The sequence below is a fragment of the Schistocerca cancellata genome, chromosome 10 (genome assembly GCF_023864275.1).
Source record: "Schistocerca cancellata isolate TAMUIC-IGC-003103 chromosome 10, iqSchCanc2.1, whole genome shotgun sequence".
In the NCBI taxonomy this organism is placed as follows: Eukaryota; Metazoa; Arthropoda; class Insecta; order Orthoptera; family Acrididae; genus Schistocerca; species Schistocerca cancellata.
In genome coordinates this window covers 183,338,404-183,410,492 of record NC_064635.1, presented here as the reverse complement: position 1 = coordinate 183,410,492, position 72,089 = coordinate 183,338,404, and positions in this window count along the sequence as shown.

The window sequence follows — 72,089 nt, the reverse complement described above, 5'->3', positions numbered from 1 at the left end:
CGAGTTTTGTATTGAATCCGGATGCAATTTTTGTGTTTCATCGTCGATATGATGGTCGAAGGGATACAGTAAACCTGCTGTGGTGCATCGGAGGCTAACACTGAGCCCCCAGGGAAGAGCCAAAAAACAGACTCCCCGAAACGTTACTCTCGTCAATATGAATCGGCATTGCGAATTTTGTCTTGAATCCGGATGCAATTTCTGTGTTTCATCGTCAATGTGATGGTTGAAGGGATACAGTAAACCTGCTGTGGTGCATCGGAGTCTAACACTGAGCGCCCTGGGAAGAGCCAAAAACAGACTCCCCGAAACGTTACTCTCGTCAATATAGATCGGTATTGTTAATTTTGTATTGATTCCCGATGCAATTTCTGTGTTTCATGGTCAATGTGATGGTCGATGGGATACAGTACACCTGCTGTGGTGCATCGGAGCCTAACACTGAGCCCCCAGGGAAGAGCCAAAAAACAGACTCTCCAAAACGTTATTCTCGTCAATATAAATCGGTATTGTGAATTTTGTATTGATTCCCGATGCAATTTCATTGTTTCATCGTCAATATGATGGTCGAAGAGATACAGAAACCTGCTGTGGTGCATCGGAGTCTAAAGCTGAGCCCCCAGGGAAGAGCCAAACAACAGACTCCCCGAAACGTTACTCTCGTTAATATAAATCGGTATAGTGAATTTTGTATTGATACCCTATGCAATTTCTGTGATTCATCGTCAACATGACGGTCGAGGGGATTCATTAAACCTGCTGTGGTACATCGGAGTCTAACACTGATCCCCCAGGGAAGAGCCAAAAAACAGACCCCCGAAACGTTACTCCCGTCAATATAAATCGGTATTGTGAATTTTGTATTGATTCCCGATGCAATTTCTGTGTTTCATCGTCAATATGTTGGTCGAAGGGATGCAGTAAATCTGCTGTTGTGCATTGGAGTCTAACACCGAGCCCCCAGGTGGAGCCAAAAGACAGACTCCCCGAAACGTTACTCCCGTCAATATAAATCGGCATTTCGAATTTTGTATTGAATCCGGATGCAATTTTTGTGTTCCATCGTCAATGTGATGGTCGAAGGGATACAGTAAACCTGCTGTGGTGCATCAGAGTCTAACACTGAGCCCCCAGGGAAGAGCCAAAAAACAGGCTCCCCGAAACATTACTCTCGCCAATATAAATCGGCATTGTGAATTTTGTATTTATTCCCGATGCAATTCCTGTGTTTCATCGTCAATATGATGGTCGACGGGATACAATAAACCTGCTGTGGTGCTTCGGAGTCTGAGCCCCCAGGAAAGAACCAAAAAACAGACTCCCCAAAACGTTACTCTCGTCAATATAAATCGGTATTGTGAATTTTGTATTGATTCCCGATGCAATTTCTGTGTTTAATCGTCAACATGATAGTCGAAGGGATTCAGTAAACCTGCTGTGGTACACCGGAGTCTAACACTGAGCCCATAGGGAAGAGCCAAAAAACAGACTCCCCGAAACGTTACACTCGTCAATATAAATCGGCATTGCGAATTTTGTATTGAATCCGGATTCAATTTCTGTGTTTCATCGTCAGTGTGATGTTTGAAGAGTACAGTAGACCTGCTGTGGTGCATCATAGTCTATCACTGAGCCCCAGGGAAGAGCCAAAAAACAGACTCCCCGAAACGCTACTCCCCTCCATATAAATCGGTATTGTGAAATTTGTATTGATTCCCGATGCAATTTCTGTGTTTCATCGTCAATATGATTGTCGAAGGGATACAGTAGACCTGCTGTGGTGCATCGGAGTCTGAGCCCCCAGTGAAGAACCAAAAAACAGACTCACCGAAACGTTACTCTCGTCAATATAAATCGGCATTGCGAATTTTGTATTGAGTCCCGATGCAATTTCTGTGTTTCATCGTCAATGTGATGGTCGAAGGGATAAAGTAAACCTGCTGTGGTGCATCGGAGTCTGAGCCCCCAGGGAAGAACCAAAAAACAGACTCACCGAAACGTTACTCTCGTCAAGATAAACCGGTATTGTGAATTTTGTATTGATTCCCGATGCAATTTCTGTGTTTCATCGTCAATATGATGGTCGAAGGGATACAATAAACCTGCTGTGGTGCTTCGGAGTCTAAGCCCCCAGTGAAGAACCAAAAAAAAGGCTCCCCAAAACGTTACTCTCGTCAATATAAATCGGTATTGTGAATTTTGTATTGATTCCCGATGCAATTTCTGTGTTTCATCGTCAATATGATGGTCGAAGGGATACAGTAAACCTCCTGTGGTGCATCGGAGTATAACACTGAGCCCCAGGGAAGAGCCAAAACACAGAATCCCCGAAACGTTACTCTCGTCAATATAAATCGGTATTGTTAATTTTGTATTGATTCCCGATGCAATTTCTGTGTTTAATCGTCAACATGATTGTCGAAGGGATTCAGTAAACCTGCTGTGACACACCGGAGTCTAACACTGAGCCCATAGGGAAGAGCCAAAAAACAGACTCCCCGAAACGTTACTCTCATCAATATAAATCGGCATTGCGAATTTTGTATTGAATCCGGATTCAATTTCTGTGTTTCATCGTCAGTGTGATGTTTGAAGAGTACAGTAAACCTGCTGTGGTGCATCAGAGTCTATCACTGAGCCCCAGGGAAGAGCCAAAAAACAGACTCCCCGAAACGCTACTCCCCTCCATATAAATCGGTATTGTGAAATTTGTATTGTTTCCCGATGCAATTTCTGTGTTTCATCGTCAATATGATGGTCGAAGGGATACAATAAACCTGCTGTGGTGCATCGGAGTCTGAGCCCCCAAGGGAAGAACCAAAAAACAGACTCACCGAAACGTTACTCTCGTCAAGATAAACCGGTATTGTGAATTTTGTATTGATTCCCGATGCAATTTCTGTGTTTCATCGTCAATATGATGGTCGAAGGGATACAATAAACCTGCTGTGGTGCCTCGGAGTCTGAGCCCCCAGGGAAGAACCAAAAAACAGACTCTCCAAAACGTTATTCTCGTCAATATAAATCGGTATTGTGAATTTTCTATTGATTCCCGATGCAATTTCTGTGTTTCATCGTCAATATGATGGTCGAAGGGATACAATAAACCTGCTGTGGTGCTTCGGAGTCTAAGCCCCCAGGGAAGAACCAAAAAACAGACTCCCCAAAACGTTACTCTCGTCAATATAAATCGGTATTGTGAATTTTGTATTGATTCCCGATGCAATTTCTGTGTTTCATCGTCAATATGATGGTCGAAGGGATACAGTAAACCTCCTGTGGTGCATCGGAGTCTAACACTGAGCCCCAGGGAAGAGCCAAAACACAGAATCCCCGAAACGTTACTCTCGTCAATATAAATCGGTATTGTTAATTTTGTATTGATTCCCGATGCAATTTCTGTGTTTAATCGTCAACATGATAGTCGAAGGGATTCAGTAAACATGCTGTGGTACACCGGAGTCTAACACTGAGCCCCCAGGGAAGAGCCAAAAAACAGACTCCCCGAAACGTTACTCTCGTCAATATAAATCTGCATTGCGAATTTTGTATTGAATCCGGATGCAATTTCTGTGTTTCATCGTCAATGTGATGGTCGAGGGGATACAGTAAACCTGCTGTGGGGCATCGGAGTCTAACACTGAGCCCCAGGGAAGAGCCAAAAAACAGACTCCCCGAAACGTTACTCTCGTCAATATATATCGGTATTGTGAATTTTGTATTGATTCCCGATGCAATTTCTGTGTTTCATCGTCAATATGATGGTCGAAGGGATACAATAAACCTGCTGTGGTACTTCGGAGTCTGAGCCCCCAGGGAAGAACCAAAAAACAGACTCCCCAATACGTTACTCTTGTCAATATAAATCATTATTGTGAATTTTGTATTGATCCCCGATCAATTTCTGTGCTTCATCGTCAATATGTTGGTCGAAGTGATACAGTAAACCTGTTGTAGTGCATCGGAGTCTGAACCCCCAAGGGAAGAACCAAAAACAATTTCCCCGAAACGTTACTCTCGTCAATATAAATCGGCATTGAGAATTTTGTATTGATTCCCGATCAATTTCTGTGTTTCATCGTCAATACGATGGTCAAAGGGATGCAGTAAACCTGCTGTGTTGCATTCGAATCTAACACTGAGCCCCCAGGGAAGAGCCAAAAAACCGACTCAATAGAACGTTACTCTCGTCAATATAAATCGGCATTGCGAACTTTGTATTAAATCCGGAAGCAATTTCGGTGTTTCATCGTCAATGTGATGGTCAAAGGGATGCAGTAAACCTGCTGTGTTGCATCGGAGTCTAACACTGAGCCCCCAGGGAAGAGCCAAAAGACAGATTCCCCAAAACGTTACTCTCGTCAATTTAAATCGGTATTGTGAATTTTGTATTGATTCCCGATGCAATTCCTGCGTTTCATCGTCAATATGATGGTCGACGGGATACAATAAACCTGCTGTGGTGCTTCGGAGTCTGAGCCCCCAGGAAAGAACCAAAAAACAGACTCCCCAAAACGTTACTCTCGTCAATATAAATCGGTATTGTGAATTTTGTATTGATTCCTGATGCAATTTCTGTGTTTCATCGTCAACATGATTGTCGAGGGGATACAGTAGACCTGCTGTGGTGCATCGGAGTCTGAGCCCCCAGGGAAGAACCAAAAAACAGATTCACCGAAACGTTACTCTCGTCAATATAAATCGGCATTGCGAATTTTGTATTGAGTCCCGATGCAATTTCTGTGTTTCATCGTCAATGTGATAGTCGAAGGGATAAAGTAAACCTGCTGTGGTGCATCGGAGTCTGAGCCCCCAGGGAAGAACCAAAAAACAGACTCACCGACACGTTACTCTCGTCAAGATAAACCGGTATTGTGAATTTTGTATTGATTCCCGATGCAATTTCTGTGTTTCATCGTCAATATGATGGTCGAAGGGATACAATAAACCTGCTGTGGTGCTTCGGAGTCTAAGCCCCCAGGGAAGAACCAAAAAACAAACTCCCCAAAACGTTACTCTCGTCAATATAAATCGGTATTGTGAATTTTGTATTGATTCCCGATGCAATTTCTGTATTTCATCGTCAATATGATGGTCGAAGGGATACAGTAAACCTCCTGTGGTGCATCGGAGTCTAACACTGAGCCCCAGGGAAGAGCCAAAACACAGAATCCCCGAAACGTTACTCTCGTCAATATAAATCGGTATTGTTAATTTTGTATTGATTCCCGATGCAATTTCTGTGTTTAATCGTCAACATGATAGTCGAAGGGATTCAGTAAACCTGCTGTGGTACACCGGAGTCTAACACTGAGCCCCTCAGGGAAGAGCCAAAAAACAGACTCCCTGAAACGTTACTCTCGTCAATATAAATCGGCATTGCGAATTTTGTATTGAATCCGGATTCAATTTCTGTGTTTCATCGTCAGTGTGATGTTTGAAGAGTACAGTAAACCTGCTGTGGTGCATCAGAGTCTATCATTGAGCCCCAGGGAAGAGCCAAAAAACAGACTTCCCGAAACGCTACTCCCCTCCATATAAATCGGTATTGTGAAATTTGTATTGATTCCCGATGCAATTTCTGTGTTTCATCGTCAATATGATTGTCGAAGGGATACAGTAGACCTGCTGTGGTGCATCGGAGTCTGAGCCCCCAGGAAAGAACCAAAAAACAGACTCCCCAAAACGTTATTCTCGTCAATATAAATCGGTATTGTGAATTTTGTATTGATTCCCAATGCAATTTCTGTGTTTCATCGTCAATATGATGGTCGAAGGGATACAGTAAACCTCCTGTGGTGCATCGGAGTCTAACACTGAGCCCCAGGGAAGAGCCAAAACACAGAATACCCGAAACGTTACTCTCGTCAATATATATCGGTATTGTTAATTTTGTATTGATTCCCGATGCAATTTCTGTGTTGAATCGTCAACATGATAGTCGAAGGGATTCAGTAAACATGCTGTGGTACACCGGAGTCTAACACTGAGCCCCCAGGGAAGAGCCAAAAAACAGACTCCCCGAAACGTTACTCTCGTCAATATAAATCTGCATTGCGAATTTTGTATTGAATCCGGAAGCAATTTCTGTGTTTCATCGTCAATATGATGGTCGAAGGGATACAGTAAACCTGTTGTAGTGCATCGGAGTCTGAACCCCCAAGGGAAGAACCAAAAACAATTTCCCCGAAACGTTACTCTCGTCAATATAAGTCGGCATTGAGAATTTTGTATTGATTCCCGATGCAATTTCTGTGTTTCATCGTCAATGTGATGGTCAAAGGGATGCCGTAAACCTGCTGTGTTGCATCGGAGTCTAACACTGAGCCCCCAGGGAAGAGCCAAAAGACAGATTCCCCAAAACGTTACTCTCGTCAATATAAATCGGTATTGTGAATTTTGTATTGATTCCCGATGCAATTTCTTTGTTTCATCGTCAATATGATGGTCGAAGAGATACAGAAACCTGCTGTGGTGCATCGGAGTCTAAAACTGAGCCCCCAGAGAAGAGCCAAATAACAGACTCCCCGAAACGTTACTCTCGTTAATATAAATCGGTATTGTGAATTTTGTATTGATATCCGATGCAAGTTCTGTGTTTCATCGTCAATATGATGGTCGAAGGGTACAGTAAACTTGCTGTGGTGCATCGGAGTCAAACACTGAGCCTCCAGGGAAGAGCAAAACAATTTGACGTTACTCTCGTCAATATAAATCGGCATTGTGAATTTTGTATTCAATCCGGATGCAATTCCTGTGTTTCATCGTTAATCTGATGGTCGAAGGGATACAGTAAACCTGCTGTGGTGCATCGGAGTCTAAAACTGAGCCCCCAGGGAAGAGCCAAAGAGCAGACTACCCGAAACGTTACTCTCGTTAATATAAATCGGTATTGTGAATTTTGTATTGATTCCCGATGCAATTTCTGTGTTTCATCGTCAATATGATGGTCGAAGGGATTCAGTAAACGTGCTGTCGTACATTGGCGTCTAACACTGAGTCCCCAGGGATGAGCCAAATAACAGACTCCCCGAAACGCTACTCTCGTCAATATAAATCGGTATTGTGAATTTTGTATTGATTCCCGATGAAATTTCTGTGTTTCATCGTCAATATGATGGTCGAAGGGATACAGTAAACCTGCTGTGGTGCATCGGAGGCTAACACTGAGTCCCCAGGGAAGAGCCAAAAAACAGACTCCCCGAAACGTTACTCTCGTCAATATGAATCGGCATTGCGAATTTTGTCTTGAATCCGGATGCTATTTCTGTATTTCATCGTCAATATGATACTCGAAGGGATACAGTAAACCTGCTGTGGTGCATCGGAGTCTAACACTGAGTCCCCAGGGAAGAGCCATATAACAGACTCCCCGAAACGTTACTCTCGTCAATATAAATCGGTATTGTGAATTTTGTATTGATATCCGATGCAAGTTCTGTGTTTCATCGTCAATATGATGGTCGAAGGGTACAGTAAACTTGCTGTGGTGCATCGGAGTCAAACACTGAGCCTCCAGGGAAGAGCAAAACAATTTGACGTTACTCTCGTCGATATAAATCGGCATTGTGAATTTTGTATTGATATCCGATGCAAGTTCTGTGTTTCATCGTCAATATGATGGTCGAAGGGATACAGTAAACCTGCTGTGGTGCATCGGAGGCTAACACTGAGCCCCCAGGGAAGAGCCAAAAAACAGACTCCCCGAAACGTTACTCTCGTCAATATGAATCGGCATTGCGAATTTTGTCTTGAATCCGGATGCTATTTCTGTATTTCATCGTCAATATGATACTCGAAGGGATACAGTAAACCTGCTGTGGTGCATCGCAGTCTAGCACTGAGCCCCCAGGGAAGAGCCAAAATAGAGACTCTCCGAAACGTTACTCTCGTCAATATAAATCGGCATTGTGAATTTTATATTGATTCCCGATGCAATTTCTGTGTTTCATCGTCAATGTGATGGTCTACGGGATGTAGTAAACCTGCTGTGGTGCATCGAGGTCTAACAGAGACCCCCAGGGAATAGCCAAAAGACAGACTCCAAAAACGTTACTCTCGTCAATATAAATCAGCATTATGAATTTTGTATTCAATCCGCATGCAATATCTGTGTTTCATCGTTAATCTGATGGTCGAAGGGATACAGTAAACCTGCTGTAGGGCATCGGAGTCCAACACTGTGCCCCCAGGGATGAGCCAATGAACAGGCTCTCCGAAACGTTATTCTCGTCAATATAAATCGGTATTGTGAATTTTGTATTGATTCCCGATGCAATTTCTGTGTTTAATCGTCAACATAATAGTCGAAGGGATTCAGTAAACCTGCTGTGGTACACCGGAGTCTAACACTGAGCCCCTCAGGGAAGAGCCAAAAAACAGACTCCCTGAAACGTTACTCTCGTCAATATAAATCGGCATTGCGAATTTTGTATTGAATCCGGATTCCATTTCTGTGTTTCATCGTCAGTGTGATGTTTGAAGAGTACAGTAAACCTGCTGTGGTGCTTCAGAGTCTATCACTGAGCCCCAGGGAAGAGCCAAAAAACAGACTCCCCGAAACGCTACTCCCCTCCATATAAATCGGTATTGTGAAATTTGTATTGATTCCCGATGCAATTTCTGTGTTTCATCGTCAATATGATTGTCGAAGGGATACAGTAGACCTGCTGTGGTGCATCGGAGTCTGAGCCCCCAGGAAAGAACCAAAAAACAGACTCCCCAAAACGTTATTCTCGTCAATATAAATCGGTATTGTGAATTTTGTATTGACTCCCAATGCAATTTCTGTGTTTCATCGGCAATATGATGGTCGAAGGGATACAGTAAACCTGCTGTGGTGCATCGGAGTCTAACACTGAGCCCCAGGGAAGAGCCAAAACACAGAATACCCGAAACGTTACTCTCGTCAATATAAATCGGTATTGTTAATTTTGTATTGATTCCCGATGCAATTTCTGTGTTGAATCGTCAACATGATAGTCGAAGGGATTCAGTAAACATGCTGTGGTACACCGGAGTCTAACACTGAGCCCCCAGGGAAGAGCCAAAAAACAGACTCCCCGAAACGTTACTCTCGTCAATATAAATCTGCATTGCGAATTTTGTATTGAATCCGGATGCAATTTCTGTGTTTCATCGTCAATGTGATGGTCGAGGGGATACAGTAAACCTGCTGTGGGGCATCGGAGTCTAACACTGAGCCCCAGGGAAGAGCCAAAAAACAGACTCCCCGAAACGTTACTCTCGTCAATATATATCGGTATTGTGAATTTTGTATTGTTTCCCGATGCAATTTCTGTGTTTCATCGTCAATATGATGGTCGAAGGGATACAATAAACCTGCTGTGGTACTTCGGAGTCTGAGCCCCCAGGGAAGAACCAAAAAACAGACTCCCCAAAACGTTACTCTCGTCAATATAAATCATTATTGTGAATTTTGTATTGATCCCCGATCAATTTCTGTGCTTCATCGTCAATATGATGGTCGAAGGGATACAGTAAACCTGTTGTAGTGCATCGGAGTCTGAACCCCCAAGGGAAGAACCAAAAACAATTTCCCCGAAACGTTACTCTCATCAATATAAATCGGCATTGAGAATTTTGTATTGATTCCCGATGCAATTTCTGTGTTTCATCGTCAATACGATGGTCAAAGGGATGCAGTAAACCTGCTGTGTTGCATCCGAATCTAACACTGAGCCCCCAGGGAAGAGCCAAAAAACCGACTCAATAGAACGTTACTCTCGTCAATATAAATCGGCATTGCGAACTTTGTATTAAATCCGGAAGCAATTTCTGTGTTTCATCGTCAATGTGATGGTCAAAGGGATGCCGTAAACCTGCTGTGTTGCATCGGAGTCTAACACTGAGCCCCCAGGGAAGAGCCAAAAGACAGATTCCCCAAAACGTTACTCTCGTCAATATAAATCGGTATTGTGAATTTTGTATTGATTCCCGATGCAATTTCTTTGTTTCATCGTCAATATGATGGTCGAAGAGATACAGAAACCTGCTGTGGTGCATCGGAGTCTAAAACTGAGCCCCAGGGAAGAGCCAAATAACAGACTCCCCGAAACGTTACTCTCGTTAATATAAATCGGTATTGTGAATTTTGTATTGATTCCCTATGCAATTTCTGTGATTCATCGTCAACATGACGGTCGAAGGGATTCAGAAAACCTGCTGTGGTACATCGGAGTCTAACACTGAGCACCCAGGGAAGAGCCAAAAAACAGGCTCCCCGAAACATTACTCTCGTCAGTATAAATCGGTATTGTGAATTTTGTATTGATTCCCGATGCAATTTCTGTGTTTCATCGTCAATGAGATGGTCGGAGGTATACAGTACACCTGCTGTGGTGCATCGGAGTCCAACACTGAGCCTCCAGGGAAGAGCAAAAAAATTGACTCTCCGAAACGTTACTCTCGTCAATATAAATCGGCATTGTGAATTTTGAATTCTATCCGGATGCAATTCCTGTGTTTCATCGTTAATCTGATGGTCGAAGGGATACAGTAAACCTGCTGTGGTGCATCGGAGGCTAACACTGAGCCCCCAGGGAAGAGCCAAAAAACAGACTCCCCGAAACGTTACTCTCGTCAATATGAATCGGCATTGCGAATTTTGTCTTGAATCCGGATGCTATTTCTGTATTTCATCGTCAATATGATACTCGAAGGGATACAGTAAACCTGCTGTGGTGCATCGGAGTCTAACACTGAGTCCCCAGGGAAGAGCCATATAACAGACTCCCCGAAACGTTACTCTCGTCAATATAAATCGGTATTGTGAATTTTGTATTGATATCCGATGCAAGTTCTGTGTTTCATCGTCAATATGATGGTCGAAGGGTACAGTAAACTTGCTGTGGTGCATCGGAGTCAAACACTGAGCCTCCAGGGAAGAGCAAAACAATTTGACGTTACTCTCGTCAATATAAATCGGCATTGTGAATTTTGTATTCAATCCGGATGCAATTCCTGTGTTTCATCGTTAATCTGATGGTCGAAGGGATACAGTAAACCTGCTGTGGTGCATCGGAGTCTAAAACTGAGCCCCCAGGGAAGAGCCAAAGAGCAGACTACCCGAAACGTTACTCTCGTTAATATAAATCGGTATTGTGAAATTTGTATTGATTCCCGATGCAATTTCTGTGTTTCATCGTCAATATGATGGTCGAAGGGATTCAGTAAACGTGCTGTCGTACATTGGCGTCTAACACTGAGTCCCCAGGGATGAGCCAAATAACAGACTCCCCGAAACGCTACTCTCGTCAATATAAATCGGTATTGTGAATTTTGTATTGATTCCCGATGAAATTTCTGTGTTTCATCGTCAATATGATGGTCGAAGGGATACAGTAAACCTGATGTGGTGCATCGCAGTCTAGCACTGAGCCCCCAGGGAAGAGCCAAAATAGAGACTCTCCGAAACGTTACTCTCGTCAATATAAATCGGCATTGTGAATTTTATATTGATTCCCGATGCAATTTCTGTGTTTCATCGTCAATGTGATGGTCTACGGGATGTAGTAAACCTGCTGTGGTGCATCGAGGTCTAACAGAGACCCCCAGGGAATAGCCAAAAGACAGACTCCAAAAACGTTACTCTCGTCAATATAAATCGGCATTATGAATTTTGTATTCAATCCGCATGCAATATCTGTGTTTCATCGTTAATCTGATGGTCGAAGGGATACAGTAAACCTGCTGTAGGGCATCGGAGTCCAACACTGTGCCCCCAGGGATGAGCCAATGAACAGGCTCTCCGAAACGTTATTCTCGTCAATATAAATCGGTATTGTGAATTTTGTATTGACTCCCGATGCAATTTCTGTGTTTAATCGTCAACATGATAGTCGAAGGGATTCAGTAAACCTGCTGTGGTACACCGGAGTCTAACACTGAGCCCCTCAGGGAAGAGCCAAAAAACAGACTCCCTGAAACGTTACTCTCGTCAATATAAATCGGCATTGCGAATTTTGTATTGAATCCGGATTCCATTTCTGTGTTTCATCGTCAGTGTGATGTTTGAAGAGTACAGTAAACCTGCTGTGGTGCATCAGAGTCTATCACTGAGCCCCAGGGAAGAGCCAAAAAACAGACTCCCCGAAACGCTACTCCCCTCCATATAAATCGGTATTGTGAAATTTGTATTGATTCCCGATGCAATTTCTGTGTTTCATCGTCAATATGATTGTCGAAGGGATACAGTAGACCTGCTGTGGTGCATCGGAGTCTGAGCCCCCAGGAAAGAACCAAAAAACAGACTCCCCAAAACGTTATTCTCGTCAATATAAATCGGTATTGTGAATTTTGTATTGACTCCCAATGCAATTTCTGTGTTTCATCGGCAATATGATGGTCGAAGGGATACAGTAAACCTGCTGTGGTGCATCGGAGTCTAACACTGAGCCCCAGGGAAGAGCCAAAACACAGAATACCCGAAACGTTACTCTCGTCAATATAAATCGGTATTGTTAATTTTGTATTGATTCCCGATGCAATTTCTGTGTTGAATCGTCAACATGATAGTCGAAGGGTTTCAGTAAACATGCTGTGGTACACCGGAGTCTAACACTGAGCCCCCAGGGAAGAGCCAAAAAACAGACTCCCCGAAACGTTACTCTCGTCAATATAAATCTGCATTGCGAATTTTGTATTGAATCCGGATGCAATTTCTGTGTTTCATCGTCAATGTGATGGTCGAGGGGATACAGTAAACCTACTGTGGGGCATCGGAGTCTAACACTGAGCCCCAGGGAAGAGCCAAAAAACAGACTCCCCGAAACGTTACTCTCGTCATTATATATCGGTATTGTGAATTTTGTATTGATTCCAGATGCAATTTCTGTGTTTCATCGTCAATATGATGGTCGAATGGATACAATAAACCTGCTGTGGTACTTCGGAGTCTGAGCCCCCAGGGAAGAACCAAAAAACAGACTCCCAAAACGTTACTCTCGTCAATATAAATCATTATTGTGAATTTTGTATTGATCCCCGATCAATTTCTGTGCTTCATCGTCAATATGATGGTCGAAGGGATACAGTAAACCTGTTGTAGTGCATCGGAGTCTGAACCCACAAGGGAAGAACCAAAAACAATTTCCCCGAAACGTTACTCTCGTCAATATAAATCGGCATTGAGAATTTTGTATTGATTCCCGATGCAATTTCTGTGTTTCATCGTCAATACGATGGTCAAAGCGATGCAGTAAACCTGCTGTGTTGCATCCGAATCTAACACTGAGCCCCCAGGGAAGAGCCAAAAAACCGACTCAATAGAAAGTGACTCTCGTCAATATAAATCGGCATTGCGAACTTTGTATTAAATCCGGAAGCAATTTCTGTGTTTCATCGTCAATGTGATGGTCAAAGGGATGCCGTAAACCTGCTGTGTTGCATCGGAGTCTAACACTGAGCCCCCAGGGATGAGCCAAAAGACAGATTCCCCAAAACGTTACTCTCGTCAATATAAATCGGTATTGTGAATTTTGTATTGATTCCCGATGCAATTTCTTTGTTTCATCGTCAATATGATGGTCGAAGAGATACAGAAACCTGCTGTGGTGCATCGGAGTCTAAAACTGAGCCCCCAGAGAAGAGCAAAATAACAGACTCCCCGAAACGTTACTCTCGTTAATATAAATCGGTATTGTGAATTTTGTATTGATTCCCTATGCAATTTCTGTGATTCATCGTCAACATGACGGTCGAAGGGATTCAGAAAACCTGCTGTGGTACATCGGAGTCTAACACTGAGCACCCAGGGAAGAGCCAAAAAACAGGCTCCCCGAAACGTTACTCTCGTCAGTATAAATCGGTATTGTGAATTTTGTATTGATTCCCGATGCAATTTCTGTGTTTCATCGTCAATGAGATGGTCGGAGGTATACAGTACACCTGCTGTGGTGCATCGGAGTCCAACACTGAGCCTCCAGGGAAGAGCAAAAAAATTGACTCTCCGAAACGTTACTCTCGTCAATATAAATCGGCATTGTGAATTTTGTATTCTATCCGGATGCAATTCCTGTGTTTCATCGTTAATCTGATGGTCGAAGGGATACAGTAAACCTGCTGTGGTGCATCGGAGGCTAACACTGAGCCCCCAGGGAAGAGCCAAAAAACAGACTCCCCGAAACGTTACTCTCGTCAATATGAATCGGCATTGCGAATTTTGTCTTGAATCCGGATGCTATTTCTGTATTTCATCGTCAATATGATACTCGAAGGGATACAGTAAACCTGCTGTGGTGCATCGGAGTCTAACACTGAGTCCCCAGGGAAGAGCCATATAACAGACTCCCCGAAACGTTACTCTCGTCAATATAAATCGGTATTGTGAATTTTGTATTGATATCCGATGCAAGTTCTGTGTTTCATTATCAATATGATGGTCGAAGGGTACAGTAAACTTGCTGTGGTGCATCGGAGTCAAACACTGAGCCTCCAGGGAAGAGCAAAACAATTTGACGTTACTCTCGTCAATATAAATCGGCATTGTGAATTTTGTATTCAATCCGGATGCAATTCCTGTGTTTCATCGTTAATCTGATGGTCGAAGGGATACAGTAAACCTGCTGTGGTGCATCGCAGTCTAGCACTGAGCCCCCAGGGAAGAGCCAAAATAGAGACTCTCCGAAACGTTACTCTCGTCAATATAAATCGGCATTGTGAATTTTATATTGATTCCCGATGCAATTTCTATGTTTCATCGTCAATGTGATGGTCTACGGGATGTAGTAAACCTGCTGTGGTGCATCGAGGTCTAACAGAGACCCCCAGGGAATAGCCAAAAGACAGACTCCAAAAACGTTACTCTCGTCAATATAAATCGGCATTATGAATTTTGTATTCAATCCGCATGCAATATCTGTGTTTCATCGTTAATCTGATGGTCGAAGGGATACAGTAAACCTGCTGTAGGGCATCGGAGTCCAACACTGTGCCCCCAGGGATGAGCCAATGAACAGGCTCTCCGAAACGTTATTCTCGTCAATATAAATCGGTATTGTGAATTTTGTATTGATTCCCGATGCAATTCCTGTGTTTCATCGTCAATATGATGGTCGACGGGATACAATAAACCTGCTGTGGAGCTTCGGAGTCTGAGCCCCCAGGAAAGAAACAAAAAACAGACTCCCCAAAACGTTACTCTCGTCAATATAAATCGGTATTGTGAATTATGTATTGATTCCCGATGCAATTTCTGTGCTTCATCGCCAATATGTTGGTCGAAGGGATACAGTAAACCTGTTGTAGTGCATCGGAACCTGAACCCCCCAGGGAAGAACCAAAAACAATTTCCCCGAAACATTACTCTCGTCAATATAAATCGGCATTGAGAATTTTGTATTGAATCCCGATGCAATTTCTGTGTTTCATCGTCAAGGTGATGGTCGAAGGGATACATTAAACCTGCTGTGATGCATCGGAGCCTAACACTGAGCCCCCAGGGAAGAACCAAAAAAAAGGCTCCCCGAAACGTTACTCTCGTCAATATAATTCGGTATTGTGAATTTTGTATTGATTCCCGATGCAATTTCTGTGTTTCATCGTCAATATGATGGTCGAGGGGATACAGTAAACCTGCTGTGGTGCATCGGAGTCTAACACTGAGCCCCCAGGGAAGAGCAAAAAACAGGCTCTCCGAAACGTTACTCTCGTCAATATAAATCTGCATTGCGAATTTTGCATTGAATCCGGATGCAATTTCTGTGTTTCATCGTCAATGTGATGGTCGAAGGGATACAGTAAACCTGCTGTGGTGCATCGGAGTCTGACACTGAGCACCGGGGAAGAGCCAAAAAACAAACTCCCCGAAACGTTACTCTCGTCATTATAAATCGGTATTGTGAATTTTGTATTGATTCCCTATGCAATTTCTGTGTTTCATCGTCGATATGATGGTCGAAGGGATACAGTAAACCTGCTGTGGTGCATCGGAGGCTAACACTGAGCCCCCGGGGAAGAGCCAAAAGACAGACTCCCCAAAACGTTACTCTCGTCAATATAAATCGGTATTGTGAATTGTGTATTGATTCCCGATGCAATTTCATTGTTTCATCGTCAATATGATGGTCGAAGAGATACAGAAACCTGCTGTGGTGCATCGGAGTCTAAAACTGAGCCCCCAGGGAAGAGCCAAACATCAGACTCCCCGAAACGTTACTCTCGTTAAAATAAATCGGTATAGTGAATTTTGTATTGATTCCCTATGCAATTTCTGTGATTCATCGTCAACATGACGGTCGAGGGGATTCAGTAAACCTGCTGTGGTACATCGGAGTCTAACACTGAGCCCCTAGGGAAGAGCCAAAAAACAGACTCCCCGAAACGTTACTCCCGTCAATATAAATTGGTATTGTGAATTTTGTATTGATTCCCGATGCAATTTCTGTGTTTCATCGTCAATATGTTGGTCGAAGGGATGCAGTAAATCTGCTGTTGTGCATTGGAGTCTAACACCGAGCCCCCAGGTTGAGCCAAAAGACAGACTCCCCGAAACGTTACTCCCGTCAATATAAATTGGCATTTCGAATTTTGTATTGAATCCGGATGCAATTTTTGTGTCCCAACGTCAATGTGATGTCGAAGGAATACAGTAAACCTGCTGTGGTGCATCGGAGTCTAACACTGAGCCTTCAGGGAAGAACCAAAAAACAGATTCCCCGAAACGTTACTCTGGTCAATATAAATCGGCATTGTGAATTTTGTATTGAATCCAGATGCTATTTCTGTGTTTCATCATCAATATGATGCTCTAAGGGATACAGTAAACCTGCTGTGGTGCATCGGAGTCTAACACTGAGCCTTCAGGGAAAAACCAAGAAACAGATTACCCGAAACGTTACTCTGGTCAATATAAATCGGCATTATGAATTTTGTATTGAATCCAGATGCTATTTCTGTGTTTCATCGTCAATATGATGCTCTAAGGGATACAGTAAACCTGCTGTGGTGCATCGGAGTCTAACACTGAGCCCCCAGGGATGAGCCAAATAACAGACTCCCCGAAACGTTACTCTCGTCACTATAAATCGGTATTGTGAATTTTGTATTGGTTTCCGATGCAATTTCTGTTTTTCATCGTCAATATGATGGTCGAAGGGATACAGTCAACCTGCTGTGGTGCATTGGAGTCCAACACTGAGCCCCCAAGGAAGAGCCAAATAATTGACTCCCCTAAACTTTAATCTGGTCAATATACATCGGTATTGGGAATTTTGTATTGATTTCCGATGCAATTTCTGTTTTTCATCGTCAATATGATGGTCGAAGGGATACAGTCAACCTGCTGTGGTGCATTGGAGTCTAACACTGAGCCCCCAAGGAAGAGCCAAATATTGACTCCCCGAAAAGTTACTCTCGTCTATATAAATCGGCATTGTGAATTTTGTATTGAATCCGGATGCAATTTCTGTGTTTCATTGTTAATATGATGGTCGAAGATATACAGTAAACCTGCTGTAGTGCATCGGAGTCCAACACTGAGCCCCCAGGGAAGAGCCAAAATAGAGACTCTCCGAAACGTTACTCTCGTCAATATAAATCGTCATTCTGTATTTTGTATTGATTCCCGATGCAATTTCTGTGTTTCATCGTCAATGTGATGGTCTACGGGATGTAGTAAACCTGCTGTGGTGCATCGAGGTCTAACAGAGACCTCCAGGGAAGAGCCAAAAGACAGACTCCAAAAACGTTACTCTCGTCAATATAAATCGGCATTATGAATTTTGTATTCAATCCGCATGCAATACCTGTGTTTCATCGTTAATCTGATGGTCGAATTGATACAGTAAACCTGCTGTAGGGCATCGGAGTACAACACAGTGCCCCCAGGGATGAGCCAAAGAACAGGCTCTCCGAAACGTTATTCTCGTCAATTTATATCGGAATTGTGAATTTTGTATTGATTCCCGATGCAATTCCTGTGTTTCATCGTCAATATGATTGTCGACGGGATACAATAAACCTGCTGTGGTGCTTCGGAGTCTGAGCCCCCAGGAAAGAACCGAAAAACAGACTCCCCAAAACGTTACTCTCGTCAATACAAATCGGTATTGTGAATTTTGTATTGATTCCCGATGCAATTTCTGTGCTTCATCGCCAATATGATGGTCGAAGGGATACAGTAAACCTGTTGTAGTGCATCGGAACCTGAACACCCCAGGGAAGAACCAAAAACAATTTCCCCGAAACATAACTCTCGTCAATATAAATCGGCATTGAGAATTTTGTATTGAATCCCGATGCAATTTCTCTGTTTCATCGTCAAGGTGATGGTCGAAGGGATACAGTAAACCTGCTGTGATGCATCGGAGTCTAACACTGAGCCCCCAGGGAAGAGCCAAAGAAAAGGCTCCCCGAAACGTTACTCTCGTCAATATAATTCGGTATTGTGAATTTTGTATTGATTCCCGATGCAATTTCTGTTTTTCATCGTCAATATGATGGTCGAGGGGATACAGTAAACCTGCTGTGGTGCATCGGAGTCTAACACTGAGCCCCCAGGGAAGAGCCAAAAAACAGGCTCTCCGAAACGTTACTCTTGTCAATATAATTCTGCATTGCGAATTTTGCATTGAATCCGGATGCAATTTCTGTGTGTCATCGTCAATGTGATGGTCGAAGGGATACAGTAAACATGCTGTGGTGCATCGGAGTCTAACACTGAGCACCAGGGAAGAGCCAAAAAACAGACTCCCCGAAACGTTACTCTCGTCATTATAAATCGGTATTGTGAATTTTGTATTGATTCCCTATGCAATTTCATTGTTTCATCGTCAATATGATGGTCGAAGAGATACAGAAACCTGCTGTGGTGCATCGGGGTCTAAAACTGAGCCCCCTGGGAAGAGCCAAACAACAGACTCCCCGAAACGTTACTCTCGTTAATATAAATCGGTATAGTGAGTTTTGTATTGATTCCCTATGCAATTTCTGTGATTCATCGTCAACATGACGGTCGAGGGGATTCAGTAAACCTGCTGTGGTACATCGGAGTCTAACACTGAGCCCCCAGGGAAGAGCCAAAAAACAGACTCCCCAAAACGTTACTCCCGTCAATATAAATCGGTATTGTGAATTTTGTATTGATTCCCGATGCAATTTCTGTGTTTCATCGTCAATATGTTGGTCGAAGGGTTGCAGTAAACCTGCTGTTGTGCATTGGAGTCCAACACCGAGCCCCCAGGTTGAGCCAAAAGACAGACTCCCCGAAACGTTACTCTCGTCAATATAAATCGGCATTTCGAGTTTTGTATTGAATCCGGATGCAATTTTTGTGTTTCATCGTCGATATGATGGTCGAAGGGATACAGTAAACCTGCTGTGGTGCATCGGAGGCTAACACTAAGCCCCCAGGGAAGAGCCAAAAAACAGACTCCCCGAAACGTTACTCTTGTCAATATGAATCGGCATTGCGAATTCTGTCTTGAATCCGGATGCAATTTCTGTGTTTCATCGTCAATGTGATGGTTGAAGGAATACAGTAAACCTGCTGTGGTGCATCGGAGTCTAACACTGAGCGCCCTGGGAAGAGCCAAAAACAGACTCCCCGAAACGTTACTCTCGTCAATATAGATCGGTATTGTTAATTTTGTATTGATTCCCGATGCAATTTCTGTGTTTCATCGTCAATGTGATGGTCGACGGGATACAGTACACCTGCTGTGGTGCATCGGAGCCTAACAATGAGCCCCCAGGGAAGAGCCAAAAAACAGACTCTCCAAAACGTTATTCTCGTCAATATAAATCGGTATTGTGAATTTTGTATTGATTCCCGATGCAATTTCTGTGTTTCATCGTCAATATGATGGTCGAAGGGATACAGTACACCTGCTGTGGTACATCGGAGTCTAACATTTTGCCCCCAGGGAAGAGCCAAAAAACAGATTCCCCGAAACGTTACCCTCGTTAATATAAAGCGGTATTGTGAATTTTGTATTGATTCCCGATGCAATTTCTGTGTTTCATCGTCAATATGATGGTCGAAGGGATTCAGTAAACCTGCTGTGGTGCATCGGAGTCTAACACTGAGCCCCCAGGGAAGAGCCAAAAGACAGACTCCCCAAAACGTTATTCTCGTCAATATAAATCGGTATTGGGAATTGTGTATTGATTCCCGATGCAATTTCATTGTTTCATCGTCAATATGATGGTCGAAGAGATACAGAAACCTGCTGTGGTGCATCGGAGTCTAAAACTGAGCCCCCAGGGAAGAGCCAAACAACAGACTCCCCGAAACGTTACTCACGTTAATATAAATCGGTATAGTGAATTTTGTATTGATTCCCTATGCAATTTCTGTGATTCATCGTCAACATGACGGTCGAGGGGATTCAGTACACCTGCTGTGGTGCATCGGAGCCTAACAATGAGCCCCCAGGGAAGAGCCAAAAAACAGACTCTCCGAAACGTTACTCTCGTCAATATAAATCGGCATTGTGAATTTTGTATTGATTCCCGATGCAATTTCTGTGTTTCATCGTCAATGTGATGGTCTACGGGATGTAGTAAACCTGCTGTGGTGCATCTAGGTCTAACAGAGACCCCCATGGAAGAGCCAAAAGACAGACTTCAAAAACGTTACTCTCGTCAATATAAATCGGCATTATGAATTTTGCATTCAATCCGCATGCAATCCCTGTGTTTCATCGTTAATCTGATAGTCCAAGGGATACAGTAAACCTGCTGTAGGGCATCGGAGTCCAACACTGTGCCCCCAGGGATGAGCCAAAGAACAGGCTCTCCGAAACGTTACTCTCGTCAATTTAAATCGGTATTGTGAATTTTGTATTGATTCCCGATGCAATTCCTGTGTTTCATCGTCAATATGATGGTCGACGGGATACAATAAACCCGCTGTGGTGCTTCGGAGTCTGAGCCCCCAGGAAAGAACCAAAAAACAGACTCCCCAAAACGTTACTCTCGTCAATATAAATCGGTATTGTGAATTTTGTATTGATACCCGATGCAATTTCTGTGCTTCATCGCCAATATGATGGTCGAAGGGATACAGTAAACCTGTTGTAGTGCATCGGTACCTGAACCCCCCAGGGAAGAATCAAAAACAATTTCCCCGAAACATTACTCTCGTCAATATAAATCGGCATTGGGAATTTTGTATTGAATCCCGATGCAATTTCTCTGTTTCATCGTCAAGGTGATGGTCGAAGGGATACAGTAAACCTGCTGTGATGCATCGGAGACTAACACTGAGCCCCCATGCAAGAACCAAAAAAAGGCTCCCCGAAACGTTACTCTCGTCAATATAATTCGGTATTGTGAATTTTGTATTGACTCCCGATCCAATTTCTGTGTTCCATCGTCAATATGATGGTCGAGGGGATACAGTAAACCTGCTGTGGTGTATCGGAGTCTAACACTGAGCCCCCAGGGAAGAGCCAAAAAACAGGCTCTCCGAAACGTTACTCTCGTCAATATCAATCTGCATTGCGAATTTTGCATTGAATCCGGCTGCAATTTCTGTGTTTCATCGTCAATGTGATGGTCGAAGGGATACAGTAAACCTGCTGTGGTGCATCCGAGTCTAACACTGAGCACCAGGGAAGAGGCAAAAAACAGACTCCCGAAACGTTACTCTCGTCATTATAAATCGGTATTGTGAATTTTGTATTGATTCCCTATGCAATTTCATTGTTTCATCGTCAATATGATGGTCGAAGATATACAGTAAACCTGCTGTAGTGCATCGGAGTCCAACACTGAGCCCCCAGGGAAGGGCCAAAATAGAGACTCTCCGAAAAGTTACTCTCGTCAATATAAATCGGCATTGTGAATTTTATATTGAATCCGCATGCAATACCTGTGTTTCAATGTTAATCTGATGGTCCAAGGGATACAGTAAACCTGCTGTAGGGCATCGGAGTCCAACACTTTGCCCCCAGGGATGAGCCAAAGAACAGGCTCTCCGAAACGTTATTCTCGCCAATTTAAATCGGTATTGTGAATTTTATATTGATTTCCGATGCTATTTCTGTTTTTCATCGTCAATATGATGGTCGAAGGTATACAGTCAACCTGCTGTGGTGCATTGGAGTCCAACACTGAGCCCCCAAGGAAGAGCCAAATAATTGACTCCCCTAAACTTTACTCTCGTCAATATAAATCGGTATTGTGAATTTTGTATTGATTTCCGATGCAATTTCTGTTTTTCATCGTCAATATGATGGTCGAAGGGATACAGTCAACCTGCTGTGGTGCATTGGAGTCTAACACTGAGCCCCCAAGGAAGAGCCAAATATTGACTCCCCGAAAAGTTACTCTCGTCAATATAAATCGGCATTGTGAATTTTGTATTGAATCCGGATGCAATTTCTGTGTTTCATTGTTAATATGATGGTCGAAGATATACAGTAAACCTGCTGTAGTGCATCGGAGTCCAACACTGAGCCCCCAGGGAAGAGCCAAAATAGAGATTCTCCGAAACGTTACTGTCGTCAATATAAATCGGCATTGTGAATTTTATATTGATTCCCGATGCAATTTCTGTGCTTCATCGCCAATTTGATGGTCGAAGGGATACAGTAAACCTGTGGTAGTGCATCGGAGTCCAACACTCTGCCCCCAGGGATGAGCCAAAGAACAGGCTCTCCGAAACGTAATTCTCGTCAATTTAAATCGGTATTGTGAATTTTGTATTCAATCCGCATGCAATACCTGTGTTTCATCGTTAATCTGATGGTCCAAGGGATACAGTAAACCTGCTGTAGGGCATCGGAGTCCAACACTGTGCCCCCAGGGATGAGCCAAAGAACAGGCTCTCCGAAACGTAATTCTCGTCAATTTAAATCGGTATTGTGAATTTTGTATTGATTCCCGATGCAATTCCTGTGTTTCATCGTCAATATGATGGTCGACGGGATACAATAAACTTGCTGTGGTGCTTCGGAGTCTGAGCCCCCAGGAAAGAACCAAAAAGCAGACTCCCCAAAACGTTACTCTCGTCAATATAAATCGGTATTGTGAATTTTGTATTGATTCCCGATGCAATTTCTGTGCTTCATCGCCAATATGATGGTCGAAGGGATACAGTAAACCTGTGGTAGTGCATCGGAACCTAAACCCCCCAGGGAAGAACCAAAAACAATTTCCCCGAAACATTACTCTCGTCAATATAAATCGGCATTGAGAATTTTGTATTGAATCCCGATGCAATTTCTCTGTTTCATCGTCAAGGTGATGGTCGAAGGGATACAGTAAACCTGCTGTGATGCATCGGAGTCTAACACTGAGCCCCCAGGGAAGAGCCAAAAAAAAGGCTCCCCGAAACGTTACTCTCGTCAATATAATTCGGTATTGTGAATTTTGTATTGATTCCCGATCCAATTTCTGTGTTTCATCGTCAAAATGATGGTCGAGGGGATACAGTAAACCTGCTGTGGTGCTTCGGAGTCTGAGCCCCCAGGAAAGAACCAAAAAACAGACTCCCCGAAACGTTACTCTCGTCAATATAAATCGGCATTTCGAGTTTTGTATTGAATCCGGATGCAATTTCTGTGTTTCATCGTCAATATGTTGGTCGAAGGGATGCAGTAAACCTTCTGTGGTGCATCGGAGGCTAACACTGAGCCCCCAGGGAAGAGCCAAAAAACAGACTCTCCGAAACGTTACTCTCGTCAATATGAATCGGCATTGCGAATTTTGTCTTGAATCCGGATGCAATTTCTGTGATTCATCGTCAATGTGATGGTCGAAGGGATACAGTAAACCTGCTGTGGTGCATCGGAGTCCAACACTGAGCGCCCAAAGAAGAGCCAAAGCAGACTCCCCGAAACGTTACTCTCGTCAATATAGATCGGTATTGTTAATTTTGTATTGATTCCCGATGCAATTTCTGTGTTTCATCGTCAATGTGATGGTCGACGGGATACAGTACACCTGCTGTGGTGCATCGGAGCCTAACACTGAGCCCCCAGGGAAGAGCCAAAAAACAGACTCTCCAAAACGTTATTCTCGTCAATATAAATCGGTATTGTGAATTTTGTATTGATTCCCGATGCAACTTCTGTGTTTCATAGTCAATATGATGGTCGAAGGGATACAGTAAACCTGCTGTGGTGCATCGGAGTCTAACACTGAGCCCCCAGGGAAGAGCCAAAAAACAGATTTCCCGAAACGTTACCCTCGTTAATATAAAGCGGTATTGTGAATTTAGAATTGATACCCAATGCAATTTCTGTGTTTCATCGTCAATATGATGGTCGAAGGGGTTCAGTAAACCTGCTGTGGTGCATCGGAGTCTAACACTGAGCCCCCAGGGAAGAGCCAAAAGACAGACTCCCCAAAACGTTTCTCTCGTTAATATAAATCGGTATTGTGAATTGTGTATTGATTCCCGATGCAATTACATTGTTTCATCGTCAATATGATGGTCGAAGAGATACAGTAACCTGCTGTGGTGCATCGGAGTCTATAACTGAGCCCCCAGGGAAGAGCCAAACAAAAGACTCCCCGAAACGTTACTCTCGTTAATATAAATCGGTATAGTGAATTTCGTATTGATTCCCTATGCAATTTCTGTGATTCATCGTCAACATGACGGTCGAGGGGATTCAGTAAACCTGCTGTGGTACATCGGAGTCTAACACTGAGCCCCCAGGGAAGAGCCAAAAAACAGACTCCCCGAAACGTTACTCCCGTCAATATAAATCGATATTGTGAATTTTGTATTGATTCCCGATGCAAATTCTGTGTTTCATCGTCAATATGTTGGTCGAAGGGATGCAGTAAACCTGCTGTTGTGCATTGGAGTCTAACACCGAGCACCCAGGTTGAGCCAAAAGACAGACTCCCCGAAACGTTACTCTCGTCAATATAAATCGGCATTTCGAGTTATTGTATTGAATCCGGATGCAATTTTTGTGTTCCATCGTCAATGTGATGGTCGAAGGGATACAGTAAACCTGCTGTGGTGCATCAGAGTCTAACACTGAACCCCCAGGGAAGAGCCAAAAAACAGGCTCCCCGAAACATTACTCTCGCCAATATAAATCGGCATTGTGAATTTTGTATTGATTCCCGATGCAATTTCTGTGTTTCATCGTCAATGTAATGGTCTGAGGGATGCAGTAAACCTGCTGTGGTGCATCGGAGTCTAACACTGAGCCCCCAGGGAAGAGCCAAAAAACAGACTCCCCAGAACGTTGCTCTCGTCAATATAAATCGGCTTTATGAATTTTGTATTCAATCCGGATGCAATTCCTGTGTTTTATCGTTAATCTGATGGTCGAAGGGATACAGTAAACCTGCTGTGGTGCATCGGAGTCTAACACTGAGCCTTCAGGGAAGAGCTAAAAACAGATTCCCCGAAACGTTACTCTGGTCAATATAAATCGGCATTGTGAATTTTGTATTGAATCCAGATGCTATTTCTGTGTTTCATCGTCAATATGATGGTCGAAGGGATACAGTAAACCTGCTGTGGTGCATCGGAGGCTAACACTGAGCCCCCAGGGAAGAGCCAAAAAACAGACTCCCCGAAACGTTACTCTTGTCAATATGAATCGGCATTGCGAATTCTGTCTTGAATCCGGATGCAATTTCTGTGTTTCATCGTCAATGTGATGGTTGAAGGAATACAGTAAACCTGCTGTGGTGCATCGGAGTCTAACACTGAGCGCCCTGGGAAGAGCCAAAAACAGACTCCCCGAAACGTTACTCTCGTCAATATAGATCGGTATTGTTAATTTTGTGTTGATTCCCGATGCAATTTCTGTGTTTCATCGTCAATGTGATGGTCGACGGGATACAGTACACCTGCTGTTGTGCATCGGAGCCTAACAATGAGCCCCCAGGGAAGAGCCAAAAAACAGACTCTCCAAAACGTTATTCTCGTCAATATAAATCGGTATTGTGAATTTTGTATTGATTCCCGATGCAATTTCTGTGTTTCATCGTCAATATGATGGTCGAAGGGATACAGTACTCCTGCTGTGGTACATCGGAGTCTAACATTTTGCCCCCAGGGAAGAGCCAAAAAACAGATTCCCCGAAACGTTACCCTCGTTAATATAAAGCGGTATTGTGAATTTTGTATTGATTCCCGATGCAATTTCTGTGTTTCATCGTCAATATGATGGTCGAAGGGATTCAGTAAACCTGCTGTGGTGCATCGGAGTCTAACACTGAGCCCCCAGGGAAGAGCCAAAAGACAGACTCCCCAAAACGTTATTCTCGTCAATATAAATCGGTATTGGGAATTGTGTATTGATTCCCGATGCAATTTCATTGTTTCATCGTCAATATGATGGTCGAAGAGATACAGAAACCTGCTGTGGTGCATCGGAGTCTAAAACTGAGCCCCCAGGGAAGAGCCAAACAACAGACTCCCCGAAACGTTACTCACGTTAATATAAATCGGTATAGTGAATTTTGTATTGATTCCCTATGCAATTTCTGTGATTCATCGTCAACATGACGGTCGAGGGGATTCAGTACACCTGCTGTGGTGCATCGGAGCCTAACAATGAGCCCCCAGGGAAGAGCCAAAAAACAGACTCTCCGAAACGTTACTCTCGTCAATATAAATCGGCATTGTGAATTTTGTATTGATTCCCGATGCAATTTCTGTGTTTCATCGTCAATGTGATGGTCTACGGGATGTAGTAAACCTGCTGTGGTGCATCTAGGTCTAACAGAGACCCCCATGGAAGAGCCAAAAGACAGACTTCAAAAACGTTACTCTCGTCAATATAAATCGGCATTATGAATTTTGCATTCAATCCGCATGCAATCCCTGTGTTTCATCGTTAATCTGATGGTCCAAGGGATACAGTAAACCAGCTGTAGGGCATCGGAGTCCAACACTGTGCCCCCAGGGATGAGCCAAAGAACAGGCTCTCCGAAACGTTACTCTCGTCAATTTAAATCGGTATTGTGAATTTTGTATTGATTCCCGATGCAATTCCTGTGTTTCATCGTCAATATGATGGTCGACGGGATACAATAAACCCGCTGTGGTGCTTCGGAGTCTGAGCCCCCAGGAAAGAACGAAAAAACAGACTCCCCAAAACGTTACTCTCGTCAATATAAATCGGTATTGTGAATTTTGTATTGATACCCGATGCAATTTCTGTGCTTCATCGCCAATATGATGGTCGAAGGGATACAGTAAACCTGTTGTAGTGCATCGGTACCTGAACCCCCCAGGGAAGAATCAAAAACAATTTCCCCGAAACATTACTCTCGTCAATATAAATCGGCATTGGGAATTTTGTATTGAATCCCGATGCAATTTCTCTGTTTCATCGTCAAGGTGATGGTCGAAGGGATACAGTAAACCTGCTGTGATGCATCGGAGACTAACACTGAGCCCCCATGCAAGAACCAAAAAAAAGGCTCCCCGAAACGTTACTCTCGTCAATATAATTCGGTATTGTGAATTTTGTATTGACTCCCGATCCACTTTCTGTGTTCCATCGTCAATATGATGGTCGAGGGGATACAGTAAACCTGCTGTGGTGTATCGGAGTCTAACACTGAGCCCCCAGGGAAGAGCCAAAAAACAGACTCCCGAAACGTTACTCTCGTCATTATAAATCGGTATTGTGAATTTTGTATTGATTCCCTATGCAATTTCATTGTTTCATCGTCAATATGATGGTCGAAGATATACAGTAAACCTGCTGTAGTGCATCGGAGTCCAACACTGAGCCCCCAGGGAAGGGCCAAAATAGAGACTCTCCGAAAAGTTACTCTCGTCAATATAAATCGGCATTGTGAATTTTATATTGATTCCCGATGCAATTTCTGTGTTTCATCGTCAATGTGATGGTCTGCGGGATGTAGTAAACCTGCTGTGGTGCATCGAGGTCTAACAGAGACCCCCAGGGAAGAGCCAAAAGACAGACTCCAAAAACGTTACTCTCGTCAATATAAATCGGCATTATGAATTTTGTATTGAATCCGCATGCAATACCTGTGTTTCAATGTTAATCTGATGGTCCAAGGGATACAGTAAACCTGCTGTAGGGCATCGGAGTCCAACACTTTGCCCCCAGGGATGAGCCAAAGAACAGGCTCTCCGAAACGTTATTCTCGCCAATTTAAATCGGTATTGTGAATTTTATATTGATTTCCGATGCAATTTCTGTTTTTCATCGTCAATATGATGGTCGAAGGTATACAGTCAACCTGCTGTGGTGCATTGGAGTCCAACACTGGGCCCCCAAGGAAGAGCCAAATAATTGACTCCCCTAAACTTTACTCTCGTCAATATAAATCGGTATTGTGAATTTTGTATTGATTTCCGATGCAATTTCTGTTTTTCATCGTCAATATGATGGTCGAAGGGATACAGTCAACCTGCTGTGGTGCATTGGAGTCTAACACTGAGCCCCCAAGGAAGAGCCAAATATTGACTCCCCGAAAAGTTACTCTCGTCAATATAAATCGGCATTGTGAATTTTGTATTGAATCCGGATGCAATTTCTGTGTTTCATTGTTAATATGATGGTCGAAGATATACAGTAAACCTGCTGTAGTGCATCGGAGTCCAACACTGAGCCCCCAGGGAAGAGCCAAAATAGAGATTCTCCGAAACGTTACTGTCGTCAATATAAATCGGCATTGTGAATTTTATATTGATTCCCGATGCAATTTCTGTGCTTCATCGCCAATTTGATGGTCGAAGGGATACAGTAAACCTGTGGTAGTGCATCGGAGTCCAACACTCTGCCCCCAGGGATGAGCCAAAGAACAGGCTCTCCGAAACGTAATTCTCGTCAATTTAAATCGGTATTGTGAATTTTGTATTCAATCCGCATGCAATACCTGTGTTTCATCGTTAATCTGATGGTCCAAGGGATACAGTAAACCTGCTGTAGGGCATCGGAGTCCAACACTGTGCCCCCAGGGATGAGCCAAAGAACAGGCTCTCCGAAACGTAATTCTCGTCAATTTAAATCGGTATTGTGAATTTTGTATTGATTCCCGATGCAATTCCTGTGTTTCATCGTCAATATGATGGTCGACGGGATACAATAAACTTGCTGTGGTGCTTCGGAGTCTGAGCCCCCAGGAAAGAACCAAAAAGCAGACTCCCCAAAACGTTACTCTCGTCAATATAAATCGGTATTGTGAATTTTGTATTGATTCCCGATGCAATTTCTGTGCTTCATCGCCAATATGATGGTCGAAGGGATACAGTAAACCTGTGGTAGTGCATCGGAACCTAAACCCCCCAGGGAAGAACCAAAAACAATTTCCCCGAAACATTACTCTCGTCAATATAAATCGGCATTGAGAATTTTGTATTGAATCCCGATGCAATTTCTCTGTTTCATCGTCAAGGTGATGGTCGAAGGGATACAGTAAACCTGCTGTGATGCATCGGAGTCTAACACTAAGCCCCCAGGGAAGAGCCAAAAAAAAGGCTCCCCGAAACGTTACTCTCGTCAATATAATTCGGTATTGTGAATTTTGTATTGATTCCCGATCCAATTTCTGTGTTTCATCGTCAAAATGATGGTCGAGGGGATACAGTAAACCTGCTGTGGTGCTTCGGAGTCTGAGCCCCCAGGAAAGAACCAAAAAACAGACTCCCCGAAACGTTACTCTCGTCAATATAAATCGGCATTTCGAGTTTTGTATTGAATCCGGATGCAATTTCTGTGTTTCATCGTCAATATGTTGGTCGAAGGGATGCAGTAAACCTTCTGTGGTGCATCGGAGGCTAACACTGAGCCCCCAGGGAAGAGCCAAAAAACAGACTCTCCGAAACGTTACTCTCGTCAATATGAATCGGCATTGCGAATTTTGTCTTGAATCCGGATGCAATTTCTGTGATTCATCGTCAATGTGATGGTCGAAGGGATACAGTAAACCTGCTGTGGTGCATCGGAGTCCAACACTGAGCGCCCAAAGAAGAGCCAAAGCAGACTCCCCGAAACGTTACTCTCGTCAATATAGATCGGTATTGTTAATTTTGTATTGATTCCCGATGCAATTTCTGTGTTTCATCGTCAATGTGATGGTCGACGGGATACAGTACACCTGCTGTGGTGCATCGGAGCCTAACACTGAGCCCCCAGGGAAGAGCCAAAAAACAGACTCTCCAAAACGTTATTCTCGTCAATATAAATCGGTATTGTGAATTTTGTATTGATTCCCGATGCAATTTCTGTGTTTCATAGTCAATATGATGGTCGAAGGGATACAGTAAACCTGCTGTGGTGCATCGGATTCTAACACTGAGCCCCCAGGGAAGAGCCAAAAAACAGATTTCCCGAAACGTTACCCTCGTTAATATAAAGCGGTATTGTGAATTTAGAATTGATACCCAATGCAATTTCTGTGTTTCATCGTCAATATGATGGTCGAAGGGGTTCAGTAAACCTGCTGTGGTGCATCGGAGTCTAACACTGAGCCCCCAGGGAAGAGCCAAAAGACAGACTCCCCAAAACGTTTCTCTCGTTAATATAAATCGGTATTGTGAATTGTGTATTGATTCCCGATGCAATTACATTGTTTCATCGTCAATATGATGGTCGAAGAGATACAGTAACCTGCTGTGGTGCATCGGAGTGTATAACTGAGCCCCCAGGGAAGAGCCAAACAAAAGACTCCCCGAAACGTTACTCTCGTTAATATAAATCGGTATAGTGAATTTCGTATTGATTCCCTATGCAATTTCTGTGATTCATCGTCAACATGACGGTCGAGGGGATTCAGTAAACCTGCTGTGGTACATCGGAGTCTAACACTGAGCCCCCAGGGAAGAGCCAAAAAACAGACTCCCCGAAACGTTACTCCCGTCAATATAAATCGATATTGTGAATTTTGTATTGATTCCCGATGCAAATTCTGTGTTTCATCGTCAATATGTTGGTCGAAGGGATGCAGTAAACCTGCTGTTGTGCATTGGAGTCTAACACCGAGCACCCAGGTTGAGCCAAAAGACAGACTCCCCGAAACGTTACTCTCGTCAATATAAATCGGCATTTCGAGTTATTGTATTGAATCCGGATGCAATTTTTGTGTTCCATCGTCAATGTGATGGTCGAAGGGATACAGTAAACCTGCTGTGGTGCATCAGAGTCTAACACTGAACCCCCAGGGAAGAGCCAAAAAACAGGCTCCCCGAAACATTACTCTCGCCAATATAAATCGGCATTGTGAATTTTGTATTGATTCCCGATGCAATTTCTGTGTTTCATCGTCAATGTAATGGTCTGAGGGATGCAGTAAACCTGCTGTGGTGCATCGGAGTCTAACACTGAGCCCCCAGGGAAGAGCCAAAAAACAGACTCCCCAGAACGTTGCTCTCGTCAATATAAATCGGCTTTATGAATTTTGTATTCAATCCGGATGCAATTCCTGTGTTTTATCGTTAATCTGATGGTCGAAGGGATACAGTAAACCTGCTGTGGTGCATCGGAGTCTAACACTGAGCCTTCAGGGAAGAGCTAAAAACAGATTCCCCGAAACGTTACTCTGGTCAATATAAATCGGCATTGTGAATTTTGTATTGAATCCAGATGCTATTTCTGTGTTTCATCGTCAATATGATGGTCGAAGGGATACAGTCAACCTGCTGTGGTGCATTGGAGTCCAACACTGAGCCCCCAAGGAAGAGCCACATAATTGACTACCCTAAACTTTACTCTCGTCAATATAAATCGGCATTGTCAATTTTGTATTGAATCCGGATGCAATTTCTGTGTTTCATTGCCAATATGATGGTCGAAGGGACACAGTAAACCTGCTCTAGTGCATCGGAGTCTCACACTGAGTCCCCAGGGAAGAGCCAAATAACAGACTCCCCGAAACGTTATTCTCGTCAATATAAATCGGTATTGTGAATTTTGTATTGATTCCCGATGCAATTTCTGTGGTTCATCGTCAATATGATGATGGAAGGGATTCAGTAAACCTGCTGTGGTGCATCCGAGTCTAACACTGAGCCCCCAGGGATGAGCCAAAAACCAGACTCCCTAAAACGTTACTCTCGTCAATATAAATCGGCATTATGAATTTATTATTCAATCCGTATGCAATTCCTGTGTTTCATCGTCAATATGATGGTCGAAGGGATACAGCAAACCTGCTGTAGGGCATCGGAGTCCAACACTGTTCCCACAGGGATGAGCCAAAGAACAGGCTCTCCGACACGTTACTCTCGTCAATATAAATCGGTATTGTGAATTTTGTTTTGATTCCAGATGCAATTTCTGTGCTTCATCGTCAATATGATGTTCGAAGGGATACAGTAAACTTGTTGTAGTGCATCGGAGTCTGAACCCCCCAGGGAAGAACCAAAAACAATTTTCCCGAAACGTTACTCTCGTCAATATAAGTCGGCATTGAGAATTTTGTATTGAATCCCGATGCAATTTCTCTGTTTCATCGTCAAGGTGATGGTCGAACGGATAAGGTAAACCTGCTGTGATGCATCGGACTCTAACACTGAGCCCCCAGGGAAGAGCCAAGAAAGAGACTCCCCGAAACGTTACTCTCGTCAATATAATTCGGTATTGTGAATTTTGTATTGATTCCCGATTCAATTTCTGTGTTTCATCGTCAATGTGATGGTCGAAGGGATACAGTAAACCTGCTATGGTGCATCGGAGTCTAACACTGAGCCCCCTGGAAAGAGCCAAAAAACAGACTCACCGAAACGTTACACTCGTCAATATAAATCGGTATTGTTAATTTTGTATTGATTCAGGATGCAATTTCTGTGTTTCATCGTCAATATGATGGTCGAAGGGATACAGTAAACCTCCTTTGATGCAGCGGAGTCTAACACTAAGCCACCAGGGAAGAGCCAAAAAACAGACTCCCCGAAACGTTACTCTCGTCAATATAAATCGAAATTGTGAATTTTGTATTGATTCTTTATGCAATTTCTGTGATTCATCGTCAACATGACGGTCGAAGGGATTCAGTAAACCTGCTGTGGTACATCGGAGTCTAACATTGACCCCCAGGGAAGAGCCAAAAAACAGACTCCGCGAAACATTACTCTCGTCAATATAAATCTGCATTGAAAATTTTGTATTGAATCCGGATGCAATTTCTGTGCTTCATCGTCAATGTGATGGTCTAAGGGATGCAGTAAACCTGCTGTGGTGCATCGAAGTCTAACTCTGAGCCCCCAGGGAAGAGACAAAGAACAGACTCCCCGAAACGTTACTCTCGTTAATGTAAATCGGAATTATGAATTTTGTATTGATTCCCTATGCAATGTCTGTGATTCATCGTCAATATGTTGGTCGAAGGGATGCAGTAAACCTGCTGTTGTACGTTGGAGTCTAACACTGAGCCCCCAGGTTGAGCCAAAAGACAGACTCCCCGAAACGTTACTCTTGTCAATATAAATCTGCATTTCGAATTTTGTATTGAATCCCGATGCAATTTTTGTGTTCCATCCCCAATGTGATTGTCGAAGGGATACAGTAAACCTGCTGTGGTGCATGGGAGTCTAACACTGAGCCCCCAGGAAAGAGCCAAAAAACAGGCTCCCCGATACATTACTCTCGTCAATATAAATCGGTATTGTGAATCTTGTATTGATTCTCGATGCAATTTCTGTGTTTCATCGTCAATTTGATGGTCGAAGGGATACAGTACACCTGCTGTGGTGCATCGGAGTCCAACACTGAGCCCCCAGGGAAGAGCCAAAAAACAGATTCCCCGAAACGTTACTCTGGTCAATATAAATCGGCATTGTGAATTTTGTATTGATTTCCGATGCAATTTCTTTGTTTCATCGTCAATATGATGCTCGAAGGGATACAGTAAACCTGCTGTGGTGCATCGGAGTCTAACACTGAGCCCCCTGGGAAGAGCCAAAAAACAGACTCACCGAAACGTTTCACTCGTCAATATAAATCGGTATTGTTAATTTTGTATTGATTCCCTATGCAATTTCAGTGATTCATCGTCATCATGACGGTCGAAGGGATTCAGTAAACCTGCTGTGGTACATCAGAGTCTAACACTGAGCCCCCAGGGAAAAGCCAAAAAACAGACTCCCCGAAACGTTACTCCCGTCAATTTAAATCGGTATTGTGAATTTTGTATTGATTCCCGATGCAATTTCTGTGTTCCATCGTCAATATGTTGGTCGAAGGGATGCAGTAAACCTGCTGTTGTGCATTGGAGTCTAACACTGAGCCCCCAGGTTGAGCCAAAAGACAGACTCCCCGAAACGTTACTCTCGTCAATTTAAATCTGCATTTCGAATTTTGTATTGAATCCGGATGCAATTTTTGTGTTCCATCGCCAATGTGATGGTCGAAGGGATACAGTAAACCTGCTGTGGTGCATGGGAGTCTAACACTGAGCCCCCAGGAAAGAGCCAAAAAACAGGATCCCCGAAACATTACTCTCGTCAATATAAATCGATATTGTGAATCTCGTATTGATTCCCGATGCAATTTCTGTGTTTCATCGTCAATGTGATGGTCGAAGGGATACAGTACACCTGCTGTGGTGCATCGGAGTCTAACACTGAGCCCCCAGGGAAGAGCCAAAAAAAGATTCCCCGAAACGTTACTCTGGTCAATATAAATCGGCATTGTGAATTTTGTATTGATTTCCGATGCAATTTCTGTGTTTCATCGTCAATATGATGCTCGAAGGGATACAGTAAACCTGCTGTGGTGCATTGGAGTCTAACATTGAGTCCCCAGGGAAGAGCCAAATAACAGACTCCCCGAAACGTTACTCTCGTCAATATAAATCGGTATTGTGAATTTTGTATTGAATCCGGATGCAATTTCTGTGTTTCATTGTCAATATGATGGTCGAAGGGATACAGTAAACCTGCTGTGGTGCATCGGAGTCTAACACTGAGTCCCCAGGGAAGAGCCAAATAATAGACTCCCCGAAACGTTACCCTCGTCAATATAAATCGGTATAGTGAATTTTGTATTGATTCCCGATGCAATTTCTGTCTTTAATCGTCAATATGATGGTCGAAGGGATACAGTAAACCTGCTGTGGTGCATCCGAGTCTAACACTGAGCCCCCAGGGAAGAGCCAAAAAACACACTCCCTAAAACGTTACTCTCGTCAATATAAGTCGGATTGCGAATTATGTATTAAATCCGGAGGCAATTTCTGTGTTTCATCGTTAATGTGATGGTCGAAGGGATACAGTAAACCTGCTGTGGTGCATCGGAGTCTAACACTGAGCCACCAGGGAAGAGCCAAAAAGCAGACTCCCCGAAACGTTACTCACGTCAATATAAATCGAAACTGTGAATTTTGTATTGATTCCCTATGCAATTTCTGTGATTCATCGTCAACATGACGGTCGAAGGGATTCAGTAAACCTGCTGTGGTACATCGGAGTCTAACACTGAGCCCCCAGGGAAGAGCTAAAAAACAGACTCCCCGAAACATTACTTTCGTCAATATAAATCGGCATTGCAAATTTTGTATTGAATCCGGATGCAATTTCTGTGTTTCATCGTCAATGTGATGGTCGACGGGATACAGTAGTTTTGCTGTGGTGCATCGGAGCCTAACACTGAGCCCCCAGGGAAGAGCCAAAAAACAGACTCTCCGAAACGTTACTCTCGTCAATATAAATCGGTATTGTGAATTTTGTATTGATTACCGATGCAATTTCTGTGTTTCATTGTCAATATGTGGTCGAAGGGATACAGTAAACCTTCTATGGTGCATCGGAGACTAACAATGAGCCCCCAGGGAAGAGCCAAAGAACAGACTCCCCGAAACGTTACCCTCGATAATATAAAGCGGTATTGTGAATTTTGTATTGATTCCCGATGCAATTTCTGTGTTTCATCGTCAATATGTTGGTCGATGGGATGCAGTAAACCTGCTGTTGTGCATTGGAGTCTAACACTGAGCCCCCAGGTTGAGCCAAAAGACAGACTCCCCGAAACGTTACTCTCGTCAATATAAATCAGCATTTCGAATTTAGTATTGAATCCGGATGCAATTTTTGTGTTCCATCGGCAATGTGATGGTCGAAGGGATACAGTAAACCTGCTGTGGTGCATGGGAGTCTAACACTGAGCTCCCAGGGAAGAGCCAAAAAACAGGCTCCCCGAAACATTACTCTCGTCAATATAAATCGGTATTGTGAATCTTGTATTGATTCCCGATGCAATTTCTGTGTTTCATCGACAATGAGATGGTCGAAGGGATACAGTACACCTGCTGTGGTGCATTGGAGTCTAACACTGAGCCCCCAGGGAAGAGCCAAATAACAGATTCCCCGAAACGTTACTCTGGTCAATATAAATCGGCATTGTGAATTTTTTATTCAATCCGGATGCAATTTCTGTGTTTCATTGTCAATATGATGGTCGAAGTGATACAGTAAACCTGCTGTGGTGCATCGGAGTCTAACACTGAGTCCCCAAGGAAGACCTAAATAATAGACTCCCCGAAACGTTAACCTCGTCAATATAAATCGGTATAGTGAATTTTGTATTGATTCCCGATGCAATTTCTTACTTTAATCGTCAATATGATGGTCGAAGGGATACAGTAAACCTGCTGTGGAGCATCCGAGTCTAACACTGAGCCCCCAGGGGCGAGCCAAAAAACTGACTCCGCGAAACGTTACTCTCGTCAATATAAATTGGAATTGTGGATTTTATATTCATTCCCGATGCAATTTCTATGTTTCTTCGTCAATGTGATGGTCGAAGGGATACAGTAAACCTGCTGTGGTGCATCGGAGTCTAATACTGAGCCACCAGGGAAGAGCCAAAAAACTGACTCCGCGAAACGTTACTCTCGTCAATATAAATCGGAATTGCGAATTTTGTGTTGAATCCGGAAGCAATTTCTGTGTTTCATCGTCAATGTGATGGTCGAAGGGATACAGTAAACCAGCTGTGGTGCATCGGAGTCTAACACTGAGCCCCCTGGGAAGAGCCAAAAAACAGACTCATCGAAACGTTACTCACGTCAATATAAATCGAAATTGTGAATTTTGTATTGATTCCCGATGCAATTTCTGTGATTCATCGTCAACATGACGGTCGAAGGGATTCAGTAAACCTGCTGTGGTACATCGGAGTCTAACACTGAGCCCCCAGGGAAGAGCTAAAGAACAGACTCCCTGAAACATTACTTTCGTCAATATAAATCTGCATTGCGAATTTTGTATTGAATCCGGATGCAATTTCTGTGTTTCATCGTCAATGTGATGGTCGACGGGATACAGTACTCCTGCTCTGGTGCACCGGAGCCTAACACTGAGCCCCCAGGGAAGAGCCAAAAAACAGACTCTCCGAAACGTTACTCTCGTCAATATAAATCGGTATTGTGAATTTTGTATTGATTACCAATGCAATTTCTGTGTTTCATTGTCAATATGTGGTCGAAGAGATACAGTACACCTGCTGTGGTACATCGGAGTCTAACACTGAGACCCCAGGGAAGAGCCAAAAAACAGATTCCCAAAACGTTACTCTGGTCAATATAAATCGGTATTGTGAATCTTGTATTGATTCCCGATGCAATTTCTGTGTTTCATCGTCAATGTGATGGTCGAAGGGATACAGTACACCTGCTGTCGAGCATCGGAGTCTAACATAGCCAAATAACAGACTCCCCGAAACGTTACTCTCGTCAATATAAATCGGTATTGTGAATTTTGTATTGAATCCGGATGCAGTTTCTGTGTTTCATTGTCAATATGATGGTCGAAGGGATGCAGTAAACCTGCTGTGATGCATCGGAGTCTAACACTGAGTCCCCAGGGAAGAGCCAAATAATAGACACCCCGAAACGTTACCCTCGTCAATATAAATCGGTATAGTGAATTTTGTATTGATTCCCGATGCAATTTCTGTCTTTAATCGTCAATATGATGGTCGAAGGGATACAGTAAACCTGCTGTGGTGCATCCGAGTCTAACACTGAGCCCCCAGGGAAGAGCCAAAAAACCGACTCCCTAAAACGTTACTCTCGTCAATATAAATCGGCATTGCGAATTTTGTATTAAATCCGGAGGCAATTTCTGTGTTTCATCGTTAATGTGATGGTCGAAGGGATACAGTAAACCTGCTGTGGTGCATAGGAGTCTAACACTGAGCGGCCAGGGAAGAGCCAAAAAACAGACTCTCCGAAACGTTACTCTCGTCAATATAAATCGGCATTGTGAATTTTGTATTGATTCCCGATGCAATTTCTGTGTTTCATCGTCAATGTGATGGTCTAAGGGATGCAGTAAACCTGCTGTGGTGCATCGGAGTCTAACACTGAGCCCCCAGGGAAGAGCCAAAAAACAGACTCCCTGAAACGTTAGTCTCGTCAATATAAATCGGTATTGTGGATTTTGTATTGATTCCCGATGCGATTTCTATGTTTCTTCGTCAATGAGATGGTCGAAGGGATACAGTAAACCTGCTGTGGTGCATCGGAGTCTAACACTGAGCCCCCAGGGAAGAGCCAAGAAACAGGCTCTCAGAAACGTTACTCTCGTCAATATAAATCTGCATTGCGAATTTTGCATTGAACCCGGATGCAATTTCTGTGTTTCATCGACAATGTGATGGTCGAAGGGATACAGTAAACCTGCTGTGGTGCATCGGAGTCTAACACTGAGCTCCAGGGAAGAGCCAAAAAACAGACACCCCGAAACGTTACTCTCGTCATTATCAATCGGTATTTCGAATTTTGTATTGATTCCCTATGCAATTTCTGTGTTTCATCGTCAATATGATGGTCGAAGGGATACAGTAAACCTGCTGTGGTGCATCGGAGTCTAATACTGAGCCACCAGGGAAGAGCCAAAAAACTGACTCCCCGAAACGTTACTCTCGTCAATATAAATCGGCATTGCGAATTTTGTGTTGAATGCGGAAGCAATTTCTGTGTTTCATCGTCAATGTGATGGTCGAAGGGATACAGTAAACCTGCTGTGGTGCATCGGAGTCTAACACTGAGCCCCCTGGGACGAGCCAAAAAACAGACTCCCCGAAACGTTACACTCGTCAATATAAATCGGTATTGTTAATTTTGTATTGATTCCCGATGCAATTTCTGTGTTTCATCGTCAATATGATGGTCGAAGGGATACAGTAAACCTCCTTTGGTGCAGCGGAGTCTAACACTGAGCCACCAGGGAAGAGAAAAAGCAGACTCCCCGAAACGTTACTCACGTCAATATAAATCGAAATTGTGAATTTCGTATTGATTCCCTATGCAATTTCTGTGATTCATCGTCAACATGACGGTCGAAGGGATTCAGTAAACCTGCTGTGGTACATCGGAGTCTAACACTGAGCCCCCAGGGAAGAGCTAAAGAACAGACTCCCCGAAACATTACTTTCGTCAATATAAATCGGCATTGCAAATTTTGTATTGAATCCGGATGCAATTTCTGTGTTTCATCGTCAATGTGATGGTCGACGGGATACAGTACTTTTGCTGTGGTGCATCGGAGCCTAACACTGAGCCCCCAGGGAAGAGCCAAAAAACAGACTCTCCGAAACGTTACTCTCGTCAATATAAATCGGTATTGTGAATTTTGTATTGATTACCGATGCAATTTCTGTGTTTCATTGTCAATATGTGGTCGAAGGGATACAGTAAACCTGCTGTGGTGCAACGGAGTCTAACAATTAGCCCCCAGGCAAGAGCCAAATATCAGACTCCCCGAAACGTTACCCTCGATAATATAAATCGGTATTGTGAATTTTGTATTGATTTCCGATGCAATTTCTGTGTTTCATCGTCAATATGATGCTCGAAGGGATACAGTAAACCTGCTGTGGTGCATCGGAGTCTAACACTGAGTCCCCAGGTAACAGCCAAATAACAGATTCCCCGAAACGTTACTCTCGTCAATATAAATCGGTATTGTGAATTTTGTATTGATATCCGATGCAATTTCTGTGTTTCATCGTCAATATGATTGTCGAAGGGGTACAGTAAACCTTCTGTGGTGCATCGGAGTATAACACTGAGCCTCAAGGGAAGAGCAAAGAATTGACTCTCCGAAACGTTACTCTCGTCAATATAAATCGTCATTGTGAATTTTGTATTGAATCCGGATGCAATTTCTGTGTTTCATTGTCAATATGATGGTCGATGGGATACAGTAAACCTGCTGTGGTGCATCGGAGTCTAACACTGAGTCCCCAGGGAAAGGCCAAAAAATAGACCCCCGAAACGTTACCCTCGTCAATAAAAATCGGTATAGTGAATTTTGTATTGATACCCGATGCAATTTCTGTCTTTCATCGTCAATATGATGGTCGAAGGGATACAGTAAACCTGCTGTGGTGTATCCGAGTCTACCACTGAGCCCCCAGGGAAGATTAAAAAAACAGACTCACTAAAACGTTACTCTCGTCAATATAAATCGGCATTGCGAATTTTGTATTAGATCCGGGAGCAATTTCTGTGTTTCATCGTCAATGTGATGGTCGAAGGGATACAGTAAACCTGCTGTGGTGCATCGGAGTCTAACACTGAGCTGCCAGGGAAGAGCCAAAAACACACTCAATAAAACGTTACTCTCCTCAATATAAATCGGCATTGCAAATTTTGTATTGATTCCCGATGCAATTTCTGTGTTTCGTCGTCAATGTGATGGTCTAAGTGTTGCAGAAAACCTGGTGTCGTGCATCGGAGTCTAACACTGAGCCCCCAGGGAAGAGCCAAAGAACAGACTCCCCGAAGCGTTACTCTCGTCAATATAAATCTGCATTGCGAATTTTGTATTGAATCCAGATGCAATTTCTGTGTCTCATCGTCAATGTGATGGTCTAAGAGATACAGTAAACCTGCTATGGTGCATCCGAGTCTAACACTGAGCCCCCAGGGAAGAGCCAAAAAACAGAGTTAATAAAACGTTACTCTCGTCAATATAAATCGGTATTGTGAATTTTGTATTGATTCCCGATGCAATTTCTGTGCTTCATCGTCAATATGATGGTCGAAGGGATACAGTAAACCTGCAGTGGTGCATCGGAGTCCAACACTGAGCCCCAGGGAAGAGCCAAAAAACAGACACCCCGAAACGTTACCCTCGTCAATATAAATCGGTATTTTGAATTTTGTGTTGATTCCCTATGCAATTTCTCTGTTTCATCGTCAATATGATGGTCAAAGGGATACAGTAAATCTGCTGTGGTGCATCGGTGTCTAACACTGAGCCTCAGGGAAGAGAAAAAAAGCAGTCTCCCCGAAACGTTACTCTCGTCAATGTAAATCGGTATTGTTAATTTTGTATTGATTCCCGATGCAATTTCTGTGCTTCATCGTCAATATGATAGTCGAAGGGATACAGTAAACCTGTTGTGGTACATTGGTGTCTGAGCCCCCAGGGAAGAACCAAAAAACAGTCTCCCCAAAACGTTACTCTCGTAAATATAAATCGGCATTGAGAATTTTGTATTGAATCCCGATGCAATTTCTCTGTTTCATCGTCAATGCGATGGTGGAAGGGATACAGTAAACCTGCTGTGCTGCATCAGAGTCTAACACAGAGCCCCAAGGAAGGGCCAAAAAACAGACTCCCCGAAACGTTACTCTCGTCAATAAAAATCGACATTGACAATTTTGTATTGAATCCCGATGCAATTTCTCTGTTTCAACGTCAATGTGATGGTCGAAGGGATACAGTAAACCTGCTGTGATGCATCGGAGTCTAACACTGAGCCCCAGGGAAGGACCAAAAAACAGACACCCCGAAACGTTACTCTCGTCAATATAAATCGTTATTGCTAATTTTGTATTGATGCCCGATGCAATTTCTGTGTTTCATCGTCAATATGATGGTCGAGGGGATACAGTAAACCTGCTGCGGTGCATCGGAGTCTAACACTGAGCCCCAGGGAAGGACCAAAAAACAGACACCCCGAAACGTTACTCTCGTCAATATAAATCGGCATTGAGAATTTTGTATTGAATCCCGATGCAATTTCTCTGTTTCATCGTCAATGCGATGATGGAAGGGATACAGTAAACCTGCTGTGCTGCATCGGAGTCTAACACTGAGCCCCAGGGAAGGGCCAAAAATCAGACTCCCCGAAACGTTACTCTCGTCAATATAAATCGGTATTTTTAATTTTGTATTGATTGCCGATGCAATTTCTGTGTTTCATCGTCAATATGGTGGTCGAGGGGATACAGAAAACCTGCTGTGGTGCATCGGAGTCTAAAACTGGGCTCCCAGGGAAGAGAGAAAGTACATACTCTACGAAACGATACTCCTGTGGACAGAAATCGGCATTGTGAATTTTGTACTGATGCTCGATGCAATTTCTGTGTTTAATCTTCGACGTGATGGTCTAACGGATGCAGTAAACCTGCTCTGGTGCATCGGAGTGTAACACTGAGCCCCCAGAGAAGAGCCGAAAAACAGACTCCCCGAAACGTTACTCTCGTCAATATAAATCGGCATTGTGAATTTTGTATTGATTCCCGATGCAATTTCTGTGTTTCATCGTCCATGTGATGGTGTAGGGATGCAGTAAACTTGCTGTGGTGCATCGGAGTCCGACACAGAGCCCTCAGGGAAGAGCCAAAAAACAGACACCCTGAAACGTGGCTCTCGTCAATATAAACCGGTATTCTGAATTTTGTATTGATTCCCGATGCAATATCTGTGTTTCATCGTCAATGTGATGGACTAAGGGATGCAGTAAACCTTCTGTGGTGAATCGGAGTCTAACACTGAGCCCCCAGGGAAGAGCCAAAAAACAGACTCTGCGGAACGTTACTCTCGTCAATATAAATCGGCATTGTGAATTTTGTATTGATTCCCGATGAAATCTCTGTGTTTCATCGTCAATGTGATGGTCTAAGGGATGCAGTAGACCTGTTGTGGTGCATCGGTGTCTAACACTGAGCCCCCAGGGACAGCCAAAGGCCGGACTCCCCCAAACGTAACTCTCGTCAATATAAATCGGTATTTTAAATTTTTTTGTACTGATTCCCGATGCAATTTCTGTGTTTCATCGTCAATGTGATAGACTAAGGGGTGCGGTAAACCTGCTGTGGTGCATCAGAGCCTAACACTGAGCCCCCAGCGCAGAGCCAAAAAACAGACTCTCCTAAACGTTACTCTGGTCAATATAAATCGGTATTGTGAATTTTGTATTGATTCCCTATGCAATTTCTGTGTTTCGGCGTCAATATGTTGGTCGAAGGGATGCAGTAAACCTGCTGTGGTGCATCGGAGTCTAACACTGAGGCCCCAGGGAAGAGCCAAAAAACAGACTCTCTGAAACATTTCTCACGTCAATATAAATCAGCATTGTGAATTATGTATTGATTCCCGATGCGATTTCTGTGTTTCATCGTCCATGTGATGGTGTAGGGATGCAGTAAACTTGCTGTGGTGCATCGGAGTCCGACACAGAGCCCTCAGGGAAGAGCCAAAAAACAGACACCCTGAAACGTGGCTCTCGTCAATATAAACCGGTATTCTGAATTTTGTATTGATTCCCGATGCAATATCTGTGTTTCATCGTCAATGTGATGGACTAAGGGATGCAGTAAACCTTCTGTGGTGAATCGGAGTCTAACACTGAGCCCCCAGGGAAGAGCCAAAAAACAGACTCTGCGGAACGTTACTCTCGTCAATATAAATCGGCATTGTGAATTTTGTATTGATTCCCGATGAAATCTCTGTGTTTCATCGTCAATGTGATGGTCTAAGGGATGCAGTAGACCTGTTGTGGTGCATCGGTGTCTAACACTGAGCCCCCAGGGACAGCCAAAGGCCGGACTCCCCCAAACGTAACTCTCGTCAATATAAATCGGTATTTTAAATTTTTTTGTACTGATTCCCGATGCAATTTCTGTGTTTCATCGTCAATGTGATAGACTAAGGGGTGCGGTAAACCTGCTGTGGTGCATCAGAGCCTAACACTGAGCCCCCAGCGCAGAGCCAAAAAACAGACTCTCCTAAACGTTACTCTGGTCAATATAAATCGGTATTGTGAATTTTGTATTGATTCCCTATGCAATTTCTGTGTTTCGGCGTCAATATGTTGGTCGAAGGGATGCAGTAAACCTGCTGTGGTGCATCGGAGTCTAACACTGAGGCCCCAGGGAAGAGCCAAAAAACAGACTCTCTGAAACATTTCTCACGTCAATATAAATCAGCATTGTGAATTATGTATTGATTCCCGATGCGATTTCTGTGTTTCATCGTCAATGAGATTTTCTAAAGGATGCAGTAAACCTGCTGTGGTGCATCGGAGTCTAACTCTGAGCCCCCAGGGAAGAGCCGAATAACAGACTTTCCAAAACGTTACTCTCGTCAGTATTAATCGGTATTGTGAATTTTGAATTGATTCCGATGCAATTTCTGTGTTTCATCGTCAATCATGGTCTAAGGGATACAGTAAACCTATTGTGGTGCAGCGGAGTCTAACACTGAGCCCCCAGGGAAGAGCCAAAGAACAGACTCTCCCATACGTTACTCTCGTTAACATAATTCGGCATTGTGAATTTTGTATTGATTCCCGATGCAGTATCTGTGTTTCATCGTCAATGTGATAGTCGAAGGGATGCAGTAGACCTGCTGTGGTGCATCGGAGTCTAACACTGAGCCCCCAGGGAAGAGCCAAAGAACAGAATCACCGAAACGTAACTCTCGTCAATATAAATGGTTATTTTTACTTTTGTAGTGATTCCCGATACAATTTCTGTGTTTCATCGTCAATATGTTGGTCGAAGGGATGCAGTAGACCTGCTGTGGTGCATCGGAGTCTAACACTGAGACCTCAGGGAAGAGCCAAAGAACAGACTCCCTGAAACGTGACTCTCGTCAATATAAATCGGTATTGTGAATTTTGTATTGACTCCCGATGCAATTTCTGTGTTTCATCGTCAATGTGATGGTCTAAGGGATGAAGTAAACCTTCTGTGGTGCATCGGAGTCTAACACTGAGCCCCCAGGGAAGCACCAAAAAACAGACTCTCTGAAACATTACTCTCGTGATTATAAAACGGTATTGTCAATTTTGTATTGATGCCCGATGCAATTTCTGTGTTTCATCGTCAATGTGATGGTCGAAGGGATGCAGTAGACCTGCTGTGGTGCATCGGAGTCTAACACTGAGCCCCCAGGGAAGAGCCAAAGAACAGAATCACCGAAACGTAACTCTCGTCAATATAAATGGTTATTTTGAATTTTGTATTGATTCCCGATACAATTTCTGTGTTTCATCGTCAATATGTTGGTGGAAGGGATGCAGTAGACCTGCTGTGGTGCATCGGAGTCTAACACTGAGACCTCAGGGAAGAGCCAAAAAACAGACTCCCTGAATCGTGACTCTCGCCAATATAAATCGGTATTGTGAATTTTTTATTGATTCCTGATGCAATTTCTGTGTTTCATCGTCAATGTGATGGTCTAAGGGATGCAGTAAACCTGCTGTGGCGCATCGGAATCTAACACTGAGCCCCCAGGGAAGAGCCAAATAACACACTCCGAAACGCTACTCTCGTCAATATAAATCGGTATTGAGAATTTTGTATTGATTCCCGATGCAATTTCTGTGTTTCATTGTCAATGTGATGGTCTAAGGGATGCAGTAAATCTGCAGTGGTGCATCGGATTCTAACACTGAGCCCCCAGGGAAGAGCCAAAGAACAGACTCTCCGAGACGTTACTCTCGTTAATATAAATCGGCATTGTGAATTTTGTATTGATTCTCGATGCAATTTCTGTGTTTCATCATCAATGTGATGGTCTAAGGGATGCAGTAAACCTCCTGTGGTGCATCGGAGACAAACACTGAGCCCCCAGGGAAGCGCCAAAAAACAGAATCCCCGAAACGTTACTCTCGTCAATATAAATCGGTATTATGAATTTTGTATTCAATCCGGATGCAATTCCTGTGTTTCATCGTTAATGTGATGGTCGAAGGGATACACTAAACCTGCTGTGGTGCATCGGAGTCTAACATTGAGCCCCCAGGGAAGAGCCAAAAAAACAGACTCTCTGAAACGTTACTCTGGTCAATATAAATCGGTATTGTGAATTTTGTATTGATTCCCGATGCAATTTCTGTGTTTCATCGTCAATGTGATGGTCTAAGGGATGCAGTAAACCTTGTGTGGAGCATCGTAGTCTACCACTGAGCCCCCAGGGAAGAGAAAAAGAACTGACTCTACGAAACGTTACTCTCGTCAATATAAATCGGCATTGTGAATTTTGTATTGACTCCCGATGCAATTTCTGTGTTTCATCGTCAATGTGATGGTCTAAGGGATGCAGTAAACCTGCTGTGGCGCATCGGAGTCTAACACTGAGCCCCCAGGGAAGAGCCAAATAACAGACACTCCGAAACGCTACTCTGGTCAATATAAATCGGTATTGAGAATTTTGTATTGATTCCCGATGCAATTTCTGTGTTTCATCGTCAATGTGATGGTCTAAGGGATGCAGTAAACCTTGTGTGGAGCATCGTAGTCTACCACTGAGCCCCCAGGGAAGAGAAAAAAAACTGACTCTACGAAACGTTACTCTCGTCATTATAAATCGGCATTGTGAATTTTGTATTGACTCCCGATGCAATTTCTGTGTTTTATCGTCAATGTGATGGTCTAAGGGATGCAGTAAACCTGCTGTGGCGCATCGGAGTCTAATACTGAGCCCCCAGGGAAGATCCAAAGACCAGACTCCCCCAAACGTCACTCTCGTTAACATAAATCGGTATTGTGAATTTTGTATTGATTCCCGATGCAATTTCTGTGTTTCATCGTCAATGTGATGGACTAAGGGGTGCGGTAAACCTGCTGAGGTGCATCGGAGTCTAACACTGAGCCCCCTGGGAAGGGCCAACAAACAGACACTCCGAAACGTTACTCTGATCAATATAAATCGGTATTGAAGATTTTATATTGATTCCCAATCCAATTTCTGTGTTTCATCGTCTATATGTTGGTCGAAGGAATGCAGTAAACCTGCTGTGGTGCATCGGAGTCTATCACTGAGCCCTCAGGGAAGAACCAAAGAACAGACTCCCTGAAACGTGACTCTCGTCAATACAAATCGGTATTGTGAATTTTGTATTGATTCCCGATGCAATTTCTGTGTTTCATCGTCAATGTGATGGTATAAGTGATGCAGTAAACCTTCTGTGGAGCATCGGAGTCTAACACTGAGCCCCCAGGGAAGAGCCAAAAAACAGACCCTCCGAAATGTTACTCTCGTCAATATAAATCGGTATTGTGAATTTTGTATTGACTCCCGATGCAATTTCTGTGTTTCATCGTCAATGTGATGGACTAAGGGGTGCGTAAACCTGCTGAGGTGCATCGGAGTCTAACACTGAGCCCCCTGGGAAGAGCCAAAAAACAGTCTCTCCGAAACGTTACACTTGTCAATATAAATCGGTATTGTGAATGTTGTATTGATTCCCGATGCAATTTCTGTGTTTCATCGTCAATATGTTGGTCGAAGGGATGCAGTAAACCTGCTGTGGTGCATCGGAGTATAACACTGAGCCCTGAGGGAGGAACCAAAAAACAGACTCCCTGAAACGTGACTCTCGTCAATATAAATCGGTATTGTGAATTTTGTATTGTTGCCCGATGCAATTTCTGTGTTTCATCGTCAATGCGATGGTCGAAGGGATGCAGTAGACCTGCTGTGGTGCATCGGAGTCTAACACTGAGCCCCCAGGGAAGAGCCAAAGAACAGACTCTCCGAAACATTACTCTCGTCAATATAAATCAGTATTGTGAATTATGTATTGATTCCCGATGCAATTTCTGTGTTTCATAGTCAATGTGATTTTCTAAGGGATGCAGTAAACCTGCTGTGGTGCATCAGAGTCTAACACTGAGCCCCCAGGGAAGAGCCAAAAAACAGACTCCCCTAAGCGTTACTCTCGTCAATATAAATCGGAATTGCGAATTTTGCATTCAATCCTGATACAATTCCTGTGTTTCATCGTCCATGTGATGGTCGAAGGGATACAGTAAACCTGCTGTGGTGCATCGGAGTCTAACACTGAGCCCCCTGGGAAGAGCCAAAAAACAGACTCTCCGAAACGTTACTCTTGACAATATAAATCGGTATTGTGAATTTTGTATTGATTCCCGATGCAATTTCTGTGTTTCATCGTCAATGTGATGGTCTAAGTGATGCAGTAAACCTTCTGTGGTGCATCGGAGTCTAACACTGATCCCCCAGGGAAGAGCCAAAGACAGAGTCTGCGGAACTTTACTGTCGTCAATTTAATCGGCATTGTGAATTTTGTATTGATTCCCGATACAATTTCTGTGTTTAATCGTCAATGTGATGGTCTAAGGGATGCAGTAGACCTGCTGTGGTGCATCGGAGACTAACACTGAGCCCCCAAGGAAGAGCCAAAGACCAGACTACCCCAAACGTAATTCTTGTCAATATATATCGCTATTTTGAATTTTGTATTGATTCCCGATGCAATTTCTGTGTTTCATCGTCCATGTGATGGTGTAGGGATGCAGTAAACTTGCTGTGGTGCATCGGAGTCCGACACAGAGCCCTCAGGGAAGAGCCAAAAAACAGACACCCTGAAACGTGGCTCTCGTCAATATAAACCGGTATTCTGAATTTTGTATTGATTCCCGATGCAATATCTGTGTTTCATCGTCAATGTGATGGACTAAGGGATGCAGTAAACCTGCTGTGGTGCATCGGAGTCTAACACTGAGGCCCCAGGGAAGAGCCAAAAAACAGACTCTCTGAAACATTTCTCACGTCAATATAAATCAGCATTGTGAATTATGTATTGATTCCCGATGCAATTTCTGTGTTTCATCGTCAATGAGATTTTCTAAAGGATGCAGTAAACCTGCTGTGGTGCATCGGAGTCTAACTCTGAGCCCCCAGGGAAGAGCCGAATAACAGACTTTCCAAAACGTTACTCTCGTCAGTATTAATCGGTATTGTGAATTTTGAATTGATTCCGATGCAATTTCTGTGTTTCATCGTCAATCATGGTCTAAGGGATACAGTAAACCTATTGTGGTGCAGCGGAGTCTAACACTGAGCCCCCAGGGAAGAGCCAAAGAACAGACTCTCCCATACGTTACTCTCGTTAACATAATTCGGTATTGTGAATTTTGTATTGATTCCCGATGCAGTATCTGTGTTTCATCGTCAATGTGATAGTCGAAGGGATGCAGTAGACCTGCTGTGGTGCATCGGAGTCTAACACTGAGCCCCCAGGGAAGAGCCAAAGAACAGAATCACCGAAACGTAACTCTCGTCAATATAAATGGTTATTTTTACTTTTGTAGTGATTCCCGATACAATTTCTGTGTTTCATCGTCAATATGTTGGTCGAAGGGATGCAGTAGACCTGCTGTGGTGCATCGGAGTCTAACACTGAGACCTCAGGGAAGAGCCAAAGAACAGACTCCCTGAAACGTGACTCTCGTCAATATAAATCGGTATTGTGAATTTTGTATTGACTCCCGATGCAATTTCTGTGTTTCATCGTCAATGTGATGGTCTAAGGGATGCAGTAAACCTTCTGTGGTGCATCGGAGTCTAACACTGAGCCCCCAGGGAAGCACCAAAAAACAGACTCTCTGAAACATTACTCTCGTGATTATAAAACGGTATTGTCAATTTTGTATTGATGCCCGATGCAATTTCTGTGTTTCATCGTCAATGTGATGGTCGAAGGGATGCAGTAGACCTGCTGTGGTGCATCGGAGTCTAACACTGAGCCCCCAGGGAAGAGCCAAAGAATAGAATCACCGAAACGTAACTCTCGTCAATATAAATGGTTATTTTGACTTTTGTATTGATTCCCGATACAATTTCTGTGTTTCATCGTCAATATGTTGGTGGAAGGGATGCAGTAGACCTGCTGTGGTGCATCGGAGTCTAACACTGAGACCTCAGGGAAGAGCCAAAAAACAGACTCCCTGAATCGTGACTCTCGCCAATATAAATCGGTATTGTGAATTTTGTATTGATTCCTGATGCAATTTCTGTGTTTCATCGTCAATGTGATGGTCTAAGGGATGCAGTAAACCTGCTGTGGCGCATCGGAATCTAACACTGAGCCCCCAGGGAAGAGCCAAATAACACACTCCGAAACGCTACTCTCGTCAATATAAATCGGTATTGAGAATTTTGTATTGATTCCCGATGCAATTTCTGTGTTTCATTGTCAATGTGATGGTCTAAGGGATGCAGTAAATCTGCAGTGGTGCATCGGATTCTAACACTGAGCCCCCAGGGAAGAGCCAAAGAACAGACTCTCCGAGACGTTACTCTCGTTAATATAAATCGGCATTGTGAATTTTGTATTGATTCTCGATGCAATTTCTGTGTTTCATCATCAATGTGATGGTCTAAGGGAAGCAGTAAACCTGCTGTGGTGCATCGGAGACAAACACTGAGCCCCCAGGGAAGCGCCAAAAAACAGAATCCCCGAAACGTTACTCTCGTCAATATAAATCGGTATTATGAATTTTGTATTCAATCCGGATGCAATTCCTGTGTTTCATCGTTAATGTGATGGTCGAAGGGATACAGTAAACCTGCTGTGGTGCATCGGAGTCTAACATTGAGCCCCCAGGGAAGAGCCAAAAAAACAGACTCTCTGAAACGTTACTCTGGTCAATATAAAACGGTATTGTGAATTTTGTATTGATTCCCGATGCAATTTCTGTGTTTCATCGTCAATGTGATGGTCTAAGGGATGCAGTAAACCTTGTGTGGAGCATCGTAGTCTACCACTGAGCCCCCAGGGAAGAGAAAAAGAACTGACTCTACGAAACGTTACTCTCGTCAATATAAATCGGCATTGTGAATTTTGTATTGACTCCCAATGCAATTTCTGTGTTTCATCGTCAATGTGATGGTCTAAGGGATGCAGTAAACCTGCTGTGGCGCATCGCAGTCTAACACTGAGCCCCCAGGGAAGAGCCAAATAACAGACACTCCGAAACGCTACTCTGGTCAATATAAATCGGTATTGAGAATTTTGTATTGATTCCCGATGCAATTTCTGTGTTTCATCGTCAATGTGATGGTCTAAGGGATGCAGTAAACCTTGTGTGGAGCATCGTAGTCTACCACTGAGCCCCCAGGGAAGAGAAAAAAAACTGACTCTACGAAACGTTACTCTCGTCAATATAAATCGGCATTGTGAATTTTGTATTGACTCCCGATGCAATTTCTGTGTTTTATCGTCAATGTGATGGTCTAAGGGATGCAGTAAACCTGCTGTGGCGCATCGGAGTCTAATACTGAGCCCCCAGGGAAGATCCAAAGACCAGACTCCCCCAAACGTCACTCTCGTTAACATAAATCGGTATTGTGAATTTTGTATTGATTCCCGATGCAATTTCTGTGTTTCATCGTCAATGTGATGGACTAAGGGGTGCGGTAAACCTGCTGAGGTGCATCGGAGTCTAACACTGAGCCCCCTGGGAAGGGCCAACAAACAGACACTCCGAAACGTTACTCTGATCAATATAAATCGGTATTGAAGATTTTATATTGATTCCCAATCCAATTTCTGTGTTTCATCGTCTATATGTTGGTCGAAGGAATGCAGTAAACCTGCTGTGGTGCATCGGAGTCTATCACTGAGCCCTCAGGGAAGAACCAAAGAACAGACTCCCTGAAACGTGACTCTCGTCAATACAAATCGGTATTGTGAATTTTGTATTGATTCCCGATGCAATTTCTGTGTTTCATCGTCAATGTGATGGTATAAGTGATGCAGTAAACCTTCTGTGGAGCATCGGAGTCTAACACTGAGCCCCCAGGGAAGAGCCAAAAAACAGACCCTCCGAAATGTTACTCTCGTCAATATAAATCGGTATTGTGAATTTTGTATTGACTCCCGATGCAATTTCTGTGTTTCATCGTCAATGTGATGGACTAAGGGGTGCGTAAACCTGCTGAGGTGCATCGGAGTCTAACACTGAGCCCCCTGGGAAGAGCCAAAAAACAGTCTCTCCGAAACGTTACACTTGTCAATATAAATCGGTATTGTGAATGTTGTATTGATTCCCGATGCAATTTCTGTGTTTCATCGTCAATATGTTGGTCGAAGGGATGCAGTAAACCTGCTGTGGTGCATCGGAGTATAACACTGAGCCCTGAGGGAGGAACCAAAAAACAGACTCCCTGAAACGTGACTCTCGTCAATATAAATCGGTATTGTGAATTTTGTATTGTTGCCCGATGCAATTTCTGTGTTTCATCGTCAATGCGATGGTCGAAGGGATGCAGTAGACCTGCTGTGGTGCATCGGAGTCTAACACTGAGCCCCCTGGGAAGAGCCAAAGAACAGACTCCCCGAAACGTTAATCTCGTGAATATACATCGGTATTGTGAATTTTGTATTGATTCCCGATGCAATTTCTGTGTTTCATAGTCAATGTCATGGTCTAAGGGATGCAGTAAACCTGCAGTGGTGCATCGTAGTCTAACAATGAGCCCCCAGGGAAGAGCCAAAGAACAGACTCACCGAAACGTTACTCTCGTCATTACAAATCGGCATTAAGAACTTTGTATTCAATCCGGATGCAATTCCTGTGTTTCATCGTTAATGTGATGGTCGAAGGGATATAGTAAACCTGCTGTGGTGCATCGGAGTCTAACACTGAGCCCCCAGGGAAGAGCCAAAAAACAGACTCACCGAAACGATACTCTGGTCAATATAAATCGGTATTGTGAATTTTGTATTGATTCCCGATGCATTTTCTGTGTTTCAGCGTCAATATGTTGGTCTAAGTGATGCACTAAACCTTCTGTGGTGCATCGGAGTCTAACACTGAAGCCCCAGGGAAGAGCCAAAAAACAGACTCTCCGAAACATTACTCTCGTCAATATAAATCAGTATTGTGAATTATGTATTGATTCCCGATGCAATTTCTGTGTTTCATCATCAATGTGATTTTCTAAGGGATGCAGTAGACATGCTGTGGTGCATCGGAGTCTAACACTGAGCCCCCAGGAAATTGTGAATTTTGAATTGATTCCCAATGAAATTTCTGTGTTTCATCGTCAATGTGATGGTCTAAGGGATGCAGTAAACCTGCTGTGGTGCATCAGAGTCTAACACTGAGCCCCCAGGGAAGAGCCAAAAAACAGACTCCCCTAAGCGTTACTCTCGTCAATATAAATCGGAATTGCGAATTTTGCATTCAATCCTGATACAATTCCTGTGTTTCATCGTCAATGTGATGGTCGAAGGGATACAGTAAACCTGCTGTGGTGCATCGGAGTCTAACACTGAGCCCCCTGGGAAGAGCCAAAAAACAGACTCTCCGAAACGTTACTCTCGACAATATAAATCGGTATTGTGAATTTTGTATTGATTCCCGATGCAATTTCTGTGTTTCATCGTCAATGTGATGGTCTAAGTGATGCAGTAAACCTTCTGTGGTGCATCGGAGTCTAACACTGAGCCCCCAGGGAAGAGCCAAAGACAGAGTCTGCGGAACTTTACTGTCGTCAATTTAATCGGCATTGTGAATTTTGTATTGATTCCCGATACAATTCCTGTGTTTCATCGTCAATGTGATGGTCGAAGGGATACAGTAAACCTGCTGTGGTGCATCGGAGTCTAACACTGAGCACCCTGGGAGGAGCCTAAAAACAGACTCTCCGAAACGTTACTCTGGTCAATATAAATCGGTATCATGAATTTTGTATTGATTCCCGATGCAATTTCTGTGTTTCATCGTCAATATATTGGTCGAAGGGATGCAGTAAACCTGCTGTGGTGCATCGGTGTCTGAAACTGAGCCCTCAGGGAAGAACCAAAGACAGACTCCCCGAAACGTGACCCTTGTCAATATAAATCGGTATTGTGAATTTTGTATTGATTCCCGACGCAATCGTCAATGTGGTGGTTTAAGTCATGCAGTAAACTTTCTGTGGTGCATCGGAGTCTAACACTGAGCCCCCAGGGAAGAGCCAACAAACAGTCTCTCTGAAACGTTACTCTCGTCAATATAAATCGGCATTGTGAATTTTGTATTGATTCGCGATGCAATTTCTGTGTTTCATCATCAATGTGATGGTCTAAGGGATGAAGTAAACCTGCAGTGGTGCATCGGAGACTAACACTGAGCCCCCAGGAAAGCGCCAAAAAACAGACTCCCCGAAACGTTACTCTCGTCAATATAAATCGGCATTATGAATTTTGTATTCAATTCGGGTGCAATTCCTGTGTTTCATCGTTAATGTGATGGTCGAAGGGATACAGTAAAAATGCTGTGATGTATCGGAGTCTAACACTAAGCCCCCGGGACGAGCCAAAGAACAGACTCTCCGAAACGTTACTCTGGTCAATATAAATCGGTATTGTGATTTTGTATTGATTCCCGATGCAATTTCTGTATTTCAGCGTCAATATGTTGGTCGAAGGGATGCAGTAAACCTCCTGTGGTGCATCAGAGTCTAACACTGAGCCCTCAGGGAAGAGCCAAAAAACAGACTCCCCGAAACGTAACTCTCATCAATATAAATCGGTATTGTGAATTTTTTATTGATTCCCGATGCAATTTCTGTGTTTCATAATCAATGTGATGGTCTAAGGGATGCAGTAAACCTGCTGTGGTGCATCGGAGACTAACACTGAGCCCCCAGGAAAGCGCCAAAAAACAGACTCCCCTAAACGTTACTCTCGTCAATATAAATCGGAATTGCGAATTTTGTATTCAATCCTGATACAATTCCTGTGTTTCATCGTCAATGTGATGGTCGAAGGGATACAGTAAATCTGCTGTGGTGCATCGGAGTCTAACACTGAGCCCCCAGTGAAGAGCCAAAAAACAGACACTCCGAAACGTTACTCTCGACAATATAAATCGGTATTGTGAATTTTGTATTGATTCCCGATGCAATTTCTGTGTTTCATAATCAATGTGATGGTCTAAGGGATGCAGTAAACCTGCTGTGGTGCATCGGAGACTAACACTGAGCCCCCAGGAAAGCGCCAAAAAACAGACTCCCCTAAACGTTACTCTCGTCAATATAAATCGGAATTGCGAATTTTGTATTCAATCCTGATACAATTCCTGTGTTTCATCGTCAATGTGATGGTCTAAGTGATGCAGTAAACCTCCTGTGGTGCATCGGAGTCTAACACTGAGCCCCCAGGGAAGAGCCAAAGACAGACTCTGCGGAACTTTACTCTCGTCAACTTAATCGGCATTGTGAATTTTGTATTGATTCCCGATACAATTTCTGTGTTTCATCGTCAATGTGATGGTCTAAGGGATGCAGTAAACCTTCTGTGGTGCATCGATGTCTAACACTGAGCCCCCAGAGAAGAACCAAAAAACAGGCTCTCTGAAACATTACTCTCGTCAATATAAATCGGTATTGTGAATTTTGTATTGATTCCCGATGTAATTTCTCAGTTTAATCGTCAATGTGATGGTCTAAGGGATGCAGTAGACCTGCTGTGGTGCATCGGAGTCTAACACTGAGCCCCCAGGGAACAGCCAAAGACCAGACTATCCCAAACGTAATTCTCCTCAATATAAATCGCTATTTTGAATTTTGTATTGATTCCCGATGCAATTTCTGTGTTTCATCGTCAATGTAATGGACTAAGGGGTGCTGTAAACCTGCTGAGGTGCATCGGAGTCTAACACTGAGCACCCTGGGAAGAGCCTAAAAACAGACTCTCCGAATCGTTACTCTGGTCAATATAAATCGGTATCGTGAATTTTGTATTGATTTCCGATGCAATTTCTGTGTTTCATCGTCAATATATTGGTCGAAGGGATGCAGTAAACCTGCTGTGGTGCATCGGAGTCTAAAACTGAGCCCTCAGGGAAGAACCAAAAAACAGACTCCCCGAAACGTGACCCTTGTCAATATAAATCGGTATTGTGAATTTTGTATTGATTCCCGACGCAATCGTCAATGTGGTGGTTTAAGTCATGCAGTAAACTTTCTGTGGTGCATCGGAGTCTAACACTGAGCCCCCAGGGAAGAGCCAACAAACAGTCTCTCTGAAACGTTACTCTCGTCAATATAAATCGGCATTGTGAATTTTGTATTGATTCCCGATGCAATTTCTGTGTTTCATCATCAATGTGATGGTCTAAGGGATGCAGTAAACTTGCTGTGGTGCATCGGAGACTAACACTGAGCCCCCAGGAAAGCGCCAAAAAACAGACCCCCCAAACGTTACTCTCGTCAATATAAATCGTCATTATGAATTTTGTATTCAATCCAGGTGCAATTCCTGTGTTTCATCGTTAATGTGATGGTCGTAGGGATACAGTAAACAGGCTGTGGTATATCGGAGTCTAACACTAAGTGCACAGGGAAGAGCCAAAGAACAGACTCTCCGAAACGTTACTCTGGTCAATATAAATCGGTATTGTGAATTTGTATTGATTCCCGATGCAATTTCTGTATTTCAGCGTCAATATGTTGGTCGAAGGGATGCAGTAAACCTGCTGTGGTGCATCGGAGTCTAACACTGAGCCCTCAGGGGAGAGCCAAAAAACAGACTCCCCGAAACGTTACTCTCATCAATATAAATCGGTATTGTGAGTTTTGTATTGATTCCCGATGCAATTTCTGTGTTTCATAATCAATGTGATGGTCTAAGGGATGCAGTAAACCTTCTGTGGTGCATCGGAGTCTAACACTGAGCCCCCAGGGAAGAGCCAAAAAACAGACTCTCCGAAACATTACTCTCGTCAATATAAATCGGTATTGTGAATTTTGTATTGATTCCCGATGCAATTTCTGTGTTTCATAGTCAATGTGATGGTCTAAGGGATGCAGTAAACCTGCTGTGGTACATCGGAGTCGAACACTGAGCCCCCAGGGAAGAGCCAAAAATACAGACTCTCCGAAACGTTACTCTCGTCAATATAAATCGTCATTGTGAATTTTGTACTGATTCCCGATGCAATTTCTGTGTTTCATCGTCAATGTGATGGTCGAAGGTATGCAGTAAACCTGCTGTGGGGCATCGGAGTCTAACACTGAGCCCCCAGGGGAGAGCCAAAAAACAGACTCTCCGAAACGTTACAATCGGTATTGTGAATTTTGTATTGATTCCCGATGCAATTTGTGTTTCATCGTCAATATGTTGGTCGAAGGGATGCAGTAAACCTGCTGTGGTGCATCGGAGTCTAATACTGAGCCCCCAGGGAAGATCCAAAGACCAGTCTCCCCCAAACGTTACTCTCGTTAACATATATCGGTATTATGAATTTTGTATTGATTCCCGATGCAATTTCTGTGTTTCATCGTCAATGTGATGGACTAAGGGGTGCGGTAAACCTGCTGAGGTGCATCGGAGTCTAACACTGGGCCCCCTGGGAAGAGCCAAAAAACAGACTTTCCAAAACGTTACTCTGCTCAATATAAATCGCTATTGTGGATTTTGTATTGATTCCCGATGCAATTTCTGTGTTTCATCGTCAATGTGATGGTCGAAGGTATGCAGTAAACCTGCTGTGGTGCATCGGAGTCTAACACTGAGCCCCCAGGGAAGAGCCAAAAAACAGACTCTCCGAAAAGTTACTCTGGTCAATATAAATCGGTATTGTGAGTTTTGTATTGATTCCCGATGCAATTTTTGTGTTTCATCGTCAATATGTTGGTCGAAGGGATGCAGTAAATCTGCTGTGGTGCATCGGAGTCTATCACTGAGCCCTCAGGTAAGAACCAAAAAACAGACTTCCTGAAACGTGACTCTCGTCAATACAAATCGGTTTTGTGTATTTTGTATTGATTCCCGATGCAATTTCTGTGTTTCATCGTCAATGTGATGGTCTAAGTGATGCAGTAAATCTTCTGTGGAGCTTCGGAGTCTAACACTGAGCCCCCAGGGAAGAGCCAAAGCAGACTCTCCGAAATGTTACTCTCGTCAATATAAATAGGTATTGTGAATTTTGTATTGATTCCCGATGCAATTTCTGTGTTTCATCGTCAATGTGATGGTCTAAGGGATGCAGTAAACCTGCTGTGGCGCATCGAGGTCTAATACTGAGGCCCCAGGGAAGATCCAAAGACCAGACTCCCCCAAACGTTGCTCTCGTTAACATAAATCGGTATTGTGAATTTTGTATTGATTCCCGATGCAATTTCTGTGTTTCATCGTCAATGTGATGCACTAAGGGGTGCGGTAAACCTGCTGAGGTGCATCGGAGTCTAACACTGAGCCCCCTGGGATGAGCCAAAAAACAGACTCTCCGAAACGTTACTTTGGTCAATATAAATCGGTATTGTGAGTTTTGTATTGATTCCCGATGCAATTTCTGTGTATCATCGTCAATGCGATGGTCTAAGTGTTGCAGTAAACCTGCTGTGGTGCATCGGAGTCTAACACTGAGCCCTCAGGGAAGAACCAAAGAACAGACTCCCTGAAACGTGACTCTCGTCAATATAAATCGGTATTGTGAATTTTGTTTTGATTCCCGATGCAATTTCTGTGTTTCATCGTCAATATGTTGGTCGAAGGGATGCAGTAGACCTGCTGTGGTGCATCGGAGTCTAACACTGAGCTCCCAGGGATAAGCCAAAGAACAGACTCTCCGAAACGTTAATCTCGTGAATATAAATCGGTATTGTGAATTTTGTATTGATTCCCGATGCAATATCTGTGTTTCATCGTCAATGTGATGGTCTAAGAGATGCAGTAAACCTGCAGTGGTGCATCGGGGTCTAACACTGAGCCCCCAAAAAGAGCCAAAGAACAGACTCCCCGAAACGTTACTCTCGTCAATATAAATCGGCATTGTGAACTTTGTATTCAATCCGGATGCAATTCCTGTGTTTCATCGTTAATGTGATTGTCGAAGGGATACCGTAAATCTGCTGTGGTGCATCGGAGTCTAACACTGAGCCCCCATGGAAGAGCCACAAACAGACTCACCGAAACGATACTCTGGACAATATAAATCGGTATTGTGAATTTTGTATTGATTCCCGATGCAATTTCTGTGTTTCAGCGTCAATATGTTGGTCTAAGTGATGCAGTAAACCTTCTGTGGTGCATCGGAGTCTAACACTGAGCCCCAGGGAAGAGCCAAAAAACAGACTCCCCTAAACGTTACTCTCGTCACTATAAATCAGTATTGTGAATTATGTATTGATTCCCAATGCAATTTCTGTGTTTCATCGTCAATGTGATTTTCTAAGGGATGCTGTAAACATGCTGTGGTGCATCGGAGTCTAACACTGAGCCTCCAGGGAATTGTGAATTTTGTATTGATTCCGAATGAAATTTCTGTGTTTCATCGTCAATGTGATGGTCTAAGGGATGCAGTATACCTGCTGTGGTACATCAGAGTCTAACACTGAGCCCCCAGGGAAGAGCAAAAAAACAGACTCCCCTAAACGTTACTCTCGTCAATATGAATCGGAATTGGGAATTTTGTATTCAATCCGGAAACAATTATTGTGTTTCATCGTCAATGTGATGGTCTAAGTGATGCAGTAAACTTTCTGTGGTGCATCGGAGTCTAACACTGAGCCCCCAGGGAAGAGCCAAAAACAGACTCTGCGGAACTTTACTCTCGTCAATTTAATCGGCATTGTGAATTTTGTATTGATTCCCGATGCAATTTCTGTGTTTCATCGTCAATGTGATGGTCTAAGGGATGCAGTAAACCTTGTGTGGTGCATCGGTGTCTAACACTGAGCCCCCAGGGAAGAACCAAAAAACAGGCTCTCTGAAAAATTACTCTCGTATATATGAATCGGTATTGTGAATTTTGTATTGATTCCCGATGCAATTTCTGTGTTTAATCGTCAATGAGATGGTCTAAGGGATGCAGTAGACCTGCTGTGGTGCATCGGAGTCTAACACTGAGCCCCCAGGGAAGAGCCAAAGACCAGACTCCCCCAAACGTAATTCTCGTTCAATATAAATCGCTATTTTGAATTTTGTATTGGTTCCCGATACAATTTCTGTGTTTCATCGTCAATGTAATGGACTAAGGGGTGCTGTAAACCTGCTGAGGTGCATCGCAGTCTACCACTGAGCACCCTGGGAAGAGCCAAAAAACGGACTCTCCGAAACGTTACTCTGGTCAATATAAATCGGTATCGTGAATTTTGTATTGATTCCCGATGCAATTTAAGTGTTTCATCGTCAATATATTGGTCGAAGGGATGCCGTAAACCTGCTGTGGTGCATCGGAGTCTAAAACTGAGCCCTCAGGGAAGAACCAAAAAACAGACTCCCTGACACGTGACTCTTGTCAATATAAATCGGTATTGTGAATTTTGTATTGATTCCCGATGCAATCGTCAATGTGGTGGTTTAAGTCATGCAGTTAACTTTCTGTGGTGCATCGGAGTCTAACACTGAGCCCCCAGGGAAGAGCCAAAAAACAGACTCTCCGAAACGTTACTCTGATCAATATAAATCGGTATTGTGAGTTTTGTATTGATTCCCGATGCAATTTTTGTGTTTCATCGTCAATATGTTGGTCGAAGGGATGCAGTAAATCTGCTGTGGTGCATCGGAGTCTATCACTGAGCCCTCAGGTAAGAACCAAAAAACAGACTTCCTGAAACGTGACTCTCGTCAATACAAATCGGTTTTGTGTATTTTGTATTGATTCCCGATGCAATTTCTGTGTTTCATCGTCAATGTGATGGTCTAAGTGATGCAGTAAATCTTCTGTGGAGCATCGGAGTCTAACACTGAGCCCCCAGGGAAGAGCCAAAACAGACTCTCCGAAATGTTACTCTCGTCAATATAAATCGGTATTGTGAATTTTGTATTGATTCCCGATGCAATTTCTGTGTTTCATCGTCAATGTGATGGTCAAAGGGATGCAGTAAACCTGCTGTGGCGCATCGAGGTCTAATACTGAGGCCCCAGGTAAGATCCAAAGACCAGACTCCCCCAAACGTTGCTCTCGTTAACATAAATCGGTTTTGTGTATTTTGTATTGATTCCCGATGCAATTTCTGTGTTTCATCGTCAATGTGATGGTCTAAGTGATGCAGTAAATCTTCTGTGGTGCATCGGAGTCTAACACTGAGCCCCCTGGGAAGAGCCAAAAAAAAGACTCTCCGAAACGTTAATCTCGTGAATATAAATCGGCATTGTGAATTTTGTATTGATTCCCGATGCAATTTCTGTGTTTCATCATCAATGTGATGGTGTAAGGGATGCAGTAAACTTGCTGTGGTGCATCGGAGACTAACACTGAGCCCCCAGGAAAGCGCCAAAAAACAGACCCCCCAAACGTTACTCTCGTCAATATAAATCGGCATTATGAATTTTGTATTCAATCCAGGTGCAATTCCTGTGTTTCATCGTTAATGTGATGGTCGAAGGGATACAGTAAACAGGCTGTGGTATATCGGAGTCTAACACTAAGTCCACAGGGAAGAGCCAAAGAACAGACTCTCCGAAACGTTACTCTGGTCAATATAAATCGGTATTGTGAATTTGTATTGATTCCCGATGCAATTTCTGTATTTCAGCGTGAATATGTTGGTCGAAGGGATGCAGTATACCTGCTGTGGTGCATCGGAGTCTAACACTGAGCCCTCAGGGAAGAGCCAAAAAACAGACTCCCCGAAACGTTACTCTCATCAATATAAATCGGTATTGTGAGTTTTGTATTGATTCCCGATGCAATTTCTGTGTTTCATAATCAATGTGATGGTCTAAGGGATGCAGTAAACCTTCTGTGGTGCATCGGAGTCTAACACTGAGCCCCCAGGGGAGAGCCAAAAAACAGACTCTCCGAAACATTACTCTCGTCAATATAAATCGGTATTCTGAATTTTGTATTGATTCCCGATGCAATTTCTGTGTTTCATAGTCAATGTGATGGTCTAAGGGATGCAGTAAACCTGCTGTGGTACATCGGAGTCTAACACTGAGCCCCCAGGGAAGAGCCAAAAATACAGACTCTCCGAAACGTTACTCTCGTCAATATAAATCGTCATTGTGAATTTTGTACTGATTCCCGATGCAATTTCTGTGTTTCATCGTCAATGTGATGGTCGAAGGTATGCAGTAAACCTGCTGTGGGGCATCGGAGTCTAACACTGAGCCCCAGGGGAGAGCCAAAAAACAGACTCTCCGAAACGTTACAATCGGTATTGTGAATTTTGTATTAATTCCCGATGCAATTTCTGTGTTTCATCGTCAATATGTTGGTCGAAGGGATGCAGTAAACCTGCTGTGGTGCATCGGAGTCTAATACTGAGCCCCCAGGGAAGATCCAAAGACCAGACTCCCCCAAACGTTACTCTCGTTAACATAAATCGGTATTATGAATTTTGTATTGATTCCCGATGCAATTTCTGTGTTTCATCGTCAATGTGATGGACTAAGGGGTGCGGTAAACCTGCTGAGGTGCATCGGAGTCTAACACTGGGCCCCCTGGGAAGAGCCAAAAAACAGACTTTCCAAAACGTTACTCTGCTCAATATAAATCGCTATTGTGGATTTTGTATTGATTCCCGATGCAATTTCTGTGTTTCATCGTCAATGTGATGGTCGAAGGTATGCAGTAAACCTGCTGTGGTGCATCGGAGTCTAACACTGAGCCCCCAGGAAAGAGCCAAAAAACAGACTCTCCGAAAAGTTACTCTGGTCAATATAAATCGGTATTGTGAGTTTTGTATTGATTCCCGATGCAATTTTTGTGTTTCATCGTCAATATGTTGGTCGAAGGGATGCAGTAAATCTGCTGTGGTGCATCGGAGTCTATCACTGATCCCTCAGGTAAGAACCAAAAAACAGACTTCCTGAAACGTGACTCTCGTCAATACAAACCGGTTTTGTGTATTTTGTATTGATTCCCGATGCAATTTCTGTGTTTCATCGACAATGTGATGGTCTAAGTGATGCAGTAAATCTTCTGTGGAGCATCGGAGTCTAACACTGAGCCCCCAGGGAAGAGCCAAAACAGACTCTCCGAAATGTTACTCTCGTCAATATAAATCGGTATTGTGAATTTTGTATTGATTCCCGATGCAATTTCTGTGTTTCATCGTCAATGTGATGGTCTAAGGGATGCAGTAAACCTGCTGTGGCGCATCGAGGTCTAATACTGAGGCCCCAGGGAAGATCCAAAGACCAGACTCCCCCAAACGTTGCTCTCGTTAACATAAATCGGTATTGTGAATTTTGTATTGATTCCCGATGCAATTTCTGTGTTTCATCGTCAATGTGATGCACTAAGGGGTGCGGTAAACCTGCTGAGGTGCATCGGAGTCTAACACTGAGCCCCCTGGGAAGAGCCAAAAAACAGACTCTCCGAAACGTTACTTTGGTCAATATAAATCGGTATTGTGAGTTTTGTATTGATTCCCGATGCAATTTCTGTGTATCATCGTCAATGCGATGGTCTAAGTGTTGCAGTAAACCTGCTGTGGTGCATCGGAGTCTAACACTGAGCCCTCAGGGAAGAACCAAAGAACAGACTCCCTGAAACGTGACTCTCGTCAATATAAATCGGTATAGTGAATTTTGTTTTGATTCCCGATGCAATTTCTGTGTTTCATCGTCAATATGTTGGTCGAAGGGATGCAGTAGACCTGCTGTGGTGCATCGGAGTCTAACACTGAGCTCCCAGGGAAAAGCCAAAAAACAGACTCTCCGAAACGTTAATCTCGTGAATATAAATCGGTATTGTGAATTTTGTATTGATTCCCGATGCAATATCTGTGTTTCATCGTCAATGTGATGGTCTAAGGGATGCAGTAAACCTGCAGTGGTGCATCGGGGTCTAACACTGAGCCCCCAGAAAAGAGCCAAAGAACAGACTCCCCGAAACGTTACTCTCGTCAATATAAATCGGCATTGTGAACTTTGTATTCAATCCGGATGCAATTCCTGTGATTCATCGTTAATGTGATTGTCGAAGGGATACAGTAAATCTGCTGTGGTGCATCGGACTCTAACACTGAGCCCCCATGGAAGAGCCACAAACAGACTCACCGCTACGATACTCTGGACAATATAAATCGGTATTGTGAATTTTGTATTGATTCCCGATGCAATTTCTGTGTTTCAGCGTCAATATGTTGGTCTAAGTGATGCAGTAAACCTTCTGTGGTGCATCGGAGTCTAACACTGAGCCCCCAGGGAAGAGCCAAAAAACAGACTCCCCTAAACGTTACTCTCGTCACTATAAATCAGTATTGTGAATTATGTATTGATTCCCAATGCAATTTCTGTGTTTCATCGTCAATGTGATTTTCTAAGGGATGCTGTAAACATGCTGTGGTGCATCGGAGTCTAACACTGAGCCTCCAGGGAATTGTGAATTTTGTATTGATTCCCAATGAAATTTCTGTGTTTCATCGTCAATGTGATGGTCTAAGGGATGCAGTATACCTGCTGTGGTACATCAGAGTCTAACACTGAGCCCCCAGGGAAGAGCAAAAAAACAGACTCCCCTAAACGTTACTCTCGTCAATATGAATCGGAATTGGGAATTTTGTATTCAATCCGGAAACAATTATTGTGTTTCATCGTCAATGTGATGGTCTAAGTGATGCAGTAAACCTTCTGTGGTGCATCGGAGTCTAACACTGAGCCCCCAGGGAAGAGCCAAAAACAGACTCTGCGGAACTTTACTCTCGTCAATTTAATCGGCATTGTGAATTTTGTATTGATTCCCGATGCAATTTCTGTGTTTCATCGTCAATGTGATGGTCTAAGGGATGCAGTAAACCTTGTGTGGTGCATCGCTGTCTAACACTGAGCCCCCAGGGAAGAACTAAAAAACAGGCTCTCTGAAAAATTACTCTCGTATATATGAATCGGTATTGTGAATTTTGTATTGATTCCCGATGCAATTTCTGTGTTTAATCGTCAATGAGATGGTCTAAGGGATGCAGTAGACCTGCTGTGGTGCATCGGAGTCTAACACTGAGCCCCCAGGGAAGAGCCAAAGACCAGACTCCCCCAAACGTAATTCTCGTTCAATATAAATCGCTATTTTGAATTTTGTATTGGTTCCCGATGCAATTTCTGTGTTTCATCGTCAATGTAATGGACTAAGGGGTGCTGTAAACCTGCTGAGGTGCATCGCAGTCTAACACTGAGCACCCTGGGAAGAGCCAAAAAACGGACTCTCCGAAACGTTACTCTGGTCAATATAAATCGGTATCGTGAATTTTGTATTGATTCCCGATGCAATTTCAGTGTTTCATCGTCAATATATTGGTCGAAAAGATGCAGTAAACCTGCTGTGGTGCATCGGAGTCTAAAACTGAGCCCTCAGGGAAGAACCAAAAAACAGACTCCCTGAAACGTGACTCTTGTCAATATAAATCGGTATTGTGAATTTTGTATTGATTCCCGATGCAATCGTCAATGTGGTGGTTTAAGTCATGCAGTTAACTTTCTGTGGTGCATCGGAGTCTAACACTGAGCCCCCAGGGAAGAGCCAAAAAACAGACTCTCCGAAACGTTACTCTGGTCAATATAAATCGGTATTGTGAGTTTTGTATTGATTCCCGAAGCAATTTTTGTGTTTCATCGTCAATATGTTGGTCGAAGGGATGCAGTAAATCTGCTGTGGTGCATCGGAGTCTATCACTGAGCCCTCAGGTAAGAACCAAAAAACAGACTTCCTGAAACGTGACTCTCGTCAATACAAATCGGTTTTGTGTATTTTGTATTGATTCCCGATGCAATTTCTGTGTTTCATCGTCAATGTGATGGTCTAAGTGATGCAGTAAATCTTCTGTGGAGCATCGGAGTCTAACACTGAGCCCCCAGGGAAGAGCCAAAACAGACTCTCCGAAATGTTACTCTCGTCAATATAAATCGGTATTGTGAATTTTGTATTGATTCCCGATGCAATTTCTGTGTTTCATCGTCAATGTGATGGTCTAAGGGATGCAGTAAACCTGCTGTGGCGCATCGAGGTCTAATACTGAGGCCCCAGGAAAGATCCAAAGACCAGACTCCCCCAAACGTTGCTCTCGTTAACATAAATCGGTATTGTGAATTTTGTATTGATTCCCGATGCAATTTCTGTTTCATCGTCAATGTGATGGACTAAGGGGTGCGGTAAACCTGCTGAGGTGCATCGGAGTCTAACACTGAGCCCCCTGGGAAGAGCCAAAAAAAAGACTCTCCGAAACGTTAATCTCGTGAATATAAATCGGTATTGTGAGTTTTGTATTGATTCCCGATGCAATTTCTGTGTTTCATCGTCAATATGTTGGTCGAAGGGATGCAGTAAACCTGCTGTGGTGCATCGGAGTCTATCACTGAGCCCTCAGGTAAGAACCAAAAAACAGACTTCCTGAAACGTGACTCTCGTCAATACAAATCGGTATTGTGAATTTTGTATTGATTCCCGATGCAATTTCTGTGTTTCATCGTCAATGTGATGGTCTAAGTGATGCAGTAAACCTGCTGTGGTGAATCGGAGTCTAACACTGAGCCCTCAGGGAAGAACCAAAGAACAGACTCCCTGAAACGTGACTCTCGTCAATATAAATCGGTATTGTGAATTTTGTATTGATGCCCGATGCAATTTCCGTGTTTCATCGCCAATGTGATGGTCGAAGGGATGCAGTAGACCTGCTGTGGCGCATCGGAGTCTATCACTGAGCTCCCAGGGAAAAGCCAATGAACAGACCCTCCGAAACGTTAATCTCGTGAATATAAATCGGTATTGTGAATTTTGTATTGATTCCCGATGCAATTTCTGTGTTTCATCGTCAATATGTTGGTCGACGGGATGCAGTAAACCAGCTGTGGTGCATCTGAGTCTATCACTGAGCCCTCAGGTAAGAACCAAAAAACAGACTTCCTGAAACGTGACTCTCGTCAATACAAATCGGTTTTGTGTATTTTGTATTGATTCCCGATGCAATTTCTGTGTTTCATCGTCAATGTGATGGACTAAGGGGTGCGGTAAACCTGCTGAGGTGCATCGGAGTCTAACACAGAGCCCCCTGGGAAGAGCCAAAAAACAGACTCTCCGAAACATTACTCTGGTCAATATAAATCGGTATTGAAGATTTTATATTGATTCCCGATCCAATTTCTGTGTTTCATCGTCTATATGTTGTTCGAAGGAATGCAGTAAACCTGCTGTGGTGCATCGGAGTCTAATACTGAGCCCCCAGGGAAGATCCAAAGACCAGACTCCCCCAAACGTTACTCTTGTTAACATAAATCGGTATTGTGAATTTTGTATTGATTCCCGATGCAATTTCTGTGTTTCATCGTCGATGTGATGGACTAAGGGGTGCGGTAAACCTGCTGATGTGCATCGGAGTCTAACACTGAGCCCCCTGGGAAGAGCCAAAAAACAGGCTCTCCGAAACGTTACTCTGGTCAATATAAATCGGTATTGTGAGTTTTGTATTGATTCCCGATGCAATTTCTGTGTTTCATCGTCAATATGTTGGTCGACGGGATGCAGTAAACCAGCTGTGGTGCATCTGAGTCTATCACTGAGACCTCAGGGAAGAACCAAAGAACAGACTCCCTGAAACGTGGCTCTCGTCAATGTAAATCGGTATTGTGAATTTTGTATTATTGCCCGATGCAATTTGCGTGTTTCATCGTCAATGTGATGGTCGAAGGGATGCAGTAGACCTGCTGTGCTGCATCGGAGTCTAACACTGAGCTCCCAGGGAAAAGCCAAAGAACAGACGCTCCGAAACGTTAATCTCGTGAATATAAATCGGTATTGTGAATTTTGTAGTGATTCCCGATGCTATTTCCGTGTTTCATCGTCAATATGTTGGTCGAAGGGATGCAGTAAATCTGCTGTGGTGCATCGGAGTCTATCACTGAGCCCTCAGGTAAGAACCAAAAAACAGACTTCCTGAAACGTGACTCTCGTCAATACAAATCGGTTTTGTGTATTTTGTATTGATTCCCAATGCAATTTCTGTGTTTCATCGTCAATGTGATGGACTAAGGGGTGCGGTAAACCTGCTGAGGTGCATCGGAGTCTAACACAGAGCCCCCTGGGAAAGGCCAAATAACAGACTCTCCGAAACGTTACTCTGGACAATATAAATCGGTATTGAAGATTTTATATTGATTCCCGATCCAATTTCTATGTTTCATCGTCTATATGTTGTTCGAAGGAATGCAGTAAACCTGCTGTGGTGCATCGGAGTCTAATACTGAGCCCCCAGGGAAGATCCAAAAACCAGACTCCCCCAAACGTTACTCTCGTTAACATAAATCGGTATTGTGAATTTTGTATTGATTCCCCATGCAATTTCTGTGTTTCATCGTCGATGTGATGGACTAAGGGGTGCGGTAAACCTGCTGAGGTGCATCGGAGTCTAACACTGAGCCCTCAGGGAAGAACCAAAGAACAGACTCCCTGAAACGTGACTCTCGTCAATATAAATCGGTATTGTGAATTTTGTATTGATGCCCGATGCAATTTCCGTATTTCATCGTCAATGTGATGGTCGAAGGGATGCAGTAGACCTGCTGTGGTGCATCGGAGTCTAACACTGAGCTCCAAGGGAAAAGCCAATGAACAGACCCTCCGAAACGTTAATCTCGTGAATATAAATCGGTATTGTGAATTTTGTATTGATTCCCGATGCAATTTCTGTATTTCATCGTCAATATGTTGGTCGAAGGGATGCAGTAAATCTGCTGTGGTGCATTGGAGTCTATCACTGAGCCCTCAGGTAAGAACCAAAAACAGACTTCCTGAAACGTGACTCTCGTCAATACAAATCGGTTTTGTGTATTTTGTATTGATTCCCGATGCAATTTCTGTGTTTCATCGTCAATGTGATGGTCTAAGTGATGCAGTAAATCTTCTGTGGAGCATCGGAGTCTAACACTGAGCCCCCAGGGAAGAGCCAAAACAGACTCTCCGAAATGTTACTCTCGTCAATATAAATCGGTATTGTGAATTTTGTATTGATTCCCGATGCAATTTCTGTGTTTCATCGTCAATGTGATGGTCTAAGGGATGCAGTAAACCTGCTGTGGCGCATCGAGGTCTAATACTGAGGCCCCAGGTAAGATCCAAAGACCAGACTCCCCCAAACGTTGCTCTCGTTAACATAAATCGGTTTTGTGTATTTTGTATTGATTCCCGATGCAATTTCTGTGTTTCATCGTCAATGTGATGGTCTAAGTGATGCAGTAAATCTTCTGTGGTGCATCGGAGTCTAACACTGAGCCCCCTGGGAAGAGCCAAAAAAAAGACTCTCCGAAACGTTAATCTCGTGAATATAAATCGGCATTGTGAATTTTGTATTGATTCCCGATGCAATTTCTGTGTTTCATCATCAATGTGATGGTCTAAGGGATGCAGTAAACTTGCTGTGGTGCATCGGAGACTAACACTGAGCCCCCAGGAAAGCGCCAAAAAACAGACCCCCCAAACGTTACTCTCGTCAATATAAATCGGCATTATGAATTTTGTATTCAATCCAGGTGCAATTCCTGTGTTTCATCGTTAATGTGATGGTCGAAGGGATACAGTAAACAGGCTGTGGTATATCGGAGTCTAACACTAAGTCCACATGGAAGAGCCAAAGAACAGACTCTCCGAAACGTTACTCTGGTCAATATAAATCGGTATTGTGAATTTGTATTGATTCCCGATGCAATTTCTGTATTTCAGCGTCAATATGTTGGTCGAAGGGATGCAGTAAACCTGCTGTGGTGCATCGGAGTCTAACACTGAGCCCTCAGGGAAGAGCCAAAAAACAGACTCCCCGAAACGTTACTCTCATCAATATAAATCGGTATTGTGAGTTTTGTATTGATTCCCGATGCAATTTCTGTGTTTCATAATCAATGTGATGGTCTAAGGGATGCAGTAAACCTTCTGTGGTGCATCGGAGTCTAACACTGAGCCCCCAGGGAAGAGCCAAAAAACAGACTCTCCGAAACATTACTCTCGTCAATATAAATCGGTATTCTGAATTTTGTATTGATTCCCGATGCAATTTCTGTGTTTCATAGTCAATGTGATGGTCTAAGGGATGCAGTAAACCTGCTGTGGTACATCGGAGTCTAACACTGAGCCCCCAGGGAAGAGCCAAAAATACAGACTCTCCGAAACGTTACTCTCGTCAATATAAATCGTCATTGTGAATTTTGTACTGATTCCCGATGCAATTTCTGTGTTTCATCGTCAATGTGATGGTCGAAGGTATGCAGTAAACCTGCTGTGGGGCATCGGAGTCTAACACTGAGCCCCCAGGGGAGAGCCAAAAAACAGACTCTCCGAAACGTTACAATCGGTATTGTGAATTTTGTATTGATTCCCGATGCAATTTCTGTGTTTCATCGTCAATATGTTGGTCGAAGGGATGCAGTAAACCTGCTGTGGTGCATCGGAGTCTAATACTGAGCCCCCAGGGAAGATCCAAAGACCAGACTCCCCCAAACGTTACTCTCGTTAACATAAATCGGTATTATGAATTTTGTATTGATTCCCGATGCAATTTCTGTGTTTCATCGTCAATGTGATGGACTAAGGGGTGCGGTAAACCTGCTGAGGTGCATCGGAGTCTAACACTGGGCCCCCTGGGAAGAGCCAAAAAACAGACATTCCAAAACGTTACTCTGCTCAATATAAATCGCTATTGTGGATTTTGTATTGATTCCCGATGCAATTTCTGTGTTTCATCGTCAATGTGATGGTCGAAGGTATGCAGTAAACCTGCTGTGGTGCATCGGAGTCTAACACTGAGCCCCCAGGAAAGAGCCAAAAAACAGACTCTCCGAAAAGTTACTCTGGTCAATATAAATCGGTATTGTGAGTTTTGTATTGATTCCCGATGCAATTTTTGTGTTTCATCGTCAATATGTTGGTCGAAGGGATGCAGTAAATCTGCTGTGGTGCATCGGAGTCTATCACTGATCCCTCAGGTAAGAACCAAAAAACAGACTTCCTGAAACGTGACTCTCGTCAATACAAACCGGTTTTGTGTATTTTGTATTGATTCCCGATGCAATTTCTGTGTTTCATCGTCAATGTGATGGTCTAAGTGATGCAGTAAATCTTCTGTGGAGCATCGGAGTCTAACACTGAGCCCCCAGGGAAGAGCCAAAACAGACTCTCCGAAATGTTACTCTCGTCAATATAAATCGGTATTGTGAATTTTGTATTGATTCCCGATGCAATTTCTGTGTTTCATCGTCAAGGTGATGGTCTAAGGGATGCAGTAAACCTGCTGTGGCGCATCGAGGTCTAATACTGAGGCCCCAGGGAAGATCCAAAGACCAGACTCCCCCAAACGTTGCTCTCGTTAACATAAATCGGTATTGTGAATTTTGTATTGATTCCCGATGCAATTTCTGTGTTTCATCGTCAATGTGATGCACTAAGGGGTGCGGTAAACCTGCTGAGGTGCATCGGAGTCTAACACTGAGCCCCCTGGGAAGAGCCAAAAAACAGACTCTCCGAAACGTTACTTTGGTCAATATAAATCGGTATTGTGAGTTTTGTATTGATTCCCGATGCAATTTCTGTGTATCATCGTCAATGCGATGGTCTAAGTGTTGCAGTAAACCTGCTGTGGTGCATCGGAGTCTAACACTGAGCCCTCAGGGAAGAACCAAAGAACAGACTCCCTGAAACGTGACTCTCGTCAATATAAATCGGTATAGTGAATTTTGTTTTGATTCCCGATGCAATTTCTGTGTTTCATCGTCAATATGTTGGTCGAAGGGATGCAGTAGACCTGCTGTGGTGCATCGGAGTCTAACACTGAGCTCCCAGGGAAAAGCCAAAAAACAGACTCTCCGAAACGTTAATCTCGTGAATATAAATCGGTATTGTGAATTTTGTATTGATTCCCGATGCAATATCTGTGTTTCATCGTCAATGTGATGGTCTAAGGGATGCAGTAAACCTGCAGTGGTGCATCGGGGTCTAACACTGAGCCCCCAGAAAAGAGCCAAAGAACAGACTCCCCGAAACGTTACTCTCGTCAATATAAATCGGCATTGTGAACTTTGTATTCAATCCGGATGCAATTCCTGTGATTCATCGTTAATGTGATTGTCGAAGGGATACAGTAAATCTGCTGTGGTGCATCGGACTCTAACACTGAGCCCCCATGGAAGAGCCACAAACAGACTCACCGCAACGATACTCTGGACAATATAAATCGGTATTGTGAATTTTGTATTGATTCCCGATGCAATTTCTGTGTTTCAGCGTCAATATGTTGGTCTAAGTGATGCAGTAAACCT